This window comes from Cannabis sativa, chromosome X, assembly GCF_029168945.1.
Source record: "Cannabis sativa cultivar Pink pepper isolate KNU-18-1 chromosome X, ASM2916894v1, whole genome shotgun sequence".
Lineage (NCBI taxonomy): Eukaryota > Viridiplantae > Streptophyta > Magnoliopsida > Rosales > Cannabaceae > Cannabis > Cannabis sativa.
This window is the reverse complement of record NC_083610.1, coordinates 34,315,246-34,387,334: the sequence shown is the minus strand read 5'-3', so window position 1 is coordinate 34,387,334 and position 72,089 is coordinate 34,315,246. Positions and strand designations below refer to the sequence as shown.

General features: G+C 36.6%; 1 long non-coding RNA gene across 1 annotated transcript; it reads right to left on the bottom strand.

The window, feature by feature from the left end:
• Positions 1-40,676: 40,676 nt before the first annotated feature.
• LOC133031859 (uncharacterized) lies at positions 40,677-41,269 on the bottom strand. Its single transcript, XR_009684920.1, has 2 exons — positions 41,040-41,269; positions 40,677-40,918 (listed from the first exon to the last, which is right to left on the bottom strand). It is a non-coding gene; the product is annotated as an uncharacterized LOC133031859 (long non-coding RNA).
• Positions 41,270-72,089: the final 30,820 nt, after the last annotated feature.

The following is a 72,089-nucleotide window of genomic DNA, read 5'->3' as shown; positions in this document are numbered from 1 at the left end:
GTAGCTGGATCATAGGTTGTTCTCCTATGGGACGGGAATAACGTTTCCACCGGGACCATTGCTTCGCAACCGTACGCCATTGAAAAAGGCGAGTGGTCGGTCGTAGTTCTTGGGGTCGTCCGGTAGGCCCATAACACTCTTGGAAATTCTTCAGGCCAGTTGTTTTTGCAGGCCAGCAGCTTTTTCTTTAGGGTGACCTTTAGGATTTTGTTGACTGCTTCTGCTTGTCTGTTCGTTTGCGGTCTTGCCACCGCGGAGAAGCTTTTAACGACTCTGTGTTGGTTGCAGAAGTCAGTGAACTCTTCGCAATCGAATTGCTTTCCATTGTCAGAAACTATTTTGTGAGGCAAGCCATAACGACACACTATGCTTTTAATAACAAAGTCTAGTGCTTTCTTAGTAGTTATAGTCTTCATTGGCTCGGCCTCCGTCCATTTGGTGAAGTAGTCTACTGCTACTATTGCATACTTTACTCCTCCCTTTCCTCTTGGCAGGGACCCAATAAGATCTATTCCCCAGACCGCGAAGGGCCAGGGACTAGTCATCAGGGTAATCTCATTGGGAGGAGCTCTCGGTATGTTGGCGAACCTTTGGCACGAATCACATTTCTGGACGTAGTCTATGCAATCTTTTTTCATTGTTGGCCAGAAGTACCCTTGTCTCAGTATTTTCTTTGAGAGACTTGGTCCTCCTGTATGATCTCAACATAACCCTTCGTGGACCTCTAGCATAATTTGCTTAGCTTCAGGGTCCAATACACACCTTAAATAAGGCATCCTGAGTCCTCTTCGGTATAGAATTTTGTCCATCATCACATAACGGTGAGCCTAATACTGAATCTTCTGGACAGTGCCCTTTCTTGGGGCAACTCACCTTTTTTTATGTATTCAATGATGGGGACCATCCAGCTGGGTTCTTACCCAACCGTTGATATGGCCTTTTTATTTTGACGCTTGGCTCTGCCAAGCATTCCACGGGTACCACCGCCAGTTTCTCAATTTCACTGTCTGAAGCTAACTTAGCCAGACAGTCCGCGTGAGCATTCTTTTCTCTGGGGATTCTTTCCACTTTATAGTCCGTGAACTCGTGGAGCAGTTCCCTGACTATCGCTACATACGAGGCCATTCTTTCTCCGCGCGTCTGATATTCTTCCGACACCTGGTTCACTACTAGTTGGGAATTGCTGTAGACTTCGACTCTTTTAGCCCCCACAGTCTTTGCTAATCTCAGCCCTGCTATCAAGGCTGCATATTCTACCTCATTGTTTGAAGCTGAGAAGTCAAACCGTAGGGCTGCTTGGAGTCAAAGTTTGCTCGGGGATATCATTGCGACCCCCGCTCCGGATCCATTCTCGTTGGAGCCTCTGTCTACAAATACTTTCCATGCTGGGACTGATGGTGTCGGTATGTTCGCGGTAGCTTCAGCTTCATTGCACTCCGTGATGAAGTCTGCTAACGCTTGTCCCTTTATGGAAATGCGGGGAATGTAGTGCAGGTCAAATTGGCTTAACTGCATTGCCCATTTGAGGAGCCTTCCGGATGCGTCTGGCTTCTGTAAGACTTGCCGGAGTGGGTGGTTGGTCAACACCTTGATTGGGTCAGCCTGGAAGTAGGGCCTCAACTTCCTCGAGGCCATTAGGAGGCAAAAGACTAGTTTTTCAATGACTGTGTACTGCATCTCTTCTCCTATCATGCGCTTGCTGACATAGTACACGGGATGCTGAGTTTTCTCCTCTTCCCGGACTAAGGCTGCACTGACCGCATGCTCGGAGACGGCTAAGTATAGGAACAAGTCCTCTCCGAGAACGGGTTTTGACAGGATTAGAGGTTTGGCCATGTGCTCTTTTAGTTTTTTGAATGCCTCCTCACACTCGTCGCGCCATTCAAATTTCTGACACTTCTTCAAGATGTTGAAGAAGGGAATGCACTTGTCTGTGGACCGAGAGATAAAACGGCTCAAGGTAGCAACCTTTCCGGTTAGGCTCTGCGCATCTTTGTGTTTCTTTGGGGATGGCATGCTCAGGAGAGCTTGAATTTTTTCTGGATTTGCCTCAATTCCCCTCTGACTGACGATGAAGCCCAGAAACTTCCCTGACTTAACCCTGAAAGTGCACTTCTTTGGGTTGAGTTTCATTTCGTATCTCCGGACCACTTCAAAACATTCTTCTAAATCGTCCGCGTGGCTAGTGCATGCTTTTGACTTGACTAGCATGTCATCCACGTATACCTCCATATTTTGCCGCAGGAGGCCTTTGAACATCCGGATCACCATTCTTTGATAAGTTGAACCAGTATTTTTCAGTCCAAAAGGCATGACTAGGTAGCAGTATACCCTCTTATCAGTCCTGAAGCTAGTGCACACTTGATCCGCTACGTGCATTTTAATTTGGTTGTAACCGACGTATGCGTCCATGAAGGACAGTAGTTTGAATCTGGAGGTGGCGTCTACCATTTGGTCGATCCTGGGCAGAGGGAAACAATCCTTTGGGCAAGCTTTGTTTAGATCAGTGAAGTCTATACAAACTCGTCAGAGCCCATTAGGCTTTGGCACCAGGACCGGATTGGCTAGCCATTCTGGGTAGTAGACATCTCGAATCATGCAACTCGTTAATAGTTTGTCCACCTCTTTCTCTAAGGCTTCGGCCTTTACTGAGTCGAGGGGGCGTCGCTTCTGTTGGACCGGTGGCATGTTCGGGTTGACATTGAGGACATGGGTGATGACGTGGGGACTTATGTAAGTCATGTCTTCTTAGCACCATGCAAAAACGTCAATGGCACCTCTCAATGTCTTTATTATTTTTTCTTTTTCCTCCGGTTCTAGGCTCTTTCCTAGCTGGAGGACTTTGGTGGAGTCGAGGTCGCACACCCTCGACGTCCTCCATTGGTTCTACAATTTTTTCGGATCCCACACGGGGATCCAACTCATCTTCTTCCGCCATTTCTGGCTCAATAATTTCTTAGACCATCAACACGGGTAGGTTGGCAGCAACATTATAGCACTGCCTGACCTCCCCTTGGTTTCCCCTCACGGTCCCTATCCCAGCTTCCTGGGTTGGGAATTTCAGGCACAAGTGCCGTATTGATGTGACTGCTCCAAAGTCCACCAAGGCCCGTCGGCCGAGGATTGCGTTATAAGCTGTTGGGCAGTCCACCACCACAAACGTGCAGTACTTGAAGGTGCTCTGGGGTGTATTCGGGCACAAGGTGACTGGAAGCCTCACTTTTCCCATAGGGATAAGTGTTGTTCCATTGAACCCTGTGAGTTGGGAACCACTTGGTGATAAGTCTTGGTACGTTAGGCCTATTGCAGTGAAGGCCTCTTTGAATAGCAGATTCACGAAACTCCCATTGTCGATCAGGACTCTGGCCACGATCTTATTGGCAAGGGGGGTCTCTATGACCAACGGGTCATGGTGAGGAAAACGCACTGTTTTAGCATCTTCTTCCGTGAATGTAATGGGCTGATCCATTAGCCGGGGCCTTTGAGCTGGAAGTTGAGTAACTTCCCAAGCTTCATCGTGTTTCACGGCCCATGCGTACCGCTTCAGCTCCTTGCGGGTAGTTCCTCCGATGTGGGTCCTCCCGAGATCATAGCCACTCTTCTGTTGGGTCTAGGTGGCAGGCCGGCAATATGCTGGGCATCTCCCGGGGGAACAACTGGAGCCAATACTCCTGCTGCACCCCCTGGTGCTCCTTGCGGCAAAGCCCCAGCCGCCTGACCTGGGTTGAGATGAGGAAACCGGTTCTTGATCCACTCGTAAAGATGTCCCAATCGGATTAAGTTTTCAATCTCGTCCTTAAGATTTTTGCATTCATTGGTGCTGTGCCCAATGTCATTGGGGTACTCGCATCTCTTATTGGGATCCCTCCGGGAGCTGTCTTTGTACAAAGGAGGCGGTCTCCGATAGTGCGTATTTTGCCTAGTAGCAAAATATACACGTTCTTGTGAGTCCGTTAGCTCCGTGTATTGGGTATATTGGGGAGTATACCCCCTTTTCTGTCGCTTATCCTCCGTCCGGGTGCTGCCTTTGGAGGACCTTTTACTCCTTGAGCCCTCGGAAGGACCGGCTAAACTGGCTGTCGGAGCGGAGTGCGAGGGGGCTTGTCCATTTATCCCTGAGGGATTTCCAAAATGGGAAGATGCGGGGGCTAGGGCCTTGCCTTGGCTATATCCGGGAGTACTAGAAAACTGTATGCCGCTCATCGGTGGAGCTGCTGCTGGCACAGTGCCTGAGAGCTGGGCTCTGGGCACATATCCTGCTACCCTGGTGGGATAGTATCCTCCATAGGCCACTATTTGGGCCTCTTCAAGGTTAATGTATTTCTGGACTCTCTTCTAGAAGTCTTGAAGGTTTGAAGCTCCTTCTTGTTGTAGCTCGTTCAAGAATGGAGTCCCCGTATGGATGCCTGCTGGGAGAAGAGCAAGCTGTTGTCCGTCATCTACTTTCTTGGTTTTAGAGGCTTCTTTTCGGAACCTCATTATGAAATTCTTTAGTGTCTCCGTAGGCAGCTGCTTGATGTTAGTCAAGGCGCTGACCTCCAGATTGACTTTTCTTGCGGCGACAAACTGTCTCCGGAAGTTGGTTTGTAACTTATTCCAGCAACCCACGGATCCTGGTTCCAATTTCTTGAACCATTCTTCTGCGGTCTCGCTTAGAGTAAACAGGAAGCACAAACACTTAGCGTCATTGCTGACTCTCACGACTGTCATGACTCGGTTGAACCGTGACAGGTATCACTTGGATCAGAGTTCCCAGTATAAGCTGCCATTTCGGGCATCTTAAAGTTTTTGGGGAGCTCTGCTTCCAGGATGTGTTTGGCACATGGCTCCCGGTCCTCACAGTCTGAGTCAGAGTCGTTGCCTTTCTGTCTCCGGGAGACTCGGGCGATGTCTTTTCGGAGTATGGCGAGTTCTGCCATGATTCCTTCGTTTAACGTTCCCGTGGAGACTGCGGGTCCGTATTTCTTTTGGTCAAAGTGATACTGGAGGTCGCCTTGGTTCCCGTTAATCTGATTTCTCAGATCAATGGGAGGACATTCCTGCCCCCTTCTTCCTCTCCTTTCGGGCTCTTGGTGCACGGAAACGCTTTTTCGGTCCTCTCGATCCTGAGGGCCAAGACTCCCTTTTTGGAGTTTGCCCCTCTGCGGACCTTTCCCTTTCGGGAAATTTGAGCGGACCTTTCGCGGATCCTGCACCTTTTTCTTTTTCCCAGGAGTGGAAGTAGGGTTTTTCTTTTGGTTCCCTTCGGCGGGATACCTTATAGGGCTTGGTTCCCTAGACTTCTGCTTTTGGGTACTTGGCGAGGACTCCTCTGGTTCCTTTCCAAGTCCAGCAGGGATGGCTTTAGGATGCACGTGGATTCCTGCTACCTCCGTGGCTTTTTGCATGGCCAGCATCACCTCTTGCATCTTTTGGTTTTGCTCTTTTTGGGCTGCGATTTCAGCTTCATGATCGATAGCCTTTTGCCTTAAGAGCACCAACTCTGAGTAGTTACCTTCGTCGTAGGCGTACTCATCGAAGTTTCCTTTGTAGTCGTCATCAGGGGTTCCTTCTTCTTCCTCAGAACCCACAGTTGCTCTTGAGGCCACGTCCTCATCGTTAGGATCTTGAGCATCTTGAAGAGGGCGAGGTTGACGTGTGCTTCGAGTCTCCACCATTGTTGTAGTGTCTACTTACAGACGCTTTCTTCAGCTCTCAATGAAAGTACCAAAATATTGACCGAGGTTTTCGGCAACCGATATAATAATATTAATTTAGAGAGCTATAAGGGATTAAGAGAGAGATTTTTACGTGGTTGGGGCGTTAATGAGCCTTAGTTCACAAGTCTGTGTATTTATGATAGTATTTATTACAGAGAATGTTCTTGGTGGATTTTTACTCTTCTAGTTCTTATGAAACCCAGAATTTTCGACCCCTCTTTAATGAGCTTTGGGGGGTATTTATAGTGTTTTTGTGGGGCGATCCCTAGAATTAAGGTACATGCATTTCTGTAACTATCACTAAAGCCACACATTCCCAATGAATATATCACAGGTAATGCATGGTCTAATCCCTAGGTTCTGTAGGGATTTTATGAGTTCAGACCTTCATCCTTTTTGACTAATGTGATTCCTCACAGAGTAGCCGTCACTAGACTTTATTGATCATAGCCTAGTAGGTGCAAAGTGGGGGTTGTGTCGTCAGACTTTATTACGTATGGCAGTTTCAATACGCCTCCTCCCATGCGACATTAAATACGAGATGACTGTTCCGGTAGAATCTGACACCACCCGGAGATGCCTTGTTGCAATCTTGCTCTCCGGGAGCATACGAGACTTACATGCCTTCTCCGGGAGGCATGTCTAAGGTAATCCTGCGCTTTAAGGAGACTTGGCTGTTTTATTTAAATGTTAACCCCTTTCCATCCACTTGTCATCGTCCGGTTGGTCCACGTATTTTGGGCAAAATCAGGGGCAACAGACACGAAGTCTATCAACCTTCTCTTTTTTGCATAAAGTCTCACACATCAATACAAAATTGGGCCTCTTTTGGACAACAAGGTCCTGCAGGAATTGTAAGGCCCGAGGGTTCCCAAGCCCACAGCAATTCTAACTAAGAACACTCGTAATCCTTGGTGGGCCTGGGAACCAGAACCCACAATAGCCCCGTTTTTTGGTCCAGCAAAATCATGATTAATTACTTCCACCTCATCTTCCTCCATTACTTCTTTTCCATTCTGTCATGTCCTTCTTCGTTTAGAATCAACAACAGTCATAGATTCAGATTGGAAATTATCTTCAATTATCACGTTATGAGCATTTAATACATCAATCCCTTGATCAAAGGCACTTTCTTTGTTTAAACCGATCCCCTGATCCATGCAATCCATCACAAAGTCAGCTCCTGCAACAATGGTTTTTTCCTTCAATCCCTGATTTCTCGTGGGGGTAATGACAGGAACATTAATTGCATTCTCACCACCATCAAAAAATTGAGAGTCAGCAGCTGTGCCCGTTCGAAGCCACCTTTCTCCGATCAGCTTGTTCTTCCTCTGAGGTTGAGCTTTAATCCATAGTCCATATGGCTTTTCAATTAATTCCAAAGGACACTACTACAAATTACACTATTTACGTCGATCAACGCTACTATTCATAGCGTTGACCGACGTGAATAGTACCCAATAATTAAAACTATCTATTTATAACCGACACTAATAATATATGATTTGCGTCTATTTATAAACGACGGTAAAAAAACAAACAGACGCAATAAAATAAAAAAATTAAAAAACTGTTTTACAATTTGCGTCTGTTGGTAACACTCGCCTAATGTATATGCGAGATTTAAAAAATGACGCTTAATACCATTGAGAGAGAGAGAGAGAAACCAACGCAACTAGCCCCTAGACCCTTTGCTCTTCTTCCTCCTCTCTATTTTCCTCGTCTCCATTCCACACTCTGTAGTTTGCACTCAAGAGGTATGTATTTTAGGGTTTCATTGCAACTTCATGAGCATTCCTCCTCTCTTTCTCTGTTTCTGATTATGGGTATACATAAGTATGCATATATGTTTATCTGTGTGTATGTCTTGTATGTTTGAAGACTTCTGATGGAATCGTAACTTGAAAATCAAAAAAGAAATTTTGTGGGTCTGTCTTTGCGGTTGTGATTAGTTCATATGTGTTTTAGATTTTGTGAAGTATCTAGGGTTTTTGAAAACGGTTCACTGAAAATGGCCCCTTCGTCTTCTTCAAAATCGTCCACTTAAACCTTCGTCCTCTTCGAAGCCGTCCACTCGAGACTCACCTAATCTAGTCTTGTCTTCCTCTCTCTCTCTCTCTCTCTCTCTCTCTCTCTCTCTCTCTCTCATCTTGTTCTTGCCACTGCTGCCAACAAACAACCACGGCCATCTTCGACTCTCTCATCTTGTTGGTACAGGTTCTCTCATCTTGTTGGTATAGGTTTGATGTCTCAGTAACACCTTCACCTTCTCCATTTTCGTCCTCTTCTTTCACTCTCATCCACCACCCTGTTTGATGTACTACAGAACGTCATCGGGATCTATTTAATCGCATCGAATTTGGAAAAGAATGGTTGTTTCCTGGTGTGGGTATGCAACTGTACAAGCTCACAATTATTATTATTATTACTTTTTAATTATAATAAATTTATGTTTAATTTAATGTATTGATTTATGGAACAGAGCAAAATTGGAAGATTGTGTTTTAGATTTGTGTTGTGGGAGTGGAGACTTGGCTTTTTTATTGTCTGAGAAAGTTGGGTTCAGTGGCAAGGTTGCTTCTTTCTCTTACAACAACAGAATAGTGTCTCTGCTTTACTAAAATTTAATTTAGAGTTTGTGAAGATTAATTATTTTAATTAATTTTTATAATTTTAATTTGTTAAATATAAATTAATTAACATAAAAATGTAATGTATGTTCTCTATCTGTTCTCTATGTGGTTAGTGTTATGAATTCATATTATTATTATTATAATGTGAACTGATCATGTTTGATTGTGTCACAATATAATATGAAGGTGACTGGTCTTGATTTTTCAAAGGAACAATTATCGATTCTTTGCATCGAGGCAGCAGTTGGCCTCTAAACTCTGCTACAAGAATATTGAGTGAGCACTGGTAAATCTTGTCATTTGTGGTTGTTCAAAACATCAACTCAATATTTGTGGTTCTTCTTCAGTTATATGATAACAAACATTTCATTTCAATATGTTTTTCTCAACTTAGTATTTTATATTGTAATTCAATGATCACTAGACATTGGTATTGATAATTTTGTTAAGCATTGCTTTGAAGGTGGGTGGAAGGTGATGTCCAGAGAAGGTTTTTTGTTGCTTTACAAGTGATGAGATGATTAAATGAATTAGAGCCATCTTCATTTTTATTTTATTTATTTACAAAGTAATTGTACAATGAATAGATTCTACCAGTATTTGGGTAAGCTTTGATTCTTATCATCTTTGTCTTTGGAAATGTAAGTTTAAAGAAGTGTTCATGAAATTGTGGAACCATTACAGGCCTTATTCCAATCGTATAGGATTTATAAGATTATTCTCAGGATGGATGGAAGTTAAATATTACCAACTTAAGTGGACTTGCAATGTCATTGCTGTCTCATTGAAATACTGAAATAAATATTAGCTATGGGATGCTGCTATTAGAGATAATCAGTGGGAAGAAGAACTCTAGCTTCTACTATCATGAGAAGGAGCTAAGCCTTGTCGATTATGTGAGTTTATAGTCGCAACTCCTAATTTACTATTTTATCAGTTCATTTTTCAAATGTTCTTCTTGATTGGTTAGACATGTTTGTTTGGTAGGCATGGCAATTGTGGAATGAAAGCAGAAGACTAGAAGTGGTTGATGATGTATTGGCCGAGTCATACTCTGCAGAAGAAGCAGTAAGGTGCATATTTGAGATTTGGATTTTTCAATTATTTATAACCATTTTAGTGAATAGGTTTTGTGTCTTATTTCCACAGATTTTGTACAATCGGTTTTGACATGATTTACTCCAATATTCTAATGTTCCAGATATAGCTCAATTTTAAGAATGTAGTCTATTTGAGATTGAGATTGACAATATTGCTATGTTAAACGCCAGCAGCAAGCTTGGGGAGTGAGCAATACCATTACAACAATAAAACTAAGGTAGCCCAGAGGGGTCGCTTAAAGTTTTTATTAATTATTATGGTCTTCCTTTTTTATATATTCTTCTCCTTTCAATTTCTTTGGTTCACTATTTTTTAATTCAGTACCGAAAAAAAAAGAGAGAGAGAGAAATGAGATTTGACATCTTCATAAACAAATTAAAGAAAAGAAGCCATAGAGAGTTATGAAAACAAAAGTTGTGCCAAAAAAATACTGAATTTCCAACTGAAAGAAAGCATATAAAAAAAGGAAAGAAAGAAAGCATAATGAGAGATGCATTTTAGAAATTATAGCACTTGGTTATGTGGACAGTGGAATAAGATGTTTGGGTAATTAATATTTATGAATATGATTCATATTATCTAGTTAACTAGGATTGTTTTAGGTTTATTGTTAGTTGGTGATAGTTTTAGTCTTTTTATTCGGGTCTCAGCATTAGTTTCTATAGGTAATTTCTGTCTTATTTTGTTAAACCTTTGAAGACTGTCTTTTGTCATTCTTTTCATAAATCTACTACTACTTCATCTGTTGTCTTTGATGCCATTACTAAAAACAAGATCAATTGACCAAAATATTGCATTTTGCGAAGTACTATGCTCTTTGTCATGGGGAATTAGAGTTTCACTACTTTGTCTAGTAAGTCTGATGATAAATGAGAAATTTATATTAGGAAGAAGCATTGGGTAACAATAGATTTTATTTTTTGGTTACAGAAAAATGGTGGTTGGTTTGTCACAGTTTTCTTCTTGCTAAACCTTTAACAGTGTAAAGTGTTTACTTTTGTTATAGTATCACTGTAGAGATAATTTGTTGGTAAGCCTCAATACTAATTTGTTTGATGTTTTTTCCACAATCAGGTAAGTAGCTGGCAGATTCCAAACGAGGTTACGAGACGTGGCACCATTCTCAAAATGGGAGAAGGAACTTCCGAAGATTGTTTTTGATCCGCGATTTAAGGTTTGCTGAACTAAAATATTACAATGTGCTTTCTGAATTGCTCAAATAGTCAATCATGTAGTAATTGTTATTCCTTCTTGGTCTCAAAATGTTGTAGGCTTAGGCGATATTAGTTAAAAAAAACTAGAAGGCAGTACTAGCAGCTTTTGCACTTTAGGTGCCCATAGACTAAAATATATAATGCACTGTCTGATAATTAAGAGGAACTAAAATAACATGAAGTCATAACTGTTTTTCAACTTTGATGTTTGTTAGTCTAGTATATAGTTAATTATTACTTATTAGCTCCCACCCACCAAGTGAATATTTTTTCGTTCTTTATTTTCTTCCTGATAGTGTTTCTAAGTTTTATTTTAAAATTGACATCTTATAATTTATAAAATGAAGGAGACTGATTTTGGGACTCATTGCAGGCTATTCCAAGCTACTCCACTAGGAGATCCTTGTTTGAGCACTTTGTAAAACACGTGTGGAGGAGGAACGCAAGGAAAAAAGAGATGCTCAGAAGGCTGCAATAGAGAGTTTTAAGCAATTACTAGATGAAGCCTTAGAGGTTTGTTTGATATCCCTCCACAAAAGATTTAGAGCTTCTTGTATTAATCAAACCATGGTATATACATATAAAATTGAATTAGCCATCTTTAACTACAACCACGAGTCTTGACAAAGAGAAAAGTCAACTGTTGCTTTGTCTAATAGCTAAAGTATTTTGATCATAACCTTGGTGATACTTTTCCATATCCTTTTGGATCCCTTGATACATGTAAATTTTTTGAATTTGAGAAATATGATTGTGAAAAGAGCTCAAACAAAAAAGAAACAGAAATAACTGAATATAAACTAAATAATTTGCTTAATCTAATTTTTTATTAGCTCCTTATCTTTGATTTTAAGGTTTTCAAGATGTAGAATGCAATTTCGGTATTATGTGATTAGTTAATAGGATCGATATGGCATTTTTAAACCGACGGAATAAATTTTTTGTGACAGTTTTAAAATTCCATGAAACATTTAGCGTCATTTTTTAACCGACGCTACAAATAAAACAGAAAACTAAGTATTTAGCGTGGGTTTATAAATGTCGAAAATGTTTTTTTACGTCGTTTTGAAAATGATGCTAATAAAAAACTATTTGCGTCTACGGTATATACGTCGGTTTTATAAACCGACGTAAATTCTTTAAGTGACACTTAAAAACTGACGTGAATAGTGAATTTTGTAGTAGTGGGAGTATCATAGATACGAGAACAAAATCTCTCAGAATGACCAATAATGTCACATATAAAACAAAATGTGGGAATGAATTCATATTTGAAATTAGTCCACAGCCAATCACCATCTGGTTTCTTCAGCTTCAATTTTCTTTTCAGTGGTTTCTCAACATTGATACTAACTCTGACACGCAAATAGTTCCTCCATATGCCATTAAAGTTTCTAGGATCCGACTTGTCATAAGTCCCAATATAATTAACAACATTCTAGACTATAGAATCAGACATAAACCCAAGTTTGAGACTATGCAATTGCACCCATATGTCTAAACGGCAAAGTTTCACTAACATGGGGTCTTCCCCCTTCTTCAATCGTTCAAAGACCAATTGAAACTTGTTAAATGTCGAGAGACTTCCTTCTATTACTCTTTGTATATCAGCTTCATGGTAGAATTGAAAGAGATACAAATTTGTTTGGAGTTCTTTCACAAACATACCCTTTCCAGGTTGCCATAAGGATGCCATCGTGTGTTGCATAGACAGAAAATCAATGAGCCTACTTGTTAAGAATTTTCCTACTAGACATCATCTGACATCAATTGGCTGCCCCACATCCTCTACCAAATCGCATAACAGGACTCCTTCTTCTTCTTCCTGTAGTTGAATTTTCAAATAACTATCTTCCAAATCTGTTGGCACAGTGCTGCTAGAAGCCATGACAAGACAAAACACAGATTCTCACTCTCACACCAAACTAACACCAAGATCAGGAAAGCACTCACACTCATGCTCACAACATACTCATGTCAAAGGACAAGACAAGTTCATGCCTCTTTTAATATGTAATGTTTGGAGTTTGAGATTATTATGAGAGCAGAGCAATTTTTGTGAGGCTTTTTTTTTATTTTAACAAAAACGTAGTAATACCATTAAATCAAATTAACTGTTTATAAGAGTACATATTTTTTTTTTCAATTTCTGTTCTCTCAATTTTTTAGATTCACTTCTATTTTTAAAGATTTAATTATATATTTAGTCTATTCTTTTCTTTTAATTAGTACTATTTAAACCCATGATATAATTTTAAAATTTATTACATTAATTTATAACTGTCAAAGAGTACAAATAGTTTTTTTTTTTTTTTTGTATTATCGATATATAAATATATAAAGGAATGTCAAAGAGAGGTGATGTGGCATTTTATGTGAATTTTTTTTGCTTTTCTTTTTTTTTCTCATTTTTTCACTTTTCTTCACATTGTTTATGCTTTTGGTAATATGAGAGAGTCATTTTAAAAAAGTCCCACATGGTTTAAAAATCATTGTGGGTGATCACTATTCTTTTGCTTTGGGTGATTAATAAACTTAATCTTGCCCAATTAGTTGTAGTTTTTTTTAAAGTAAATGCAAAATATATTTTTATATTTTTAATATTTGTCAAGTTTAAATAATTATTAATAAAATCATTTAATTATTTTTCATATAATAGCTATTTTCTTATAATTATTTATTTTAATTTTTATTTAAATAATTAAAACTATATTAACTTATTAATACATGATATTTTATTAGAATAATAAAATTCTTTAAATATATATATTTTTATATGTACTTTTGGTGAGATTGGACTATTGTGAATATTAAATTTATAGGTTATATATATTTTATTTATTCCAAAATTAATATTATTTATTTTTACATATTTTTGCACTATTTAATCTTTGTCAAATATTTAAATTCTAAAAAAAATCCTTAAGTTTTTTAACAAATAAAAATAATATTTATTTTTAGATTTTTATTTTACATTATTAATGTTGTTGAATATATCTTTATTTTCTCATTTTCACATTTTCTTATGTTTTAAGTAGTATAAGAGTCATTTCACAAAAGTCTCACATGATTTAGAAACTATTATGGGTGATATAATTTTACATTAAATAGATCAATATTCTTTTATTTTTGTTTGTCACAAAGTTAGCATAATTTATTTTTTATGTGGGTGATTGATAAACTTATTTTTACCTGTTATCCTAAATTTGGCACTCTGACGTGGCATCACGAGAATGGTGACACGTGGACTCCACTTGGAGCATCTGTTCGGAACAATATGCCGAGCAGGATGCCTCGCTGGCACATCCAGTATGGAATATTCAACGAGCCGTGGAGAATGATCAACACTTAGCGAATTCAGCTTAGCACATCATGAGTCACCAGCTCAATCCCTACAACTCAGGGATAAACTTACGTGGATGTGGCATACACACGATCCCCCTATCGGTGTATTCAGCCTCAATCCCACGATCCTTGCATTCAGCATTGATCACTTGATCATTCTGTTTATTCGCATTGTTACGAGAGAGGAAACTCTTCCTCCTCAAGTTTCCAGCCCTATAAATAGTGAGGAATGTTCACTGGACAAATGACGGAGAAATTGTAAGCCGAAACGCTGTATGCTAAGGCTATCTAAGAATTATATATTCAGAGATACTATTGTAAGAGCTATAAGAAAAGGAAACTTCTTCCTTGTTCTTAAGTCAATACAATAACGAGGATTAGGCTATTACCGAACTGCTCGGGGCTGAACCTCTATAAAATTTATGTGTCTTGTTATTGTTTTATTATATATTCTCATTACGACATATCGTTTATCGCTTATCAAAAAGACTCATTGTCGTTGGCTAAAAGCAAAGTCAACATTTTGGTGCTTTCATTGAGAGGAGAATCACACATCGCTCTTTTCAATATTCGACACGATGGTACAAACTCATAGAGGCGTGTCTGACCCAGCAAGCTCACAGACGCTGGATCCGACATTGCAGGACCCAGGGAGTTCAAGGGTTCCACCCGCTGTTAATCTTGGACAGACGGGAAGCATGGTGAATGGTGGGACAACTCCTGTTACTGAAACTGCGCCTGGTGTGCAAGAGACTGGGAATAACGGTTTCGCACACAGCCAGGGCGTTTATAACACGACTATTCCACCACGGCATCAACACCTAAACAACCATCGGAGACGCAACTGAATTGCAAAATCTCCGCGATGCGCTCGGACTCATGTAGTGTCACAGCAATACTCTGCATCATGATCAGGAGGAATTACATGCCGCAGTAAACCTCGCGTTTGACGAACAGAGGCGTATGTTCGCCGAATGGAGGGACAAAGAGATGGAGGCATTAAGGGCTTACCATGCAGAAATCGAAGATCATAGTCAGCAAGCTACTGTGCTGATACAAAGCGCCTATTAGACTGTAGGCCAACAAACGCCGAGCGTCATTCCCCTGGGAGAAACGGAGGATGACCCGACGATGAATGCCTCCTAGACAACCAACGGTCAGCCGTCCAATCCCCGGTCATGAGTTCCACTCGTGGGCCAAGAGGTAGGGCGGCAGACCTTGTCTGGGAATTCACCAGGAGGAGCCAAGCTCGACGGATCCACGCAGAATAATGGAGCCATTCCACCTGTCAACCAAGCGAAGCAATCGCTAAGGTAGCCAGGTTCTTCTGTGTTCGATAGGCTGGGAACAACCCATGACCTAAGGGACGATCTAAACAGAAGAAGGGGAACAGACGAGCAGAATACTACAACGAACGTGCAGCTCGGAGCCCATACTCAAATCTCTGCTCAGAAAGATGCTGACGTAATCCAACCCGACCAAAACGCCAATCAAGTCAGCCCAGCCGTACAGCCCAGCTCGACGAACTAAAGAATATGTTCCATGGCATGGTCGGGCAGCGTAATAATGATCTTGAGTTAGACTGTGCACGCGGAACTCCCTTCTCACCAGAGATCAATCTCCTGCAACTACCCCACAAGTTCAAGATGCCAACGTGGAAGATGTACACTGGGAGAGAAGATCCTCTCTCCCATCTCAAGTATTTTGAGATGCAAATGGATTTACAAGGAGTGCGAGGGGACATATGTTGCAGAATCTTCCCCGCCACTCTGTCGGAAGCTGCACCGCAATGGTATTTCAAGTTGGCTCCCGGAAAGTTAGTTCATGGAAAACCTTCTCTTCAGAATTCCACGCACAATTCTCTTCCTCACGTCAGCTCCCATTGCATCTGGGAGATTTGGTTGAAGTAAAATAGCGACCAGGCGAGCCACTCCGGGCATACATCAGCAGATTCATGACAGAAGCGACAAAGGTGTCACGGGTAACCGAGGATGGAAAGTTATCCACGATACTAGGGGGCATTGAAGTCCTTGGCAAACTGTGGAAGGATATAAGGAAAAACGGACCAGTCGACTCAATGAGTGATTTCCTTGACCGGGCCGAAGGTTTCATCAAGCTCGAGGAACCCATCCAGCGAGCAGAAGGTGAGAAAAAGCCGAGCAAAACGAAGGTTCCTTCCACTGGAACGTCTGCCAACTTCCCCATTATTCCAGCAGTTCAAGTGGCAAGCATTCAGGCAACAACCACAAGCAAGGAAACGGGAAGAAGGGAAAGTTCACCGAAAAGCCCGGACAGGCTCCCCGTGATCACGCCAAACACACTGCATTCACCATCTTGACCGAAGATATAGAGAGTTTGTACATAGCAACTCAGTCGTTAATTCCGTACAAGAAGCTTAGGCCCATGAAGAAAGATACCAACAAAAGGGACATGACAAAATTTTGTCGGTTCCATGGAGACTACGGCCACGACACCAAAAAATGTTACAACTTGAAGCGGGAAATAGCACTTCTGATCAAGAAAAACAAGCTGCACTTACAGAAATATGTCAAGGCCAACCAAGGTCAGAATAACCAGGATCTGATGCCTCCGCCAATAGATGGACACTTGGAAGTCATTATTGGAGGCCCGCACATCGCTGGAGACACGGACACTTGATCTGAAGATCAAGATAACAGATTGATTAAATTGCACAGTTTGTTTTATGTTAGTGCAAGTGGGAGTTTGTTGGGTTTTGTGCCCTAAATAAAACCCTTTACAATCTGATTAGTTATCAATATAAGAAATTTGAAGTGATTTATGTTTGCATGAATTTTACATGCTTATGGTTTAATATGTTTATTATGTTTATACACAAAATTTGTTAAGTCCAGATCATATGTTTATTCACAATTACAGTATTGTCAACACAATGGAATGTGATTGTGATTATATGATTCAAAAGACTAAGTCCCTGTTTCATCAGTGTTTTAGATTTACACTGATGTGATAATCAGCGATGATGTGTACTTACACTTGGAGTAAGTGTTATGTTCTTTCCAGGATATTGGTAAAGTATACTAGTTTCGAATGTATGGAGTATACATTGGACTGGACCGATATTGAACTTAGTTAAGATATTATAAACTTACCGTTGTATCTTTCCAAGTCAATATCAGTAGTTGATCTTAAGATTAAAAGAATCTAAATCCTGATATGCTTAGGCTCAACTCGGGAATGCTATTCATGTTCTTTGATTTATTAGTTAAGCCTACTTTTGGGTCAGGGTGATACGTATATTTTGGGAACATGATAGTATGATTGAGTGGGAGTGCTGAACATAAATATGGAATCTATAGCTTCTACTGGTGTATAGAAGTCAAGTGATGATTCCCTTCGAGCTTAGCTAAATAGAAGTAAATGGATGAGCTCTTGTTTAAGTGACTGATTCTTAGATCACTAAACATCATTTACAGGTAGCTAAGTGTTTTAAGGGGCAAAATATGTTGAGGGGTGAGAACGGTAAAATTATCCCATCTCGATGTTAATCATCTATATAGAGGATCTTTGATCACAATAAGATTATAACAATGGTTAAATGAGATAGCATATCTATATCGTGGAACATATAATATGCTCTATATAAGTTTGAGAGTGCAATTCTAAGTTATAAGAGTGGATTCAACGAGGAATTAATAAGTAGGAATTTACTTACTAAATTCGGTTCACTTATTGGAAGCTCAGCATATAGATCCATTGTCCCCATTCTAGTTGAGACTATACTGCTTGTAAGACTCAATAATTGATTTGTGATTAATCAGTTATAATTCTAAAGTTAGACTATGTCTAATTTATTAATTTTCACTAGGTAGGGGCGAAATTGTAAAGAAAAGAGATTCTAGGTTTATTTATTTATTAATAGACTTTGTATGTCTAATTAATAATTAAATTAAATGACAATGTTATTTAATAATCTATTTTAGTTATTAAATAATTAGTTTTGGCATTTAAATAGATAGAATTAGAAAATTGGCGTTTTTGAGAAAATAGAAATAAAATTTGTGAAAACTGCAAAATCCAAGTAAGACCCATTAACACCTATGGCCGGCCACTTGGGATGGTTTTTCAAATTTATATTTTTATTATTTTAATGCCAAATAATTACTAACCTAAACCTAGTAGTTGCCTATAAATAGAAAGTGATGGCTCAGTCAAATAATAAGTTTTTCAATACTTTTTGTCAGAAAATCAGAAAATTACATTTTTCAGAAAACTGAGCCTTCCCTCTCTCTCTATAGCCAAAATCAACTCTCTCTCTTTTCTTCTTCATAAATTTCGAACCTTAGTGATAGAGTAGTGCCCACACACAGCAAGTGGTACCTCAATCATAGATTGGAAGACTGTGAAGGATCACACACAAAGAGAAGGATATTCGGGCTCAGATCTTGATAATACTCTGTGACAGAAAGGATACAAGGGTTAGAGATCTGAGTGGAAGGAGACATTATTCCACTGCCATCAATGTAAGGTTTTCTTAACTTTCTTGTGTTTCATTATCGTTTTAGAAAGTTCATATTTAGGGTGTTAAACAACATACTTGTGAGTAGATCTAAGATCCTGGTAAAATGAATTCCTACAGTTTTCGCCTAGAAACATTCAAACATGGCCGCAATATCTCCGCTGGTCATGTGTCATCAATTGAACATTGACCCCGAAGTGCGAGGTGTCCGACAGAAGCGCCGCAAAATGGACCCCGCGAGGTACCAAGCGCTAAAAGAAGAAGTAGATCGCCTTTTGGCATGCGGCTTCATAAGGGAGTCGTTCTACCCAAACTGATTAGCAAATCCCGTACTCGTGCCCAAGCCTAACGGCTCATGCCGCACATGCGTTGATTTCACTGATTTAAATAAAGCTTGTCCAAAGGACAGTTTCCCACTTCCTAGCATTGACCAACTTGTCGATGCTACTGCAAGTCATGAACTTCTCAGTTTCATGGACGCATACTCAGGATATAACCAGATCTCGATGTATGAACTAGATCAGGAACATACCTCGTTCATTACGGATCGAGGTTTATATTGTTACAAGGTAGTGCCTTTTGGTTTGATAAACGCAGGTGCGACTTATCAGAGGCTGGTAAATATGATGTTCGCAGATCTAATAGGGGACCATGGAAGTGTATGTTGACGATATGCTCGTAAAATCTCAACATGCAAAAGACCATGTCAACCATTTACAAGCGATGTTCGAGATACTGCGACGATACAAAATGTGACTCAATCCTCTTAAGTGTGTCCTTAGGGTCGACTCAGGGAAATTCCTCGGGTTTATGGTGAATCAGCGAGGAATTGAGGCAAACCCTGCGAAGATTAAAGCATTAGTGGAAATGCGATCTCCGACTAAGCCAAAAGAAGTCCAAAGTCTAACATGTAAGGTCGCTGCCTTAAATCGTTTCATATCACGATCCTCTGATAAATGCAAAGAATTTTTTCAAATTTTAAAAGGCAATAAGAAGTTTCAATGGACCGAGAAGTGTGAAGAAGCTTTCCAAGCACTTAAAACACATTTGGGGCAGCCCCTAATCCTGTCAAAACCACTTCCCGGAGAAGTTTTATCCATTTACCTTCCAGTGTCCGAATATGCGATTAGCTCGGTACTAATCCATGAAGACCAAGGTAAACAATATTCGGTGTATTATGCTAGTAAGCGTTTACTAGACGCCGAGACTCGTTACCCGCAAATGGAGAAACTGGCGTTTGCTCTGGTAATAGCGTCAAGAAAATTACGACCTTATTTCCAGGCCCATAGCATTGAAGTTTTAACGAACTACCCTTTGAGGCAAGTTTTGGCGAAACCATAAGCGTCGGGGAGATTGTTAAAATGGTCGGTAGAGCTGAGCCAGTTCGATATCAGGTACAAACCAAGATCTGCGATTAAGGGGCAAGCCATGGTGGATTTCATACTCGAGTTCCCGAGCACTGAAGTGGCACTCATAGAAGAGAAGATCGATACTGATGTACCAAATGGCGAAGGGTGGACTTTATACGTCGATGGAGCCTCCAACAGTGAAGGCTCCGGCGGCAGCATAATACTCATAAGCCCCAGCAATTTTAAGGTACATGCTGCACTAAGATTTGAATTTTCTGCGTCTAACAATGAAGCCGAGTATGAAGCTTTAATTTCAGGATTAAAACTCACTCTTGAGATGAAGATCGAGTACTTACAGGCTTTCAGCGACTCCCAAATCGTTGTATGCCCGGTAAGCGGAGAATATCTGGCCAAAGGCAGACGTTTGGCTAGGTACCTAGCCATAACATGCGAGTTGCTGCAGAAATTCAAGAAAGTGATTGTCTCTCAAGTACCGCGTGCTCATAACTGTCACGCAGACGCTTTGGCCCGCTTGGCCTCTACAAGAGAAGTTGAATTGCTCAATGTAATTCCTGTCGATGTACTAACTCACCCAACGGTGAGTCGAGATGAAGTAATGGAAATAGATACTGCCAGAGGAGTCACATGGATGACTCCCATACGGAATTACTTGGAAAAGGAGATCATGCCTGAAGACAAAATAGAAGCAAGAAAACTGCGATATCGAGCAGCTCGATATGGCATTTATGATGGCAGACTTTATCGCAGAAGCTTCAGCCAACCGCTGCTCAAATTCATTGACGGGGATGAATGTGATTATATCCTCCGTGAGATGCATAGTGGTATCTGCAGAAACCATACCGGGAGTAATTCTCTCGTCTTAAAAATTATGCGGCAAGGGTATTACTGGCTGACGTTATAACAAGACGCTTTAAACTTCGCTAAGAAGTACGACAAGTATCAGCGGATAGCCACATATGTCAACCAACCTCCAAGCCACTTGCACTCCATCACAAGTCCTTGGCCCTTTGCGGTTTGGGGCATCGACCTAATTGGAGAGTTACCCAAAGGAAAAGGCGGAGTCAAATACGCCTTAGTCGCAGTCGACTACTTCACCAAATGGGCTGAGGAAAAAGCATTTGCGACTATTACTGTGGCCAAACTACGCGAGTTTGTATATAATTCCATCATCTGCCGATTTGGCATCCCTTATAAACTCATCTCGGATAATGGAAAGCAATTCGATTGTAAGGAAATGTGACAATTGTGCGATGAGTTGGGAATTAAAAAGGCATTTTTAGCAGTCGCTTATCCACAGAGCAATGGGCAAACAGAAGCCGTCAACATGATAATTAATCATACTATCAAGGGAAAACTCGAAGAGCGTAAGGGGATATGGCCAGAAGAAGTTTTATAAGTTTTATGGTCATATAACACAACCGCCCGATCAACGACTGGCGAAAGTTCTTTCTCGCTCTCCTACGGATGCGAAGCCTTGGTACGGGTAGGTTCCTTGCGAAGAGATGTTTTCAACATTACCCAGAATGAGGAAAAGCAATTGCTCCACCTTGACCTTTTAGAAGAAAAATGCGACCAGGCTCACTTGAAAAATGCGGCCTATCAGCAGCGTACTGCACGGTATTTTAATTCTAAGGTCAAGGAGAAAATTCTGCGAGTAGGGGATTTGGTTCTTCGAAAAATCATGTCAAACACGAAAAACCCAGCGCATGGAGTTTTCGGAGACAACTGGGAAGGACCATATCTTATCGCTGAAAAAATTGGCAACGCAACATATCGACTTGCAGAACTCGATGGTACTACGATCCGAAGAGCCTGGAATGGCGAAAGCTTGACGTTTTATTATCAGTAGTACTCGCAATGTATTATTTGTACTAAGTTATGTATTTATACTTAGTCAATTTATCTACATAAATGTTCTAACTATAGGGGTATATCATCATCTCATTTTGTACTATTGATTAACTTATTTTTTATAATAAAAGTTATGAGTTTTCTCGAGCTTTTAAGTATAGGAGGTATATCATCATCTCATTTTGTACTATTGATTAACATTAAAAGGTAAAAAATTAAATAATCAATTTAAACTTCTTAAAAGAAAAAGTTAATTAGAGCAAAATTGAAGAGCCAATATAATCTCTTTAATGAGACTATCTATAAATTTATTAAATTAAATAAGATTAGTTAAAAAAAATTAAAAATAAATATAAAGGGGCGCGTAAAAATAACAATTTAAATAATAATATATGATTGATACTAAAGAAGTATAATCTAATAGGAAGATTAATAAAGTTACGAATCGAATTTATCAACGAACGCCAATAATAAAATTTAATACAAAATTAAAATTTGCATAACTTATTTTAAATTATTGAAAATAAAAAATTAAAATTATAGCTCATGAATCTAATAACAATAAATAATATCTAATGAAATAAATATAAATTAATATGATATAAAAGTAAAATGTATGCATTAAAAAATTATTAAACTACAAAAAACTATAATAAAGCCATAAAATTCTCAGCAATAAATAAAAATTGATAATACTTTAAAGCTATGAAAAAATAGAGTAATAAGTAAAATAAAAATGAGGTCAAAATCATCATTTCTTACTATTGGAAAAGGCATAATAAAATTAAAAGTAATTAAATGTGTATATATTAGGAAAATAAATATAATATCAAAATAAATACAAATTAATATGACATAAAAAGGTAAAATGTATGCATTAAAAAAATATATATTATAGAGTACTAAAATAAAGTCATAATTTTTAAAAATTTAAAAAAAAATTTTGAGTCTTGTCTTTTGACATGGTTTGATATTCTCTAAAAGTCTATTTTCAAAAAGTCTATTGTTTGTGTTTGTGTGAGTTTGATTGGTTGATTATGGAGCCTGGGAGTAATCAGGAAGTCGACATTGAGGAACAGTATGCAAGGTTTAACATCGAACATGAAGAGGAGGACAGCCTAGTGTATGAAGGGGGAGCGGATGATCTGCAGGAGATTGACGATAGGTGGTTGTTGGTTGGCAGATTTTTAACTCATAGAGGGGTGGATTTCCAAGCTATGCAGAATAAAATGGCGACACTATGGCAGCCGGGAAGAGGTATGTACGTCAAAGAACTTGAAAACAATCTGTTTCTTTTTCAATTCTACCATGAAGTTGATATTGAAAGAGTTTTGGATGGGAGCCCTTGGACTTTTGATCGTGTGCCATTAATATTTGAACGTGTTCAACAAGGTCAGAACCCGAGAACCATCACGCTTAACAAGCTTGATTTTTGGGTTCAAATACACAATCTGTCAACGGGGTTTATGTTGGAACGGGTGGTGCGGGATCTTGGAAACTATGTGGGGACTTTTATTAGGGCGGATCCGAACAATTTTATTGGTGTATGGCGGGATTACTTACGTGTTCGGGTAAGAATTAACATTGATTGTCCTTTGAAAAGGAAGAAGAAGGTAGAAAAGCAAGGAGGGGTATATTGTTATGCAACTTTTAAATATGAAGGATTCCCACATTTTGTTTTATATGTGGCGTTCTTGGTCATTCGGAACGGTTTTGTGAGCAACTATTTTATACTCCCATGGAACAAATAAAGGAAGCATCGAGGAGGAAGAATTATGCTACTGGGGAGAGGTGGTTAAGAATTGGTGTGGCCACAAAACAGGGAGGTGTTGCTTTCTCTAAAAACACGGCAGTTGAGGAAAATAACAGAGCAAACAATGGTGGTCCGACGAGTCACGTGCCGGGGAACTCTTTCCAGCAGAATCAGTCATTTCCTCCAATTGTGGGATCATCTTCCAATCAGCCAATTATGGTGAGTAATGACAAGAATAAAATGGTAATTGATTTGGTGGAAGGATCAAAACAAAAAGTTGTACAAGTTGACCACACGTTAGCAGAGGAATTAATTGTGGAAGATATGGTTGAAAAGGAAAGTGTTATTATTAAGGAAAAAAGTATCTTAATTCTAGATACAAAAAGGAGGCGCACAGAAGGGGAGGGGAATGTGGAGTATGGGGCCGACTTTGAAGTGGGCCAATGGACTGAAGGGGCTGTGGGAAATAATATTACAAATGGGTCGAATCAATGCATAGGTGATGTTATGGAGACTGATGTAATGAAAAGTAACACAAAAAACTTGTTTGGGGCGGGTTCTGGTGCACAGGCCCGCCAGGAATTATGAATGTGTTAAGTTGGAATTGCTGTGGACTTGAGAACCAACGGGCTATTCAATTCCTAAAAGAGATTGTTTCTCAAAAGAATCCCAATGTTATTTTTTTGTGTGAGACTAAATGTAACAAGATGAAAATTGAAGGTGTGGGCCGAATGTTAAAGTTTGAAGGGGTGTCTTGTGTTGAGGCCCATGGTAGTTCAGGTGGTTTGGCCTTATTGTGGAAACAACAAGATGATGGCAGAATACTTGGTTATTCTAATAACCATATTGATTTTCTTGTGGAAACGTCCGGAAAGGGGAGCTTGGAAACTAACTAGATTTTATGGTGAACCAGTTCGGGGTCTTCGTCATCAAACATGGCAATTGCTTCGTACTCTAGCAACTGACCGTACTCAGCCTTGGTGTGTCATCGGGGATTTGAACAACATTGTTAGACAAGAAGACAAGCGTGGTGGAAGGTTGTATCCGCAAAGTCTCATAACTGGTTTTCAGCAGGCCCTAAACGATTGCAATCTTGCGGATATGGAACTTTGGGGTCATCCATTCACTTGGGAGAAAGGGAGGGCGTCCAGCAGTTGGGTAGAGGTGAGGTTGGATCGGGCTTTGGTCAATCCTTCATGGAGCAATCTTTTTCAAGGTGCTTCTCTTACTAACTTGGAAATTTCCTCTTCCGACCATTGTCCAATATTTCTAGAACCGGAGCCAAGTAGTGTCTTTCCTTTTAATCGTAAGTTTAAGTTTGAGAACGCTTGGCTTAAAGAACCTTTGTGCTTTGAGATTGTTCGGGATTGCTGGGACAGTGTTGGTGATTATGAATTCTCAAGTAAATTATCCCATTGTGCTGAAAAGTTAAGTGTGTGGGGCAAAGAGGTGACTGGCAATTTTAAAGTGCGAATCAAGCGCTGCAAAAAGGAAATACAACGACTGCTTAATAAAAGAGACTTGGTCTCCATTCAAAGACATAAAGAAGTTAAAGAGGAATTGTTTCGGATCCTTGACCAACGTGAAGCGTTTTGGAAGCAACGGGCTAAGCAACTTTGGTTAAAGGAAGGGGATCAAAATAGCAATTACTTTCACAAGGCGGCATCAACTAGGAAGAGGAATAATCAAATTGTGAGCTTGAAAAATGAGAATGGGGTTCGGGTGGATTGGGAGCATGGCCTTTCTCAGGTAATGTTTGATTATTTTACATCCCTTTTTCAAGCTTCTAACTCATCATGTCCTGAAGTTATTGAATGTGTACACAAGTCGGTCCAAGACTATGTCCATACTGAGCTTCGGCTTCCTATCACTGAGGAAGAGGTTAAAAAAGCGATCTTCCAAATGCATCCTGACAAAAGTCCAGGGCCTGACGGTATGACCCCGGCTTTTTACCAAAAGTGCTGGAGCATTGTGGGCCGTGATGTGGTAAGGGAGGTTCGGAATTTCTTTTCAACTAGGGACCTTCTGACGGAGTGTAGCGAGGCTAATATAGTGTTGATACCAAAAAAGAAGAATCCGGAAGACATGACACAACTCCGTCCTATCGCTCTTTGTAATGTGATTTATAAAACAATTACAAAGGTTATGGTAAATCGATTGAAGCCATTTATGAATGCTATTGTAGCCGACACACAAAGTGCTTTCATACCGGGTAGGCTCATCTCAGATAATATCTTGATCTCGTTTGAAGTGCTTCATTACTTAAAAAGGAAAAGGAAAGGCAAAGAAGGCTTTATGGCACTTAAGCTAGACATGAGTAAAGCTTACGATAGGATTGAATGGCCATTCTTGGAAGCAATGCTAAGGAAACTTGGATTTGAAGATTGGTGGATTCGGTTGTTGATGAAATGTGTAACTTCGGCTAAATACGTGGTGGTCCATGGTAATCACGAGGTCGGACCGATTGTTCCCACTCGGGGCATCCGACAAGGAGATCCATTATCTCCGTACCTCTTTATTCTGTGTGCAGAGGGCCTGTCGGCCTTACTCCAAAAATATGAAAGAAGAGGCCTCATCCATGGTTGTAAGGTGTCTAATGGAGCTCCTCGCATTTCCCACATGCTATTTGCAGACGACAGCTACCAATACTGTAAAGCCACTATGTTGGAAGCTTCAAGAATGAAGGAGATCTTGCACAAGTTCGAAGCAGCGTCTGGGCAAAAAGTGAATTTTACAAAGTCATCAATTTTCTACAGCACCAACACAGCTTCAGATACTAGAGACAACATCAGTACTCTACTTGGAATGGTTATAGCAGGGGAAGGAAGCCTTTACTTGGGGCTGCCTAGTACTTTAAGCAGAAATAAGTCAGCGGTTTTGGGCTATTTAAAAGAAAGAGTTCGAAAGAGGGTTGAGGGGTGGGAGATGAAATTCCTTTCTCGTGCTGGCAAAGAAGTGTTGATCAAAACAGTAGCACAATCCCTTCCAAGCTATGCAATGAGTGTATTCTTGTTACCCTTGGATATCACCCGTGATATGGAGAAAACCATGAATAAGTTCTGGTGGCAAGGGTCTAATAAGGCAAAAAATGGCATCCATTGGTTCTCTTGGGATGGGCTTTGTATGCATAAATCTAAAGGTGGCATGGGATTCCGTTCATTGAGAGATTTCAACCTTTCTATGCTAGGAAAACAAGGGTGGAGACTCATGACTCGTCCTAATTCCTTGGTTGCAAAAGTCTTCAAAGCTCGGTACTTCCCCAACAGCTCTTTCCTTTCGGCTGAGTTGGGAAACAACCCGAGTTTTGTTTGGCGTAGTCTCCTTGAAGCGCAAGAGTTGGTAAGAAAAGGAACTCGGTGGTGTGTTGGTACTAGGGAAGAGATTAATGTTCTACACGAACCTTGGCTGCCTAGTGAAGAACAGCCTTTTGTGTTGTCAACTCATCCTGGTTTGAGGAATAGTAAGGTGTGTAACCTTATGGAAATTGGGGGTGGGAGTTGGGACAAGGAAATCTTAGATGATTTATTTGAAGAGCGGGACAAGAATCTCATACTGGACATACCTTTGCATAGTACTCAAGGCAGAGATAAATTAAACTGGATTCATGAAACCTCGGGATTTTACTCTGTCAAGAGTGCCTATAAGCTCCTTCAGAAGTTAAAGGGCGGATGGCACCAAGAAGAGGATGAGCAAACTAAATTTTGGACAAAGTTTTGGAAGCTAAAAATCCCTCCCAAGGTTAAAAACTTAGTTTGGCGTGCTGGCAGGGAGTGCTTACCTACGTTGAAACAGCTGCGGTTAAGGAGAGTGGATGTGCAAACTCTTTGTCCAATATGCCGTGATGCAGAGGAGTCAATTGAACATGCTCTACTGCTGTGTACAAGATTGAAACAGGCCTGGGATCGGGTTGGTATTGGGACTGCAATTGCAGCTACTGGTGCGGGCAATTTTCTGGACTGGTGCATCCAGTTTTTTGCTACGGCTGATGCAGATAAAAAGAAGTTGTTGCCGGTTCTCTGCTGGGCGATATGGAGTGCAAGAAACGAGTTTGTATGGCAACAAAAAACTGCTACTGCTTCTGCTATTTTGAACACAGCAACGGGATTCCTTGATCAATGGAGTAAAGCTCAGAATACTCTTATCGAGACGTCTTGGTCGGGTTATACGACGAATGACGGAGCTGAGCAATGGGTTGTTCCAAGTGAAAATAAAATCAAGGTCAACGTTGACGCTGCGTTGTTTAATAGCAGTAACAAGTATGGTTGCGGATTTGTTGCTAGAGATCACCATGGTATGCTAGTCCAAGGGAAAACACTCTTGTTCACAGGTTCGGCTTCCCCGGAGCTTGCTGAATCAATTGGTATACGGGAAGCATTGAGTTGGATAAAAAGTCATGGGTGGCAACATGCTACATTGGAAACCGATTGTCTTACGGTAGTTCAAGCACTTAGAAGCTCAACGGACATGATTTCCCCCTTTGGTCAACTCATTTTGGAGTGTAAAAAGTTGTTATCAATTTTGAAAACTGTTTCTGTTTTATTTGTTAAGCGATCAGCTAATATGGTAGCTCATAACTGCGCAAGAGCTTCTATATTATATCCTGGTTGTGCTTTCGATATGGAGTCTGTTCCATTCGACTTGCTACCCTCTTTGGTAGCGGATTTTAATGGTTAATAAAATTGCATTTTACCATGCAAAAAAAAAAATAAAGTCATAAAGTTCTCAGCAACAAATGAAATTGCTAAAACTTTAAAATCACCAAAAAATATAGTAATAAATAAAATTAAAATGAGATCAAACTCATTACTTATTACTATTGTAAAAAAGATACTGAAATTGAAAGTAATTAAATGTATTAATATGAGGAAAAAAATGTAAATAAAAATTAAAATTTTCACAATTAATGGCCGACAAAAAACCGTACAACGATCTTCATGACAGTAATGGAGATTAATGGTTGCAATCGGAGCGTCGTTGTCGACGTAAAAAAAACTCTACTGTACTCTGTATCAAATGGAAATGTCTAAATTGATCAAATTTTACTGTTAGAGAAATTGAGGCCACAAAACCAGACCCAAATCCTTCTTCAAGGACAAATATCACTCGCTGACCACTAGTCATCGAGAATCATTAAATGGTAGAAAATCAACAATATTCAGCCACAACATCAGTAATCATTGATTTCAAATATGGAAACGAATTCCTGCACAAAAGTAGAAGAGATATGTTTGGAAGAAAAAAAATCTCTGTATATATATATATATTATAAATATTAATAATTATGTGGATGTCCAAATCTTTTATTTATTACCATTAATTGTAATCAATATTCTTCTTTTTCTTAGTTTTTCTTTTTCTTAGTTTCTTAATATCTCACTCTTGTATTTGTATAAATAGGAGTTCACCCCATTAGAATAAACAACTCAGAAATTCTCATTCACTTTCTCTTTCTCTCTTCATCTTCTTCTTCTTTCCTCTCATCTACTTTATATTATTTTATAACACGTTATCAGCACGAGTCTCTGCCCAAGCTTCAAGCATGAGTCTCTGCCCAAGTCCCAATGTAAGTATCTTGTTAAAGTTCTTGAATTGTTTCAAAGTCAAAATACACTAAATATATATTTATATATATACTCCTCTGACTGAAATAATTTCAATAATCATTTGGTTTTTTTTTTCTTTTTATCTATATATCTATATATTATATATGTATGTATATATTTTTATATATTTATTATTGATTTCATATATATATAATGTTCTTATCATTCATAATATTTACAATATATGTGTGCCTATGATATGATAGAGAAAATCTATATAAATTATACATATATCCAGAAGATTATGTATCATCGATAAAATATTGCATATATCCTAAAGATTATGCATCATCGATAAAATATTGCATATATCCTGAAGATTATGCATCATCGATAAAATATTGCATATATCCTGAAGATTATGCATCATCGATAAAATATTGCATATATCCTGAAGATTATGCATCCTCGATAAAATATTGCATATATCCTGATGATTATGCGTCCTCAATAAAATCTTGCATATATCTTGAAGATTATGCAAACGTAATATTCATTATATAGTTGATGGATATATAATGAAAGAGATGAATACATATTTATATATATATGTTCTTGTATTCTTTGAGGACAATGAAAAGTAATCTAATATCGATATACATTTTGACAAACATTTCCTGAAGTAAATGTTTTATATTTGTAAAAAAAAAAAATGATTGTATTTATGTGAATACAACTAAAGAATCATTAAAAATGATTATTATTGATGCAATTTTATAGTGGGTTTTGAACACCTAAAAAGAATATTAAGAAAATTGCATTGAAACATCAAAATATAAGAATAACAGTGAGCATGACTAATATTATTTAAATACATGAGACATGTATTTATTGTTCATCATTCCCTGCAGAGAATGATACGAACTGAATTCAACTACTTTTAAAGATTGTTTGTATTAGTCATGTTACTATACATTGTTCTTACTTGCAATGTTGGAAAATATTGCATGTGACATATATTAAAGATCAAATTTTGCATACATCTTGGAGATTATGCAAAAATTGTATTCATATATTCTTTGAAATATTGTTAAAGAAATTGTTGAGTAATTTCTTTTTATATATGAACAAGTAATAATTTTTTAAGAAATTTATAATAATGTTCTACTTGTTCAACGTCATTTCCCAAAGTGAATGTAATGATTTTAAATAATCAATGGCATTATTTTCTACTCAAATATTTCCAGAAGAAATTGGAAACAACCAAAAGATAAAATACCACACACAATCAAAGTGCATGAAATCTATATATCATGTGTGGGATTGAATAATAGTAGTCGCGTACCTGTAGTACGGACACACTTATAATCAAGATAAAAGTATATTTGATTATTGAATAAGTGTGAATTGTACAAATTGATTGTACATTTAGAATATTTAAATATCATTCCCTGAAGAGAATGAATAGACATGAAATTCTATTTCAAAGAATATAAATTTCACACATATTGGTAATGCCAGAAGTAAATTAATATATGCATATTTTATTATTTCTTGAAATCAATAGTTTCAAACTATTGTTAGTACAAGATATGTATATATATATAGTTACTATATAATTCAGTTTGCATATTCCCGAAAAGTGGATATATAGTTTACTAATATTTGTTAGTGATCCAATATAATCAAAGTGATAAAGAATGACAAAATGATTATTTGAAAAGCTTCCTGAAAAAGTACTCTTACATACAATTGCTACTTTGAGTAGCAAAATATCTTTGTATGTACCTAGATGTATAACTTTTATCTAGTTATGAAAGTAATAAGAGATGACTTATTATATGTACTGGTTGTACATTTAAATATATAATATATCAAGTCATGATAATTAGACTGATGAATAGTCTAAATAAATTAGACGACTTGTTAAAAAGATACCAGGAAAAATGAATGATATATTATGGTTATATCTATTTGACCATTATAACAACATGATGAAGTTGTTATGTACATTTTATCTAATACACATCATTAAATTGATGATAGTGATTCCTGAAGAAATATAAAATTTGATAAACATAATAGTGACTCCTGAAGAGTGTATATGTTTTGGAGAATAATATAATTATATTATTCCTATATATAAAAATGAAACTTATAATGATTATGTTGTAATAAATTTACATTACCTTTGAAAGTTTCATTGAAATACAAATTATAGTGAACCTGAAGTTCATTAATTGAATTATTTTGACATGATAAATCATATGCAATAAATTGTCAAAGGATTTGACTAAATTTTGTTGAAGAACCAAAAGATTTTTCTCATTGTTAATTTATAAGGCTCAAAAGAAGAATGTGCATATATTTACACATAGAAAATATTTAAATTATATTTCTTTAACAATCTTGAGCCATTGTTAGATTATTATTGCATAGTTTCTTATCAATGTGATAAGATTATATGATCATTCATTTACAAAATGTATAAATTTATGTATTTCTAATTATACACGTATGACTCATTAATAGAAATGAATTAAGTTCATAAGTATTGAACTTGAAACTGAAGTTATTGAACCTGAAGTTCAATGTCATATAATATATATGAGTTTAAATAGATATTGATTCATTGTGATATATTGAAATCCCTACAGGTGTATTAATATTATTAGATATCACAATTTCTTAAAATTCTCTCGATCAGGGGGAGAGAAGCAGTTGGAATCGATGATAATTTTTGAAAAATGATCCTTGCACAAAGTATATAAGAACGATATAGTTCAAAATGATATATACCAACTGCAAATCAATATTACTCAAAGTTGAGATAGAATGAGTTGAAAACGCCTGAAGCGTAAATGAACAATATAGAAATTATTAGTAAATGTTCATTTGATTTGCCCTGAAGTTGTTAAATCTAGAGGTACTCATGGAGATACCTTAATGTTATAAAGTATTAAAATGATAACCGTGATGAAAACGGTACTCGAAGAGACTCCCAAGAGAAGTTAGACATAACACATTTAATCATAATTGAATCCCTGAAGTGATTCGTTATAGGTACCTATAAATGATAAACATATTTGAAAATATGTAATTTAAAGAGATCTCTATAAGTTATGTCAATATGGGAGGAAATTATCATTTATTGAAATTTTTGTCGACAATAAATATTGAATGTGTGCATATGCAATAAACTAACATGAGATAGCAAGGATCATTGTATTAGATTTGTCGAGAATTATCGACATACATACATTTTGATTTTTGGCCAAAATATTATGACGCAGTCCAGGTAAATTTACTCACATAAAGTGAAGTAAGACCTGTAGGGTGTGCAAATAAATATTTCTAATGAGAAATTTGAATATATGTATTTGTACATAATGAATTGTTGTACAAAGTTTGCATAGACATGAGATTGATTGAAGTAAGGCTTAAATATTGAGAAAATATAATCATGATTTGATTATAGCGTAGAATATATTTTATGAGGATTTATAAGCGTCACATAAAAGTTGCAACAAAAGATTATTTATTTGGAGCTCCTAATATAGTGAGAATTTGAAATAAGCCTTATCTAAAAATTCTAGAAGAATTTAATACATGTCTTAAGTGATATAAATTCTAAGTCGCGCGCACTATATGACAAAGATCTTTGTATGAAATAAAGACATGTAAGTAAATTATTGTTTGAAAAATACGTATGGTTGTCTATGCAGTATAAATACGTAAATTATACGTTGTGATAGACTCTTGAAGAGTTTTTGATTAATTGCAAAACAAACTTTTATTTCTTTTGTATATCGAGAAATATTAAATGTATAAAGTTTGTTCATTAGTATTGAAGTCCTGAAGTACTTCATATGTATTAAGAATTATAGATATATGATCATTTGATATGAAAATTAAGATCATACAACAAGATGGAACAAATATATGGTCTTGGAGTACCATCATTGTAACAAACGAAAATTTATATTATCATTAATGTGTTATGTTCATATCTACTTGAAATGTTAAATTTTAGTATGAACAAGATTGTATATACACATGAATGATACAATTAGTTGGATAAAGATTAATGTTCCACGAACCCCTCATCTATAATTTAGAAGTCCATACATACTCTGGAAGAGTTATAGAAAATATATGATCAAAGATTGTATATTGTCATATTTTAAAAGTGATAACAATAATCTTATTAGATTTATTATCACCAAAAGAATTATGGATCATATGTGCATGAGGGGGAGACATATTCATGTTGCACTCTTTTTCCCTTAGCTCAGGTTTTGTCCCACTGGGTTTTCCTGGCAAGGTTTTTAACGAGACAACTTGCAAATAGTTATGAATATGAAATATATATTCTACTCTTTTTTCCCTTAGCTCAGATTTTGTCCCACTGGGTTTTTCTGGCAAGGTTTTTAACGAGGCAACTATAAATCATGTTAACATACTTGCATTTTATGAAGTATGTAGAGAATGTGTGTGAGCGAGATCATTGACATAGCATATTTGGGAAACATATGAATTGCACTCAATAAAGAAGTATCAACCCAAGCAATTCTCTATGGATAATACTGCTTGCATCGCTCAACTAAAAGGATGGTACATTGAAGGCACTACTACAAAAACACCCTTTAGAGGCGGTTTTTAAGCCCTTTCAGCGTCGGTTTTCGCGAAATTCGCTACCGACGCTGATCAGGGCGACGCTAAAGGGTTTATATGAACCGACGCCATAGGTACCCCTATGGCGTCGGTTATTAGCTTATAACCGACGCCATAGGGGTACCTATGGCGTCGGTTATAAGCTAATAACCGACGCCATAGGGGCTTTATCAATCGACGCCAAAAGTAAGCGATTTTCAGTTTTTTCAAATTTTTTTTATTTAATTATATAATTTTAGTTTCATTTTAATGATATATTTAATAATTTTATATATTATTTTAATTTTATATTTATTAATTTATATATTATTTTATTTAATTTAAATTACATATTTATTTAAATTTTAAATTACATATTTATTTAATTTAATTATATATTAATTACATATTTATTTAATTTAATTATATATTAATTACATTTTAAATTAAATAGTAATTAAATTTGGGTAAAAACATAATTTGATTTCATAAAAGTAATTAAATATTACACAAACATGTAAAATTAGTTAAAAATATTAATAAGTTAATAAATCTAATTACAAGTTAATCTATAAAAATAACATAATGAAGAAAAATTCTTCGTCCTTTGAACCTCAATCGTCACCGTGAATCACCGCCATCAATTGTTCGATCCACTTTCGCTGTAGTGGTAACAATTCTGTTTTTGGATCGTATTGCTTCTTACCACCAAACTGTTAAAAAAATTAAAAATTTATATTAGTTTATGTATATGTATATTATATATTTGTTATTATAAAATTTATATACTATGATCAATAATTAAAACTTACAAATTTTTGATCTTGTATGTAACGGTTGGGGTTGGCACGTGCGACGATGTCGGTGATATATTTCAAAACATAAAAACCGCATTCTTGGCTTTTAGGTTGTCTTGACGGTTGCTTGTGAAATTCCTTGCCACGGCCAAGATACCGATGTGCGTCCTATATACATGAATGCCCCGTTTAGGAAAATTATATTAGCATTTCAATTCGTTAGTTAATTTAAATTCGTTACATAAGAAGTCATTAAATTATTACCTTTCCGATCATTTGTTCTATTTCTTCGGGAATTGGGCGGCCTTTTACAAGTTTAAATGGATAATTTTCCCCGGCGCAACCACCACGAGCGTCCAATGCATCCTAGAAAATTATATTGGAATATAAGTAAGATAGTATAAAAATAATTTGAAGACATAATATAGAAATGAACAATTAGCACTAAAGAATTTAATAAAGTTTACCCGATATTCCAAGGAATAAAGAACATTTGGTGGTTGTTGTTCATTAATGATAACCAATTAGCCAATCGTCTTGCCGCATCGTCAAAAGACTGACTCTGTTCTTCATCGTTGATCCCATGCACTGTGAGAAGCTCTGGGTCGTAAAACTTGAAAATTTTTCTCGACCGTTGATGCTCTCCCATATGTGCTCGCCAAAAAAAGTGTTAGTGCCTTATAATAATTTAACTATAATTTGATATAAGGTTAATTAGATTAAAGATGAGTATACATCATTCCAAACAAGCATTCCCCTCGGTTGCCGATGTAGTCACACGTAGCAACCCGTCGCAAATCCTCTCCGGATAACGTGATCCGGGTACGCGGTGCAATGAATGCTCGGGGACAGGAATTGTGATTATATCACGTTTATCTTTGAGCCTTATGAATTCATGAATCATCCATTTTAGCGAATTAGGGATCAACGCCATCTTCTCTTCCGTGAACAAGTCATCTTCCCGTGCACCACGGCCTTGTGGAGAAAGCATCGGAGCTTTCCCCTTTGACGCATCACGTCTTGAGGGCGGTTTAGCGAGTGGACCTTAAACAAAACAGAACATAATATATATATCAAATTTTATCTAAATTTTACCGAAATTTCGAAGATAACTATTGTAATTGAATGACCCGAAAAATTTTGAACATGGCTGTATAACGACAAATAACACATATATAACAAGAGTTTGTTCATCCATCCCACCGCAAAGCACATATATTCGCAAACCTACTTCACTACGGATGAATATTGAAGATATTCAAACTCCACTAATCATTAATAATTAATTTCGATTGAGAAGTTACCTCGGTTGTTAAAATTAAGTGTTGAGGCCAAGGAAGGAACATCTGGTTCACGTCCCTAACATATCTGCACTCTTCAATTGGGACTGGGATTTCGTCCTCTTGCAGGATTTCCGTAACCATGATCCGAGCATGTGAATCATCGTAATCCCGGCAAAGAACTTTGATCGTACCCACATGCTCGTACAAATACCCTCGGCCACAATATTGTCGATGTTGTCGGAGCGAGCAGATGTACCGTCCGATTAAGGGCCGCATGGTCCTCAAAATTGTATAGGATACCTTGGTCGTTGAGGGAAATGAACTCCTCAGCATAAATTTTTGGTTGTACCTCATCCTGAGGAGCGTATGGTTGTGGAACATACGCCTCACCAGCCACCTCTCCTTCTTCCTCTTGTTCGGCAGCGTTCCTCTGCTGCTTAAGGGATTGGACTTCGGCTTTCAATTTTTCAATCTCCTTCGCTTGCTGAGCCACAACATCAGACACTTCCCTTTTGCCTGAATCACAATTGACCCATATTCCCTCATTGATATCGTTTCTAATGTATTCAGCATCGTCTTCCTCAATGTTACGATCAATTCCCATGAGTTGCTCATGAATTGGTTGTCCAACAATGAAGTCATCGTAACATAAGTCGCATTCTCCTCATCCTCTTCGGGCCTCTAAGAACCTCCTCTGCGGTGTCGATAAAACAATAGACCATTTATCATTAGCCGGACGTAAATGTAAAAAACTTGAGCCGCTTGGCTAGCCATGATGAATGGATCATTCTTGCTTCCTCTCTTACTTAAATCAACCAAAGTAAAACCAAGCTCGTCGGTTTTACTCCAACGTTGTTGTCAACCCAAGAACACTTAAAAAGTGGAATTCGGAACGCAAAATAATTGAGCTCCCATATTTCTTCAATGACCCCGTAATACGTCATAGTACCTAAAACAGGGTTTCTATCTTTTGCACTTGCAAAGTGCATAGTTTCTGCGACGATACGTATACCACTATTTTGAACCTCTCGAGCATCATCTCTTGACTTTGTATGAAAACGTTTACCCCTTACAATGTACGCTTCATGCTTTGCAACCGCAAAAGTTGGTCCAAGGGCAATACGACTCAACACATCAGATACTCCATGATTCGGTTCGTTCAACTTTGCTATAATGGTATTCCTTAACCACCCAATGAAAGTTTGACGATGTTGGTCTGCAACCCATTTTTGTTTATTTTTTTGATTTCTTGGAACCATTGATTGTAACAGCTCCATATGGTCACTGTAAAACAAGTAAGATAAATCAAGTTATTGTTCATCGTGACTTAAGTAATGTTAATCAAACAAAAGGTACTTACGTTATATATGGTTGAACCTCTGCGTTATTGTTCATCACGACTAATTGAGCTTGATCTAGTTCAAGCTTGACACTGTCACCATTGTCCCTTTGCCCCTTAATCCTCTATCAACATCATCCGGGTCGGTTCTTGGTTTGCTAATTCCTATTGCCTCAACTCCGACCATGTACTCGAACAAAATTCCACGGCCTCTTCGTATATGTAGCACTCAACCATACATGCTTCGGCCGATAGTGGTTACGCACATAACTTTTAAGTACCTTCATATTTCTTTCAAATGGATACATCCATCTCGCCCACACCTACACAGCCTTGCTTCTCTCACTAGATGAACCATTAAATGGATCATGATGTCGAAAAAAGATGGCGAAAAAAACTTTTCCAGGTTGCACAATGTTTTGACTACATGTTCATGTAATGCATCTAACTTATCCAATTCTAATTCCTTCCCGCACAAATATTAAAGAAAATGCAAACATGTGTCAAACACTCTCGAACATTTTTGGCAAGACCGATCTAATGGCAATTGGAAGTAGATGTTGCATTAACGCATGACAATCATGTGATTTCAGACCCATTAGTTTCAATTCGGTCATTCACCAAGTTTTTGATGTTAGACGAGTAACCATCGGGTACTTTCATATTTGCAAGTGATTTGCAAACCGTTTGTTTCTCTTTTTTGGACAAAGTGAAACAAGCGGGGAGGCAAATATAAACGTTCACCTTTCTTCTCAGTGCCGTAGATTGTCGTATACCCATTTCAACGAGATCTAAACGACTATTTAGACCGTCCTTAGTTTTGCCGGGAATATCAAGTAAGGTACCAATAATACTCTCACACACATTTTTTTCAATATGCATGACATCCAAACAATGTCGAACTAGTAGACTTTTCCAATATGGAAGACGAAAGAAGATTGACTTTCTTTGAAAACAACCATTAGTTTTTTTATTTTTTTGCGTCTTTCCATACTTAAAATCTACAAGTTGAAATTGTTGGAGAATTTGTTCCCCGTACCGGTGGCAAAGGAGCCATATCACCCTCTTCGCACCATCGAATGCTTTCTTCTTCCGTCTATCGGGATGATTTACAGTGCAAGTACCGTCCGTGACCCATATAACACATCTTGTGTCCATTTGCCAAGCGACGAGCCGATGTGTTAGTGCAACAAATCGGACAACCTTCGTAACCTTTTGTGCTTAAGCTCGATAAATTACTATAAGCGGGAAATCACCGATGTACCCACAACAACACAAACCTTTCGGATTAAAAAATTCTTTTTTAAAACCATCATAGACCCGAACCCCGTTCTCATACAATTCTATTAAATCGTCAATCAATGGTTCCAAATATACATCGATATTATGTCCAAAGTTGTTGCGGGTTCGATATCATTAAAGAAAGCATGTTAAATTTCCTCTTCATCACTAACCGGGGAGGAAGATTGTACATAACTAGGAAGACAAAGCCATGAACTATGACGACTACTTAGAGATCTATGTGGATTTACTCCATCCGCGTACGTACCGAGACGAATGTGTCTTGGTTCGCATTTGAATTCGAGGATTTATGTAGTTCACTTTTTTCCAAGCTTGGGAATGCAAGGATGTCTAAGTTTTCCATCTTTCACTCTCTTGGTCTCATGCCAAATCAAATTTTCGAATGTTCTGCACTACGATATAATCGTTTCGCCGCGGAATCAAAGGCATGTACCACATCACTTTTTGGGGGATAAGTTTCCTATTCTCCTTACTCTTGTTTACTTTATGGCGGGATAAACCGCAAGTCGGGCAATAATTTTGTCCGCATATTCCTTACGATATAAAATGCAATCGTTCGACATGCATGAATTTTTTTCATACTTCAATCCTATAGAATTTAACGTTTTTTTCACTTCATAAGTAGATTAGGAAGCTGTTGGCAAATGGTAAGATATCTTTAAAAGCGCTAAAAATTGAGTAAAACATTTATCGCTCACTCCATTTTCTCGCTTTTATGTTGTAAAACTTTACCATTGTTGGTAATCTTAGTTTTTTACAACCATCGAACGAGAGAGGTTTATCAAGATCACTAAGAAAATTATCGAATTTCTCAGGATCATTAAGAAATTCCTCCTGTGCTTCGTTAAGCAAGTCCAATGGATAATCATCGAAATCATTACCCTCGATATCATCTACCCCCCGCTTTCCTAATGGATATGGATCATTAGGTAAATGTTCGCCATCGTAATACCAATTAGTATAACTTCTATTGAAACCTCGTAAATACACATGGTCCTTAATCATTGTAATATTCCCTTTAGATACATTACAACAATCTACACACGGACAATGAATACGATCGTGATTTGTAGAATTCTTTAAGGCAAACTCTAAAAATGCATCGAACCCTACTTGAAATCGCAGTGTGTCTCTCTCCTCACGCATCCATGATTTATCCATAACAAAAATCCTATCCAAAAAAATTCAGTATTTAGTAACTACTTATAGCTAGTTACTAATTACACAATGTAACTAACTAAGTTTCTCACAATTTATTCATATTAATTTATAAATTACTCAAATTCTCGTTTTAGATTAGTTCATATTATTAGGTTGTTTTGTTGATTAGAATGTTATTAAAATGTTAAATATTTTTAATAAATAAAATTGAGGGGAAAAATTTTTGGTAAAGCAATAAAGGTATTAACTAATATTTTCCCCTTTTAATTAACTTTTGCTCTTTATTTTCTTTGAAAAATAAAAATCCACATTGAACCTCTCAAATGAAAGAAAAAAAAAATAAAAAAAGAAGGATTTTATATGTTTATTTTGTTAATTTATTTAGTAACTAATTATATCTAGTTACTAATTACACAATGTAACTAACTAAGTCTCTCACACAATTTATTCATATTAATCTAAAAATTACTCAAATTTTCGTTTTACATTAGTTCATGTTATTAGGTTGTTTAGTTGATTAGAATGTTGGTAAAATTAAAAAGTTTACATAAATGTGAATATATGTGACCTAACTTCTTATTACTATGTTATAATTAACTATATTATGAATGGTTTTAGTAAGATTTATCCTAATTCTACCGAAATTTCGGCAGCATAACGGCTGTAATTGGACGTTCCCAAAAATTTTACAAGTGCCTAATATAACAAACAAAACAGATAAACAATACAAAATTAATCCACCCATCCGACCGCAGTACATGTATTCGCAGAACCTACTTCACTACGGATGAATATTTAAGATATTCAAACTCAACTAACATGCATTGATAATTAATTATATATTAAGAAAAAGTTAGTAAAAGTATATACCTATAATTGCAAGCCCAAATACGCTACACACAAAATTATGCCGAACCCCTATAATATAAAGAAATACAACGAAATTACAAAATTAATTATTTCATAACTTATAACTAGTTATACAAAATTGTAACAAGTTACTTAGTTACTAAATTATACATACATATATATAATCAATTATATCTCACACTATTATCTCAAAAAAATAAAATTATATCACACACTAATTCCATTTTGAAATTTTTATTTCTAAGCTAATTTTTTTTTTGAAACTAATGAAATCCCTCCAATGTCATTTTATTCACAATAAATATATATTGCAAAAAATATATAAAATACAATTACAAAATTTATTTTCATAAAAAATATACACACACTATATACACACACAATATATACACACATTATATACAAATATTCAATAAAATATACAAATACATATATATACTATACATTGTGGTATAAATTATTACCTAATAACCGCAATCCGACGACCACCGTAAAAAATCCCGACACTATACACATAAAACACAATAATATTACTAATAAAATAAAAAAACTCAAATAATAATTTACAAAAACAAAAAAAATAAAACAATATACATAATACAATAAGAATAGAAGCAATATTTATACCTTAAACGAGGTTGAGATTGAACAATTTCTCAACAAAAATGGGTGGCCGGATTTCACACCCAAAATTTACTATTTGGGTTCGGATGACACTTTTAGAGGCTAAAAAATCAAAACTTTTTAGGTGTATGTTATTAAGTATCGAAAATGGAGGATTTTAAAAAAAAAATGGGCTGAAATGGTTGAGAAATGAGGGAGATAGGGTTGGGAGAAGGTGGTGGAGGCGAGGGTTTTGGCTGAGAAAATGGGGTCTCTGGTTTTTCTGGGTTGCTGAGTGAAGTGGGGAGGAAGAAGGAAGGTCGAGCAAAGAGATATACTGCGATCGACTTTTATGGCGGCGGTTCCTTCATAGGAACCGACGCGCATAGGGTACACGTGTCGAAGATTGTGTAGCCCTATGTCGTCGATTCCTATACGGAGAACCGACGCCATAGGTAGTTCGAAAAAAAAAAAAAAAACTAATTTCCAACCGCCTCTAAATGGTATAATACAATTTTATACCTACGGTTTTTATCAAAAAACCGCCTCTAAATGTCAATTTCGAACATAGCGGGTATTTTCACACCCTTTAGCTTCCCTTTTTATAAATAGGGTTGAAAAAACTGCATCTAAAGGCTAATATTGTAGTAGTGAGGAGATAGAGTTAGAACACATTTCACGAAATTCTTCTTTATACGCTTCAAGAAAATACATATTGGTGTTCAACATATTTAATTAAGTGTCAATCTTGTAAACTTATTCACAAAGTTATTACCAACATCAACATTTGAGAAGATGGCAGATAAGATCGAAATTCGTCGATTAGAAGATCTCCACAAATGCCTAAATGAGGGGGAGTTAGTTTACACTATACTCTTTTTCCTTTGGTCAAGTTTTCAGCAAGATTTTTAATAAGGCAGTTATTATGGACATTCAAGGGGGAGTGTTATAAATATTAATAATTATGTGGATGTCCAAATTTTTTATTTATTACTATTAATTGTAATAAATATTCCTCTTTTTCTTAGTTTCTTAATATCTCACTCTTGTATTTGTATAAATAGGGGTTCACCCCATTAGAATAAACAACTCATAAATTCTCATTCACTTTCTATTTCTCTCTTCATCTTCTTCTTCTTTCCTCTCATCTACTTTATATTATTTTATAACAATATATATATATATTATACACAAAAGATTAAAGAAAGTTAAAAACAGAGAAAAAATTCTGGCACCTTGATAATGAAAATCTTAATTAAAAAAAAAAATCATTTGAATATAGATAAATAGAAGTATAATTTGGAGCAGGAATAAACTGAAACTATGACCAACAACCAAATCATAAACTCAAATCAATAAAGACTCGAATAATCAAAAAGAGATAGAAGAAACACTCCCCTTTTCCGGCAAAGGTACTAAAGACAACCGGTTGACCATGAAATAATAATCTAAGGTCACACCTTCATTTAGTATCAGTGCGTTTCGTTTGCTGAACGATCGTAGATTGAGAGACTCTAGTAACATCAAGCTCTGTAATACTATGTTATAATTTATCTCTGAAATAACCAGCCATGGTGGCTCTCACATCATACCCATTATTTCATTCTCTTCCCAATAATAAACTCCTTCACTACCATTCCAACTTTAAGTACACGATACCCATTTCATCATCAACATGATATTCTTCTTAAATATGAGATTCATGCATGAAAAAGAAAATGATTAAAATATTATGTTCAGACAAATTTAAATCATCCATTAAACATGATATTCATTCTTAAATGACATTAAAGTTTAAAATCAATTCCACTATTAGTATTATTATTATAACATATTTATGTTACATTATGAAATAGTATAGGGGTTTATTAGTAATTGTCAAAGAGTGTGAATCACTATAAATATGTAATTGTGAGGTTATTGTGAGATATGGAATGGGTAAATAGAACTTTAGTTCAATTAGGAGATTGGCACTGTCTCGAAGAGTGCATTTCGGAGATTTGTCCTGTCTCGAAGAGGACTATTATCTAACAATTGGTATTTTCATTGAGAGCTCCACAATGACTGACGAAGAGCTTCGTGAGTTCGTAAGATCCATGATTAGATCCGTAGAGTTGCGTACTGACGCCATGTTTGAGCGCCATGGCTTGTCGACTGCGGGAGTGCTGGATTCCTCATCTCAGGCCCAACTACATTTCAGGAGGTCGACGACTCTACTGAACCAGTGAGAATCACGAAGCCATCGGAGAAGGTTCTCGAAGAACTCCAACGTTGGAGAAGACAAAGATGGCATTGGATCTTCACGCACAATGTTTTGAGCGTGTTAGAGAGACTGTTTTTGTTGTTAATGGTGACTCACTATGGGAATCAATTCACACACTACAGATAGATCGGAGGAGGATTTTCGATCTGGACGACGGTGGATATTTGATCGGCGGTGACTGTGGATCTTTAACAGCGAGGGGCAGCACTAAGTGGTCACTGGAGGACGATTGGAAGCTTGGTCGCGCCAGACTGCAGAACATCGGAGCGGAAACGACGACCATCGTCTTATCCTTACTGGTTTGCTAAAAGATATATGTATATATACTGCTTCATTTGTGTTCAAGGAAAAAATATATATACATATATAATGTTACGAAATTGTATGACCACAAACAGTAAAAAAGGATGTGAGAGATCACGATAGTTGGGTAATTGAAAAAAAAAATTGATGAAGCTGGCAACTTGGATTGAGAAGAGGAAGAAGGTTGATTGCCCTAGGTACTTTGGGCTTGGGCTTGTTGAAAAGTCTACTACACCAACATAATAATAATTGGGCTGTAATTAGTTTTTTATCTTTTATGTTTGTGCATATTTTTAGTTTTTTTTTAATTTTACCACCTTGAGGAGGGTGGCAAAGTGTTACATTATGAAATAGTGTAGGGATTTATTAGTAATTTTCCAAGAGTGTGAATCACTATAAATATGTAATTGTGAGTCTATTGTGAGATATGAAATGGGTAAATAGAACTTTAGTTCAATTGAGAGATTGGCACTGTCTCGAAATATAAAATAAAAAGCCCACATTTATTTAAAAATAGTTCAATTGGTAAAAATAAAAAGAAGACTAAAAAAACAAGCACCGCAAAAACATACAAAATATAAAAATATTTCAAGTCCACATTTATTTATTTTTAAAAAAAATAGCTTCACACCCAAGCCCAAACTTCATAGCGCAAAGAGAGTCTCCAAGTCATTCATAATGTGTCGCCTTCTACTTTTCCTGTTAAAATTATTTTACCAGGATCTAGGTTTACTACCATGTATCTTGTTTAACATCCTAATATGAATTTCTAAAACAATGTAAATAAACACATATAAAGTTCAAGGAACCTTACATTGATTGCAATGAAATATGATGACTCCTTACGTTCAGATCTCTAGCCCTTGATTCCTCTCTGTAGCAGAGCATTATCAAGATCTGAACCTGGATCTCTTTCTCTCCTTCTTGTTGATTGGATTCTTCACAGTCTTACATACTATGATTGAGGATCAACTTGATGTGTGTGGGCAAGTACTCAATCACTAATGGCTGAAATAATTTTGTGAAGAAAGGCTATAGGTTTCGAATTGAAGAACAAAGAAGAAGGAAGAGGTGTCATCTAAGTTTTTAGCTTTGGAGGCATTAGTTTTGATGAAGAGACCATAGCCTTCATTTTATACTATTCTTCAATAGGGTTAGGGTTCAATTATTATGGATTAAAAAAGAATAAAATATTGGGGAAAAATAACTTGTTGGCCGTAAACTTCAAAGGACTAATCTCTAGTTACAATTTTGCCACTTTATTTCAACCACTTATTCTTCTTTTCAATAATACCATATTTTCCAATTCAAACCTATAAATGCCAAAACTATTTATTTAATAATTAAAATAATTATCAAATAAAATTGTCATTTATAATATTTATTAATTAGACTCCATAAAGTCTCTTAATTAACAAGTAAACTCTAAAACCCTATTTCTTCACAATCAAGTCATATCTTAGTGAAAAATTCATAAACTAGACATAGTCTAATTTTAGAATTAAAATTGATTGATTAAAATCAATTAACTGAGTCTTATAAGCAGTTTGTCTCAACCAGTATGGGGACCATGGGCCTATATAACCGAGCTTCCAATAAGCAGATCTAGAATTTACAAAGTAAATTCACTAACTTATTAATTCCTCATTGCATCCACCATAGAACTTGGAATTACACTCTCAGTTACATAGAACGCTCTATATGTTCCACGATATAGATACGCTATTAATTATCCATTCCAATAATCAATGATCCTGTATAGATGATCTACATTGCATAGGGATAAAATTACCGTTATACCCTTTCAATGTATTTTATCCTTAAAACACTTGGCCACCTATAAATGATATTTTAGTGAAATAATATAATCACTAAAATGAGATCTCAATCATTTATCTCTATTCAACCAAGCTCGAAGAAAATCATCGTTTCACTTCTAAATACCTATAGAAGCTATAGATTCCATATCTATTTTTAGCGCTCCCACTCAATTGTACTATTGTGTTCCCAAAATGTACGTATCACCCTAACCAAAAAGTAGGCTTAACTAACAAATCAAAGAACACAAATAACACTCTTGAGATCGAACCTAATCGTGTCAGGATTAAGATCATTTGATCTACGATCAACTAGGTGATATTGAATTGAATAGATATTACGGTAAATTTATCATATCTAATCAAAGTTCAATATCGGTCCCTTCCAATGTATACTCCATACATCTGATACTAGTAACCTTTGCCAATGCCCTGGAAAGGACATAACACTTATCCAAGGTATAAATATACATATCGCTGATTATCATGCCAGTCTAAATCCAGTGAACTAAAAAATTAGGGAATTAAACTTTTGAACATATAATCATGATTATATTCCACTGTGCTGACAACACTATAATCATGAACAAATACATATGTTATGGACCTAATAGAATTTATAATCATTAAATAAATCACGTGAACCATGCAACATAAAATTATTTATGATCTTTATTAATTAGTAAATATGATTATATTGAAATGGGTTTTATTTAGGGCACAACACCCAGCAAACTCCCACTTGCACTAATATAAAATAAAAAGTGCATTTCAAATAATCTCAACTCCTTGATATCCAGATCAAGTGTAGTTTGTAATATACTCTCTGTAATAGGATCTGATAGGTTGTATTCAATACAACCTTTCATCCACCATTACATTTCCTTAATCACAAAATTCTTGATATTGTGAAATTCCTCTCTATATGTCTACTCCTTTAGGGATACTGGATTCTTTACTTTTGGCAACTACTTTTGCGTTAATCAGGAAGTAACACTAGTAGTTAATAAATGTTGGAATAATGCCAAAAATGTATAGAACATTCCTATGACTGAATAAGTATATTTCCTGCAACTTTAACATTCAGTCTCTCTGGTAGACTTAGAGACTTCAGATAGGTTTTTACACTTCTCCAAAATCACTACTCCACCCCCAGAGTAATCACCATCTCATCAGCACAATTTCTAGCACAAAGGCAAGTCTAGAAATTTGATTTGGTGTAGTCTAAGAGTATTAAATACACCCTTATTGATTAACATATAATTCATCTTCTTGATCGTAAGATTCACTTGATTGTCTTCCAATGTTCCTTTCTTGGATTAATCTGATACCTACTCATTACTCCCACTCAACAGCAGGTGTCTGGTCTAAGGCATACTAAAGCATATCTGAGACCTTTCACTGTTGATTCTAAGAAATTCTTTCATTGGCCTTTATCTTTTTTGGAATAGTTGAAAATTTTCCTTAGATAAATAAAATCTATATTTAGAAGTCAAAAAGCTTCTATAGATTGCCATTAGAAAAATGCTCCAGCATCTTACTAAAGTAAGTTGCTTGCACTAGAGTAAGTAAATTACCAGGCATACCACAAGCCATAGGTTTAGATAATCTCAAACCTATAATACTAGGAACAGGAAGTTTTGTTAAGTCCATTGAATAGACTTATTTTCAAAATTTCCTTTCTTGTCCTTGTAATAGAAAACTTTTGGTTGTTCCATATGAATGGTTTTAAACATAGTTCTCTTGGCTTTTCTTCTTAGTTTCTTATTCTAAGAATCCATTACTTGTTTAAACTAACAATGGATTTTAATCACCAGTGTCTTCCAAGTCATAAGTGGGTGAGTTCCTTGAAACCCTCCCACTACGACAAGGTACCGTGACTTTTGTCTAAGAATACTAAATGGTATTGTCCTCTTCGGTTGTGTCAAAATAACAGAGGTAGTGGGATCATCTTATTTCGAATAAGATGATTGAACACTTTTGGAATCAAGAAAAAATATCTCTTCTATTTTGCTACTTTGTTTTCAGACTTACTCATTTTCTTAGAAAAGTAGTATTTGTTAAAACAAACACTTTCTTATCTAATGACTATTTGATGATCCACCCCTAATCACTTAGAATAGCTATCAAACATGCAAACCTTGGTTAACAGTTCTAGCTTTTCTTAAGATTACAATTAGGTCATCCATGAATCTAGTAATGGTTTACACTAAGTACACAACCATTCTATCATTCTGAAATTATCCTATCACTGGGGTATATCCCTAGAAGGACTTAGGCAACAACTAGTAACTAATCATAGACCTTATACTATCATCAATATGCAAATCGAATTTCTGGGGAGGTAATTTGGATATAATTCAAAAAATCAATTTAATGATCTTTGAACTGCATACCTATCAAATATTTCTCCACCTATATCAATTCGCAAGATCTTTAACCACTTACCTTAATGTTTTTCAACATTGCTAGAATTTCATGAAATTTATCAAACATTTCAAATTTCTTTGCATAAGGTAAAATCTAGAGTAATCGTCTGAAGAACATAACGAAAACTCATATCCACCCCTGAATGTATATCCATCTACGAATATAGATGATTCACTTTCAGTGGATATATGCATATTGACTCTTTGCAGAGATTGATCTTGTCAAAACCACTATGAACAAGATACAAATGCCATAGATACTAAAATGTAGTTGTGTCTTTTGATGACTTAGGTTTAGTTACAATAAAGAGTTCTTAGAATAGTCCAAGTGGATCCTGGTCACGGAATACTAAACTCATATTCCATACTTTAACATACAGTTTGAAACACTGACAAAAAATGGTTATTAAACACTTGTGACAGTTTAACTGTATTTTATTCTAGAAACAGAAATATAAAATTTCTATTTGGAATCTAAAATTTAAAGTCAAAGACTTAAATTTATACCAAATATACATGAGTATTCTTTCTTGGACCACCACTACTAATCTAACTCTAAGTCTAATTTGCCTAAAGTAAGCATATGTAGGAGATTTCTAAGATCGAGGATTTATATCATTTCGGGATAGAATGTCGAGATTATAGTCATCTGTGCCATTCAATTTCATAAAACAAAATAGAATGACATTATAAGCAGATGATTTATAAACCATTCATCCAATGATATACTATGTAAGCAAATTCAAAATGAATAAGCTAAGAGGAATAAGTAAAGGATCATTTTGATTTAAAATAAGAACCCAACGATGTCCCGGTAGGCGAGAGTCAAAGTTATTCTTATTTGTAAATGTCTTCATTGTTTCATATTGTAAATACTTGTCTAAGGTGTCATCTATTGATGAACAGCTAGATGTTGCATTTATAAATATTTATCTATTGAGATCTAACACTATTATGTTTGTCTAATGGATGACAATTCATTAGGATTTGTCCCATTAAAAATAACAAGTCAAGTTAGACCAACAATGAAGATTCGAAATTAAACTACAATTAGTAACAGAAATCAACATGGTTCAATATAAATTCACACACAATTCAGAAATTATTAAGCATTTAGCAAATAAATAAGACATGTAAATATAAAAATATCATATCTTAAAAAAAATTTCCAAGGTTTCCAACAAACTGATACAGTGTCCCGGTAGGCAAGAGTCAAAGTATCATTAATTGAATATAGTTGTCAGCTCATCTAAAATGGATACCACTCTAGCAACCTTTTATTCGATCAAAATAAGAATCCAGCGTTGTCCCGGTAGGCGAGAGTCAAGGTTATTCTTATTTTATGAGCTTCTACCATTGTTTTATACTTCGTAAATTTATCTATAAGTAGTCACCGTAGGGGAGAGTCTAATAGAGATGAAAACTTACAAAGTACTTATAATAAGAGATCGTTACGGTGTTAAATGCTTCAACGAATAACCATCCATTAGGGGGACGAAGTCTAGTGTCTCGAGATTATATTGAAAATATATTAACCATGTAGGACCAACAATGGAGATCGAATATCCTTATAACTAAAGCTCATTATTTTAAAGAGTTGTATTTTCTTTGATACTTATTTTAATATATATTTATTTAATTAAAAGTACCAATTTAGAATAAAATTCTAAATATAAATTTTAATTTAATATTTATAAAATAATACTTAAGGAAGATCTGGAAAAAATAAAAATAAATTATTTTCCATCCTTAGTATTAATTTTCCAATAAATAATACGAAAATTATTCAATTTAAGTTGATCCAAAATTTATTAAAAAATTTCGACTAAAATTTAATTTTCTATAAATATATGTAATGCAAAATTTGAAAAAAAATAATGTATTTAAAATAAAATACATTTTCGAAATTGCATAAAATAAAATAAAATAAATCCTTGAAAAATTATTTTAATTTATGTTGATCCAAAATTAATTAAAAATTAATTTTTAACACAAATATAATTTTCCTATTCAATTAAATATTTGAGAAAATTATCAAATATTTAAGTATCATGATTAGAATCAACTTAAATATTAATTTTCTATCAAGCAAACAGATAATAACTATCTAGACATTCATTGACTAATTAATTTATTTTCTAATTATAATATATTTTAGTTCATTTATTTTAATTAATCATTTAAATGAAAAATATAATGATTTAAGTTTGTCTAAAATTAAAATAAATAATTTTCAACTTTAATCTATTTTTTAAAAAAAAAAATCAAAATTTTCTCCATTTAAATAAAAAATGCAATTTCGAAAAAATGATTAATAAAAAAATAAAATATATATTGAAAATTATTCAAATTTAAGTTGTTCTGAAATTAAAATTTCCAACATAAAATAATTTTGTATTTAATTAAATATTCTAAAGTTAATAATAATATTTAAGTATCAAGAATGAAATCAACTTAAATGTTTAATTTTCCATTTAATTAAATGTATTAAATACATGAATTAAATAATCAAGTATAAAAAAACTTAATTATTAATTCTATACGAGGAAAATATTCTTTATTTAAGTTGATCCAAAATTAATTAATAAAAAAAATTAATTTTCAACTTAAAATATTTTCCTAATTAAATATTAGAAAATATAACTAGTCACTAGAAATTACTATCTAGAATATATTTCAATTAACTAAGTATTTTTCTGAAATTAACTTTAAAATATTCAATGAAAAATGAATTTCATATATTTTAAAGCTAATTATGTTGCTAATTCAATTTTAATTAGGTTAGACTAATATAATCAACCTAATACAATTATTTAAATAAGGCAAATGAGCCTTCACAATTGGGGTGGTTCATGTGAGGGAGGAATAGGTTCAGTATGTCGTACTCACTACTATTGGCCCCCTAACTCTCACACAAAGCCCAAAGGAGAGAAATTTAACCATTAAATAAATAATTATTATTCATTGAATAAGCCCAATTCTAATTTATTTTAGCAACCTAGTCCATTTAATTACTTAAACTTAAATGGGCTTCCTATATGCATCTAAGCCCAAAAAGCAAACATATAGGCTCACACAGGTCAAATGATTTGAATGGGCCCCATCATGTTACTAGGTTTACACAGATGAAAGAAGTACAAAATTTACCTGTTTCAAATTATTTATAGGATCTATTGACAATTGGATTATGATTAAAATCAGATCATTAGATCTGTCAACAAGTTAATCATATCAATTTAGATCAAATAAGTAATAGGTTTGTTAAAAAAAATTTGAATAAACAATAAAATAAACAAACAATGTCCATGTAACAGATTGTGAAATAAAATATTAATATAATTAAATTATTATTTTAAACTAACCAACTAAATTTTGAAAATTTAGGGTTGTTAAAACCATTCTTAAAAAATCTCATCAAAATTTAAAATTCAAAAAAATGAAAAACTAATTTAAAATATCTAGGTTTATTGGAATTATTTTATCAAATTGAATTAAATATCAAATAAGATAAATGATTTGAAAAAAAAAAAATATCTTCAATATTATTTTCTAATCTTATAATTTAATAAAATTAAAATAATAAAATAAACCAATTTTAAAATAGATGTGGTTAGATAATTATTATTTTAAGAATAAAATAATAAATAAATAATAATTATCCTAATTATATGTCAAAATATCTCAAATTAAGCATTATTCAAATTTTTACAAAAATATCTAAGTTATTTAAATATTTAAAATATAATTTATAAATTTCTAATAAGTAAGATGATATAAAATAGTAAAATATCATTTTTCAAACTTATAATTTATAAACAATTAAATATTTAACAAAATAACAAATTTTTGAATTTGAAAAATATTATGGTTAGAATATCTATAAAAATATCTAGGTTAATTTCAAATTTATTAATTATTTAATTTATCATATAAGTTAATTTTAATATAATATTTCAAATTAAAAAGATAAAGTTATCTTTTAATTTAAAATATGCCCAATATTAAAATATCTAAACTTATAATTAAATAATATATAAATATTAAGGAAATTAACAAATTTTTAAATCTCATCATAATTTAAAATTTATGTGAAAAAATCAATATTCAAATTAGTAAATTCCAAATATCTAAAAAAAACAACTTTTATTATTTAAATAAATAAAAATTATTTTTTTATTCTGATATTTAGATTTTCAAGTTGAAAAATTGAAATCTACATAAAAATCTAATAAATTTTAGTTTTTATTTTGCTGAGAAAAGAATTTTTTTTATCAAAATATGCATGAAAATCGGACACCATGCAAACTGTCCTGTTTCAGCATGCACACGGGGCTGCATGGTCCGAAAAACTCGCACATGGTCGCTGAAAACAGAGGAAAAACAGGGGACATTGCATGGTCACATGCGCGCGCGCGTCTGAGGAGCATCCGCTGAGAAAATCAGCTCCTGGACACCCTTCCGCTCGCGGAATGAAGGGCTGACCAAGGGATCTCGCCCATGATCGACTCCTCCTTTCCCGATTTTCAAAAATTCATATCTCTTTCGTTCGTAAAAACCAAAATTGCTTAATTTTATACAAGGAATCCAAATAAAATATTTTCAGAAAAAAAAATAAAATTATTTTCATGGAAAAATTTCGTAAATCACATAACATCATCAGGTAACACATAAACCAACATGAACACATCCAAATCAACACAAAACATCGTTTGAATTCATAATTCATGAAACTAAATCATTACCATGGCTCTCAGGCCAGTTGTTGGAATTATTTTACCAGGATCTAGGTTTACTATCGTGTATATTGTTTAACATCCTAATATGAATTTCTAAAACAATGTAAATAAACACATATAAAGTTCAAGAAACCTTACATTGATTGCAGCGGAATATAATGACTCCTTCCGTTCAGATCTCTAGCCCTTGATTCCTTTATGTAGCAGAGCATTATCAAGATCTGAACCTAGATCTCTTTCTCTCCTTCTTGTTGATTGGATTCTTCACAGTCTTACATACTATGATTGATGACCAACTTGATGTGTGTGGGCACTTACTCAATCACTAATGGCTGAAATTATTTTGTAAAGAAAGGCTATAGGTTTCGAATTGAAGAACAAAGAAGAAGTAATACAGTGAGATTTCTCTCACCTAGAAACTCGAGACAAGACTCCTATTTAGAGGACACGTATTTTCAGGTTTCCAATGGAAGCTGAAATGTCCATGAGAGACTCCTCGAAGTTTGAACCTCGCCAGGATAAAGCCAGCGAGTACGACCAAAGTCGGATCGCATAACTGTAACTCGCATTATGCAGGATGAGAGGATGGATCCAACTCGCATGTGTCGGGACATATGCGAGTATCCTCTCTATACTTCTGCAAAAGCGTAGAGATCAACTCTCTATGATGCGATTTGGTCCCAACGACCCAATAGCCTTGATAAACCGGTATAAACTCGCATGTCTAGGTTCTATCAGCTCGACACGCGATGTCTACAAGAGGCGATTACCTAAGGACGCAGACATTCCAAACGCAATGATAACCCTGCGAGCTCAACAACGGAACATGAACAGTCAACTCGCAGATGCGGAAGACGCATACGTTGATGGACTTAGTAACTGTCATTCATTTATTAATGTTAACGTTGCTTGGGTTTAATTATTGCAATTCAATATGTAAATAATGGATTAACAATGAATGTGATCCTTGTGTAACCGATTGGACACCTGCTTTGTATATAAAGGGGTGATCCACCATGAAATGGCACCTACGAATCCTTTGCTACAGTGGACTAAGCAGATCACAATCTGACTGAACCACTATAATTCTTTGTCTCACTGATATTTTCCAGTTTTGTTGATTGTTCTCACATTCCCAGTCGAGTACTCGCCGTTCTAGGTCGAATACTCGCACTTGTCGTTTCTCTGAAAATTCTCTTTTGTATTAATCAAATAATATAATTTGGTGTTGCGAAATTCACTCGACAACATTTTGCGCCGTCTGTGGGAACCCACTAAAGATTTCATTCATTTCAAAGAACACTAATCATCATGGCTGGAAATCACGCTAACGGAGCTAACAACGGGTCCATCAACATTGGGATGATGAATGTACCGCTGTTTGGAGCTGGAGTGCCACCTGTGGACGTCATTAACGGCGGAGTAGGGAGAAGCAATATCAGACCTCTCAACCTATTACCAGAAACGACTGGCCCTCAAGTTGGGGACACATCCACGCCACCAGCGACCATGCATTTTCCCCCCTTCACTCCGGCGGTGGTATCCGAGGGAATGATCCAGCTCACCACTGATCAATATGCTGCGATTCAAGATCAACTGCGGGCACTACAGGCCGAAGTAGATGGACAGAGCCGAGCTCGACGCCCTCCTCGAGTTCCCGCTATTCGCACCGATAACCCTCAGGTAACAACTTCTAGACGTCATACTAACCGTGTACGCAGGGAACGAAGAACTAACCCTGAAGGTCTGGACTTGAACCATCCAATGTCAAGGGATCAATCCGCAAGGTTTCCAAACCAGAGCGCACAAATCGATGAAGATCCTGAGCGCCGTAATCCTTGCAGCCGACCATCAAGAGACAACGACGCAGAATCAGCCTCTTCGTGGTCGCATGGTCGCACTCCAAGCAGGTACACAAGGTCCGGCTCTGTACAGACACAACAGGGAGGACGCTATCAGGTACACCGAGGTGATCTGCGTGATCATCTCAACGCAGTTTTCAGGGCACGCTCTCGCGGCCCACATAATACTGAGACACTCTGTGATCCCCATGCGGGCGATCAGGGTGCCAACACTGATAATAACCTGCCTACCGCGCCGATCGCGACCGCTGGGATTAATGTCCCAGCAAATCTTGCCGCAGTAGTTGCGAGCCCCGCAATTGCAGCGACTCCGGCTCCTGCGACAGGATGAATTGACCAAAGCATGCTTCTGCGGGCTTTGAAGATGCTCGAGCAGCAACGTAAGCCTATATATAAGTTGCATGGAACCTCTCCTTTTACTACAGAAGTGCGACAAGCTCAACTTCCAAAAGGGTTTCGTCTATCTGAGTCCCTCAAATATAAAGGTACTTCTAACCCGATAGACTATCTTGAAAAATTTAATACAATAATGGAAGTGGACCAGGTACCGCAGCTCGTAAAGTGCCGCATTCTTGCGGCAACACTCGAGGAAAATGCCCATGATTGGTTCACCCAATTACCCGAGGCATCGATATCGACGTGGGAAACCTTCGTCGACCTATTCCTCACACATTTCCAGGCCACAATGACGTATAGGCCACCTTATACGACTTTGGCCAACATCAAACAAGAACCTGGTGAGTGTTTACAAGACTATTTCAAACTTTTTAACGCAGAAGTAACAAAGGTCGAGAAGGCCCCCGAGTCTTCGCTTGTTTGCATGTTGATAACAGGTATCTTGCCGAGGACCGACTTTTGGAAGGAACTACAAGCTCGAAGGCCCGAGTCCTTAGTAGAGTTCTTCGCCATGGCCGAACCTCACAAAAGAATTGAGAATTCTCTAGCGGAGTTAGAGAAGGGGAAGGACAAGCGCCGGTCACCCATACCGCGGTCACGATCTCACAGCTCGCGAGGGAAGAACTCCAGGGGCCGAAGCCCAAGAAGACGCAGCCCCCGAAGACAGTGAAGTCTGAAGCTGGCCAAGTCTCCTCCAAAGAAGGAGTCCTCGCCAAAAAGGAAGGGTGGACCTCGCTTCGTCAATTATACTGAACTCGCAGTCCCTCGAGACCATATCTACGCAATTGAAGAAAGAAACAGAGTCTTCAAGAAGCCGCCTTCCATCAGGGGAAATCGCGACAGGAGGGACCCTAAAAAATTCTGCAAGTACCACAAGGACATTGGTCACACTACTTTAGAATGTTGGGTCTTGCAGGATGAAATAGAGGAGCTAATCCGGAGAGGGAAATTCGACAAGTACAAAAAGAGCGAGGAAAGTCGTCCCCAAGCGGATGACAAAGGAGAAAACCAGAATGCGAGTGGCTCCAGAACACCTCGCAATATCCTGACTATAATTGGAGGACCTCACATCGCAGGCGACTCTCGCAAATCACAAGAACGATATGCCAGAGAAGCCAAGGAGAAGCCGCTTACCAATGTGAATAATCTTGGCGAGCGGCCCGAGAAACTCTTTAAGAAAGAATGCGACGACATCACCTTTATGGAGAGTGATGGGAGATGGGTCCATCACCCGCATTCTGATGCACTGGTGATAGTCGCCAATATTGGTGGGGACAATGTCCATCGCATACTGGTTGACAATGGGAGTTCAGTGAATCTGCTGAATTTCCAAGCCTTCAAACAAATGGAGTTGCAGGAGAAGGATTTGCGACCTATGAGGTCGAGCATTTATGGCAATTAAAGGAGTGATCAAACTCCCAATCACTTTGGGAACTGCCCCAGTGACAGCCAAGTCAATGGCAGACTTCGTAGTAATCGACCAATACTCAGCGTATAACGCCGTAATTGGTCGACCAATCCTGAAGGAGATGAAAATCATAACTTCGATCTATCATCTGACAATGAAGTTCCCTACTCCCACTGGAGTAGGTTCGGTGCGGGGAGTCCAATCCGAATCACGAGAATGTTATAACGCAGCCGTTAAACTCGCAGAAAAAAGGACAGTAAATGTCATCTACCTTTTGGAGGCACCACCTCCTCGCCAGGAGATCCTCAGAATCGAGGAAGTGTCGCAGATAGACGAACCAGACTTGGATCCAAGAATCCTCGATCACACCGCCGCAGCCCAAGCCGCGGAAGACACAATTGAGGTACCTATAGATCCTTTAGATAATAACAAGGTTTTAAAAATTGGTTCTAAATTAAATTTACAGCTGCGAGAACAATTAACGACCTTTTTAAAGCAAAATCTTGATGTCTTTGCCTGGAAACATTCAGATATGGTCGGGATATCTCCGCAAGTCATGTGTCATCGCTTGAACATTGACCCCGAAGTGCGAGGTGTCCGACAAAAGCACCACAAAATGGACCCCGCGAGGTACCAAGCGCTAAAAGAAGATGTCAACCGCCTCCTTGCCTGCGGCTTTATACGGGAGTCGTTTTACCCCAACTGGTTAGCAAACCCCGCACATGTGTTGACTTTACAGATCTAAACAAAGCCTGTCCCAAAGACAGCTTTCCTCTTCCTAGCATTGACCAGCTTGTCGATGCCACTACAGGTCACGAACTCTTGAGTTTCATGGATGCATACTCGGGATATAATCAAATCCCGATGTATGAACCAGACCAGGAGCATACCTCGTTCATTACTGATCGAGGATTATACTGTTACAAAGTAATGCCTTTTGGTTTAATAAACGCAGGTGCGACTTATCAAAGGCTAGTGAATATGATGTTCGCAGATCTCATTGGAAAGACCATGGAGGTATATGTTGACGATATGCTCGTAAAATCACAACATGCGAAGGATCATATTGCCCACTTACAGGCCATGTTCGATATATTGCGACGATATAAGATGCGTTTAAATCCACTGAAATGCGTCTTTGGAGTTGGCTCTGGGAAGTTCCTTGGTTTCATGGTTAATCAGCGAGGAATAGAAGCCAATCCTGCGAAGATCAGGGCATTGGTGGAAATGCCATCACCGACGAAGCCAAACGAGGTTCAGAGCCTCACAGGTAAAGTCGCAGCTTTAAACCGCTTTATATCCAGATCTTCTGATAAGTGCAAGCAGTTTTTTCAGATTTTGAAAGGCAACAACAGGTTCCATTGGAATGAAAAATCTGAGCAGGCCTTTCAAGCTTTAAAAACGCACTTGGGGCGGCCTCCGATCTTGTCAAAGCCATTGTCCGGAGAAGTCTTATCCATCTATTTGGCCGTCTCAGAATATGCGATTAGTTCGGTACTAATACGCGAGGACCAAGGACGCCAATACCCAGTGTATGACGTCAGTAAGCGATTACTGGATGCCGAGACACGTTATCCCCAAATGGAGAAATTGGCTTTCGCCTTGATAATATCCTCAAGAAAATTGCGACCCTATTTCCAGGCTCACAGCATTGAAGTTTTGACGAACTTCCCCTTAAGACAAGTTCTAGCAAAATCAGAAGCATTGGGGAGATTGTTAAAATGGGCGATGGAATTGAGTCAGTTTGACATCAAGTATAAACCGAGAAATGCGATCAAGGGGAAAGCCTTGGCGGATTTTATACTTGAATTCCCCAGCAACGAGGTGGCAGTCGTAGAGGACAGAAGTGACATTGCTATAGCAAGCAGAGAAACATGGACATTGTACGTCGATGGAGCCTCAAATAGCGAAGGTTCTGGTAGTGGGATCTTGTTAATGAGTCCCAATAATTTCAAGGTACACACTGCTTTACGTTTTGAGGTTTCTGCATCTAACAATGAAGCCGAGTATGAGGCTTTAATCGCAGGATTGAAACTTGCCCTCGAAATGAAAGTCGAGTATCTTGAGGCTTTTAGCGACTCCCAAATCGTGGTATGCCAGGTGAATGGAGAATACCTAGCAAGAGGCGGGAGATTGATTAAATATTTAGCCATTGTTCGCGAAATAATGCAGAAGTTCAAAAATGTAGTCGTGTCTCGAGTACCGCGTGCTCAAAATGCCCACGCAGACGCATTGGCCCGTTTGGCCTCAACTAGAGAAGCCGAATTGCTCGATGTGATTCCGGTAGACGTATTGGCTCACCCAACCATAAATCAAGAAGTAATCATGGAGATAGATGCCGTTCAGGAGATTACCTGGATGACTCCTATCCTCGCATATCTGGAAAATGGGCTCTTACCCGATGATAAAGTAGAAGCAAGAAAATTGCGACAGCGAGCCGCCTGTTATGTAATATATGACCAAAGGTTGTATCGCAGAAGTTTTAGTCAACCGCTTCTCAAATGTATCAGCGGAGAGGATTGTGGTTACATACTTCGTGAAGTACATGAGGGGATTTGTGGCAATCATACTGGAGGTAACTCCCTTGCGTTAAAAATCATGCGGAAAGGGTATTACTGGCCAACATTGCGACAAGATGCTCTCGCGTTTGCAAAGAAGTGTGACAGGTGTCAGCGAATAGCCACTTATACCCACCAGCCTCCGAGTAACCTCCATTCTATCACAAGTCCATGGCCCTTTGCAATATGGGGAATTGATCTAATCGGCGAGTTACCCAAAGGAAAAGGCGGAGTCCAATATGCAGTACTCGCAGTTGATTACTTCACGAAGTGGGCCGAAGCCAAAGCACTCGCAACCATCACAGCAACGAAATTGCGCGAGTTTGTCTATACCTCCATCATTTGTCATTTTGGCATTCCGCATAAACTCATTTCAGACAATGGAAAACAGTTTGAATGCAAAGAGATGCGACAACTATGCGACGATTTGGGAATTAAAAAGGATTTTTCCACAGTTGCTTACCCGCAGAGTAATGGACAAACTGAAGCCATTAATAAAATAATCAAACACACCATAAAAGGGAAACTAGAAGATCGCAAAGGAGCTTGGCCAGACGAGTTACCGCAAGTCCTATGGTGTTATAATACGACTCCTTGATCTACAACTGGCGAAACACCCTTCTCACTTTCTTACAGGTGCGAGGCCATGTTGCCAGTTGAGGTTGGGGCAGGTTCCCTACGCAGAGGTATTTTCAACATCTCGCAGAACAACGAGACACAGCTATTCTGCCTTGATCTTTTGGTGGAAAAGCGTGACCAAGCGCACTTAAAAAATGTGGCTTACCAACAGCGAACTGCAAGATACTTTAACTCCAAAGTGAAAGTAAAAGCCCTGCGAGCAGGAGACTTGGTCCTTAGAAGAGTAATTCCAAATACCAAAAACCCGTCGCATGGGGTCTTTGGGGATAATTGGGAAGGACCATACCTCATCGCAGAAAAAATTGGTGATGCCACGTATCGACTCGCAACACTCGATGGAACTGCGATTCCACGAGCATGGAATGGCGAGAGTTTGAAATTTTATTATCAATAGTACTCGCATTATTTGACTATGTTCACTCTTGTACTTATACTTAGATATTTTTTATGCAAAGGAAAAGATCCTAAGTATAGGGGGGTAGATATGCCCGAATGTACTATTGATTATATGAATGAAATTAATTGTTAAAATTTTCAAAATTTTATCAGCCTTGTAAATATTTCTACTTATTACACCAAGCTGTAATTAAAGTCGCAAATATATATATATAGAAAACGCATGCCCCTTGTACTGCGAAAATGTCAAAGGATAATTATCGCTGCGAGGATATAAATTTTTCCAAAATAACAGGAAATTTGTCTAAGTACAAAAGCGCGAGTACCCCTGTACTGCATATAAAAAAAAAAAGAGAAGTAAAATTAAAAAGCATAACATAGAGGAAAATTAAACATCTGGAGCAGCAGGAGCAGTCTCATCCGCGACTTTGCTGATGACCTCGTTCTCGACTTCTTCAGCATCCGCACCCTCGACCTCATCAGGAAGGTTCCCTCCACCACCTTGGGTCTGAGTAGGCGATATGGCACGAAAAGCCTTGGCCATCTCAGCGGCTTCTGCTCCGAGGAGAGAGAAGTCGAAGTCTGGAACTTTGGAAAGAGTGGTATAAATATAATCAGACACTGCCTGATCATACTGCTTCTTCCCATTCTCTCTCTCAGTCTCCAAATTGTGGGTCATCTCCTCGATCGTCGCCCGCGAGTTCTTGACCTCAAGCTCCGCCTGCTCCTTAGCCTTGCTGAGCTCTTCGAGCTCCTTCTCCTTCCTAGCCACTTCTTGCTTTAGCCTTTTTATGTTCTCCTGAAACTGGGCATTTTACCTCTTCAGCGAGTCGGCTTCCTTCGAAGGAGTAGCAGCAGCTTTTATGAACAGGGTCATCGGCTGCGCGGCCAACTCAGCAGAGCGCGTAACAAGCTCCTCATAAGGCATCTCGGCCAGGAACTTCTCTTGCATGGCTAAGAAGTCGCGAGCTCGAACAGGTGGATCGATTACGACTTTCTTCCCCTTGTCTTGTGCGGTGTTGGCCAGCTTCTTGGAAGAGTCTGTGGCAAGGGTAGCCATCGCGTCGCTCTTCCTCTTTTGGGCGACAACGGGCGAGGTCGTCGTTGCTCCACCCTTCGGCTTGATCTTCAGGACAGGTGCGGACTTCAAAAAAGTCATATCTGCGAAGATAAATGAAAGATGAGTATAAGTCAAACTCTATCTATTAGTTTATAACAAGAGATAAATTACCTGAGGTTGGTCGAGAAGTTTGCTTGGAGAGGCGTTTGTCTATTTGCTCTTGTTGCCTCTCGGATGGTTCTTTGTATACTGGCTCCCTTTGAAGACTTGCGTTCTGAGGAATCAGCTGGTGTTCTCGCAACTTCGCAGTTGTACACAGTAATCGCCAGTCGCGATCTTGTACCGGAAGGCTCCCGAGGATTTCAGCTGTCTCTCTGCAAGTCGCGTCAAGTGCCGGTCGAACTGGTCTATCTGCGAGAGCAACAAAGAGCGAGTAAGCAAAAGATCTCAAAAGTAATTCAGAAAATGTCTAAGTTAAAAAATACGCGACATACTAGGTCTGCGATTAAAGTCAGTTCTAATCCCAGGGACTTTAAAGACATAAAACCACTTCGATTTCCAGTCCCCCATGTTCGATACCATTCCTTCTACTCCATTGATCTCAGAAGTCGCCCATTTGCTAAAACAGTAGAAGCCATTATGAAGACCTACGCTTTTTATGTCGTAGAAATAGCTGAACTCTTCTACTGAGGGGGCCCTATGAACATATTCCATGTACATCGCATAGAAGGCTAGGGCAGTGCGATAGCTGTTTAGAGTTAGCTGAAAATGTGATACATCATATCGCCTGAGAATAGCTGCGATGAAGGGATGGAAGGGGATCGATACCCCACACCGGAGAATGGGTATTGAGACTACCACATCCTCCGTGGGAATAATCGCAGGGTTAGTAAACGGAAGATGCGCCCTCTGGGACGGTTTAGGTCGCTAAAACGCGAGTCGCAGCAAATTTAACCTCACAAAGGTAGTGAAATCTGATTTGGAAACCCTCGAAATTAGATCCTCACACGCGAAGGGCTCATTCAGCTGGGTATCGTCAACCGAATCTGTCCCACTCCCTTCCGCCTCCTCTTCGTCCTCACCTGACTCGCGAACTGGGGTCGTCCATTCATCATCCATCTCCTCGACCTCGACATCGGCAGCATGCCTCGAGTGGATAAGGTAGTCGCGGGCCGACACCGTGGACTCGCTATCTCGAATATCGATGGTCCCAGGTTCGGCGAGATCCTGCACCATCCTTTCGATGTCCACAGAAGACATCGAGCCTAGCTCTATTGGAGCGGCCTCCTCTTCGGAAAGCGAGGTTGGGAGAAAGCTGTCCTCCTCCTGGTCAACTTCACCATCGAATGCACGACCTCCAAAGCCGAGCTGTTGGCTATCCGACAAGTCGCTCATCTGAAAGATAGAAGATCTTTTTAGCGTGATGGATGTGTGAAAAGCAAAATAAGTGATCCCACCCGCATTAAACTATAAATTCGCACTCGATAGAATGGTCAGCATCCTTGCGAATACTGACCGCCCCATCAATATGCGAGTAGAGATAATACTTTCTTTGGCGAGTAATTCACGCATCCTGGGCCAAGCGATATACCTCCAGAAACGGCTGGGAGAATCCCAGTGACTCAAGGGGCATGCGTTTTCAAGCATATCCCTGAAGTTACTGGGATACTCCCATCGTTCCGAGACTACTTATCAGCCAAGGAGTACGATCATTTGAGTATCATCGCATATTGCAAATGGCTGGGTGTATCTCGGTATCTCAAGGGGCATATAATCGCATATATGACCATTAGAATACTGAGACACACCCACCATTTGGAACAGCGATTGATACCCTCGCAACTCGACCCACAACGTATAAAAATCCTAAAAGATCTAGCTATCAATCAAAAGAAAGTAAATCTTGGTAATACACGAGTATTCAAATTGTTCATCTGAATACCCGTGAGTATTCGAGTTGTTCATCTGAATACCCACGAGTATTCAAGACGTGAAACAGTGTCTATTCAAGTATATCATGTGCGGTTATGTCAATTTACAGGTCATATTCTATGAATTTACCCATGTTTTTTTACCTAAAACACATAGCCTCATAAACATTCATCCTTACACAACACTCATACATACCCCTTACAAGCATACATTCCTAAAAAGCCTCAAAATACCGAAACCCAAAAAAAAAAAGCATTTTTTCTCCAAACAGAAAATGAAAATACAATGACTCGAAACTAACCTTTAGTTTTGGTTCCTGCGATTGCTCTCGATCACTTCTGAGATTGAGGATATTTTAGAAAGAGTGGTAGGAATCTGGGCAAAGTACGAAAGTGGGTTTGAAATCTCTGTAAAGGAGGGAAGGAGGAAGTTAAGAACAAGAGGGAAAAATGGAAGATTTGATTCGTATCAAAGGGTTTAAATACCCATATCCCTTATTAATTGGGATTACGACACGTGGCAACCAGAATGCCTAAGGTCGCCCAATCTAACGGCCAACGATGTCCACGCCTACACGAAAACCGAGGAGTTTTGTGACGTGGCACCATAAATGCAATAAAAAGTAATAATTACAGCCGTCAATTTTCGAAACCCTCGACGGGACAACCCAAAGGTCACCTCCTCATGACAACCTTTCACCTGTCTCTCGAGTAATAGTTTCCCTCTGTGACCGCCCCTGTCACATCGCGAAACTAGGGGCATGTGTTATAGTGAGATTTCTCTCACCTAGAAACTCGAGACAAGACTCCTATTTAGAGGACACGTATTTTCAGGTTTCCAATGGAAGCTGAAATGTCCATGAGAGACTCCTCGAAGTTTGAACCTCGCCAGGATAAAGCCAGCGAGTACGACCAAAGTCGGATCGCATAAGTGTAACTCGCATTATGCAGGATGAGAGGATGGATCCAACTCGCATGTGTCGGGACATATGCGAGTATCCTCTCTATAGTTCTGCGAAAGCGTAGAGATCAACTCTCTATGATGCGATTTGGTCCCAACGACCCAATAGCCTTGATAAACCGGTATAAACTCGCATGTCTAGGTTTTATCAGCTCGACACGCGATGTCTACAAGAGGCGATTACCTAAGGACGCAGACATTCCAAACGCAATGATAACCCTGCGAGCTCAACAACGGAACATGAACAGTCAACTTGCAGATGCGGAAGACGCATACGTTGATGGACTTAGTAACTGTCATTCATTTATTAATGTTAACGTTGCTTGGGTTTAATTATTGCAATTCAATATGTAAATAATGGATTAACAATGAATGTGATCCTTGTGTAACCGATTGGACACCTGCTTTGTATATAAAGGGGTGATCCACCATGAAATGGCACCTACGAATCCTTTGCTACAGTGGACTAAGCAGATCACAATCTGACTGAACCACTATAATTCTTTGTCTCACTGATATTTTCCAGTTTTGTTGATTGCTCTCACATTCCCAGTCGAGTACTCGTCGTTCTAGGTCGAATACTCGCACTTGTCGTTTCTCTGAAAATTCTCTTTTGTATTAATCAAATAATATAATTTGGTGTTGCGAAATTCACTCGACAACAAGAAGGAAGAGGTCTCATCTATGTTTTTAGCTTTGGAGGCATTAGTTTTGATGAAGAGACCATAGCCTTCCTTTTATACTATTCTTCAATAGGGTTAGGGTTGAATTATTATGGATTAAAAAAGAATAAAATATTGGGCAAAAATAACTTGTTGGCCGTACACTTCAGAGGGCCAATCTCTAGTTACAATTTTGCCACTGTATTTCAACCACTTATTCTTCTTTTCAATAATATATTTTCCAATTCAAACCTATAAATGCCAAAACTATTTATTTAATAATTAAAATAATTATCAAATAAAATTGTCATTTATAATATTTATTAATTAGACTCCATAAAGTCTCTTAATTAACAAATAAACCTTAAAACACTATTTCTTCACAATCAAGCCATATCTTAGTGAAAAAATCATAAACTAGACATAGTCTAATTTTAGAATTAAAATTGATTAATTAAAATCAATTAACTGAGTCTTACAAGCAGTTTGTCTCAACTAGTATAGGGACCATGGGCCTATATAACGGAGCTTCCAATAAGCAGATCTAGAATATACAAAGTAAATTCACTAACTTATTAATTCCTCATTGCATCCACCATATAACTTAGAATTGCAATCTCAGTTACATAGAACGCTCTATATGTTCCACGATATAGATACACTATTAATTATCTATTGTTATAATCCCAATAATCATTGATCCTCTATAGATGATCTACATTGCATAGGGATAAAATTACTGTTACACCCTTTCAATGTATTTTATCCTTAAAACACTTGGCCACCTATAAATGATATTTTAGTGAAATAATATAATCACTAAAATGAGATCTCAATCATTTATCTCTATTCAACAAAGCTCGAAGGAAATCATCGTTTCACTTCTAAATACCTATAGAAGCTATAGATTCCATATCTATGTTTAGCGCTCCCACTCAATTGTACTATCGTGTTCCCAAAATGTACGTATCACCCTGACCAAAAAGTAGGCTTAACTAACAAATCAAAGAACACAAATAACACTCTTGAGATCGAACCTAATCATGTCAAGATTAAGATCATCTGATCTAGGATCAACTAGGTGATATTGAATTGAATAGATATTACGGTTAATTTATCATATCTAATCAAAGTTCAATATCGGTCCCTTCCAATGTATACTCCATACATCCGATACTGGTAAACTTTGACAATGCCCTGGAAAGGACATAACACTTATCCAAGGTGTATGTATACCTATCGCTGATTATCATGCCAGTCTAAATCTAGTGAACTGACAAATCAGGGAATTAAACTTTTGAACATATAATCATGATTATATTCCACTGTACTGACAACACTATATCATGAACAAATACATATGTTCTGGACCTAATAGAATTTATAATCATGAATTAAATCATGTGAACCATGCAACATATAATGATTTGTGATCTTTATTAATTAGTAAAACTCCATTTCAATGTAATCCAGATTATTCAATATCAATAAAGAGACAGAAGTATTTTTCATTCATTTGTGTATGTTTTGGTTCACCTTATCAATTATTTGTCTATTTAATTTATAAATTCATCCAAACCATTTTCACATACTTAATCATCTTTATTGTGTTGTCGACATAGTGGAAAGTAAACATGACTATGTGATTAAATATTCCTAGATTTATCAGAACACTGGGTTTTACTGATATGACAATCTACAACAGAGTTTACTTGCATTTGGAGAAATGCTATGTTCTTTCTAGAGCATTGGTTAAAGTAAAGCTTGGGTTGGATGCATGGAGTATGCATCGGAATGGACCGATATTGAACTTTGATATAGATTTATTAAACTTACCGTAATATCTATTCAATTCAATATCACTTAGTTGATCCTAGATCAAATGATCTTAATCCTGATATGATTAGGTTCAATCTCAAGAGTGTTATTCGTGTTCTTTGATTTGTTAGTTAAGCCTACTTTTGGGTCAGTGCGATACGTACATTTTGGGAACACAGTAATGCAATTGAGTGGGAGCGCTAACATAAATATGGAATCTATAGCTTCTATCTAACGAATAGAAAGTAAAGGATGATTTCCTTCGAGCTTAACCAAACGAAAATAAATGGTGGAGTACTCATTTCACTTAGCTGAAATATCATTTATACAGGGTTAAGTGTTTTAAGGATAAAATACATTGTAAGGTGTTACGGTAACTTAATCCCTTTACAGTTTAGATCATCTATATATAGGATCATTGATCAAATTAGGATTATAACAATGGATAATTAATGACGTATCTATATGGTGGAACATATAGAGTGTTATGTATAGCTGAGAGTGCCATTCTAAGTTCTATGCGTGGATTCAACGAAGAATTAATAAGTCAGTGAATTTAAGATGGCTTATTGACATTTACATGGTTGAATGTGAAAATTGGCAGTTTTTGAGAAAATGGGAAACATAAATGATAAAATAGGAAAGTTGCAAAAGTGAAGGCTTGTTTCCATATTGCCATGGCCGACCACTAGAGTTGCCCTTTATCATTTAATTTTTCATTTTTTAATGCCAAGTAATTTAACCGTAACCATGTGTGGTATTCTATAAATAGAAGGTAAAGGCTTTAGGAAACACACACAACACAATTGCATTATTTTCTTTTCACTGAAATTTTTCTTGAGCCGCCACCTTCACTCTCTCTTTCTTCTTCTCTGTTTCAAAACCTCTAAGTTATAGAGTAGTGCCCACACACATCAAGTAATACCTCAATCATAGTGAGGAAGACTGTGGAGAATTCAGATTCAACAAAGAAGGACATTCGAGCTCAGATCTTGATAATACTCTGCAACAGAAAGGATACAAGGGTTAGAGATCTGAGTGGAAGGAGACATATTATTCCGCTGCACCCAATGTAAGGTTTCTCATACTTTATATGTGTTTATTATATTCGTTTTAGAAGTTCATGTTTAGGTTGTTAATCAACATACTTGTGAGTAGATCTAAGATCCTGGTAAATTGATTCCAACAACTGGCACCAGAGCCATGGTAATTGATTGCCTTGCAAGAAATGTGGACTTAAACGATTTGTTTGTGATTTGGATTGTATCATGTTGTTTTGTGTGTCATATTGATGTTTGATTGATGTTTGTGAAATTCTAGAAAAAATAATTGATTTTCTGATTCTGGAATTATTTTTGATGGATAGTATGGAAAAAAATTAAGCAATTTACTTTTTCACAAAACTCGATTTCGATTTTATTTGAATTAGTTATGAATTTTTGAAAATCAGAAAAAATCGGGGTGGTGAACACCCTTCCACGCGCGCGGAAATCATGCAAGGGGACCCTTGCGCCGAGTTTTCTCGGCAATTCCCCCCACCCACGCGCCTTTTTTTTCGTTTTCTTCGATTTTTCATGTTATTTCATGGAATTAACTTCCGATTTTTTGTGTAGTTTTGTATTTTGATTTTTAATTTTCATATTTTAAATCTAATTATCAGAAATAAAATATTTTTTTTAAAATTAATTTTAGATATTAGTGTAATTTGATTTTGAAAATAGGTAAAAATCAATTTTTTCTTTGCATACTGTCCGTACCACCTGCCTTTTTTTTCGTTTTCTTCGATTTTTCATGATATTTCATGGAATTAACTTTCGATTTTTTGTGTAGTTTTGTATTTGATTTTTAATTTTCATATTTTAAATCTAATTATCAGAAATAAATTATTTTTTTTTTTTAAATTAATTTTAGATATTAGTGTAATTTGATTTTGAAAATAGGTAAAAATCAATTTTTGCTTACCTCTTTTCTTATTTTTTTTCATTTTGATTATTTTATCTTATTTTTAAATGTAAGGTGAGATATTAAATTTTTTTTATAAAATATTTTATTTTAAGAAATTTGACCTTATTTAGATTTAAAATAAGATTACTATAATCATGTTACTTTAATAAGGAAATAAGATATTTTTGCTAACTTTTAAATTTTGTTAATTTTTCTTAAATTATATTATAAAATCAGAAAAGGGTATGTTTTTATCATTTAATTTATAACATGAAATTTAAAAGGTGGTTAGCAAATTTTTTTTTTTAAATGATATTTAGGTTAATTGAAACCTAATTTTTTCAAAAAATTGTAGGTTTAATTTTAAATATTATTTTATTTTGGTTAAAACTGAAAATATTTTTTATTTATTTATTATTTTCGAAATTAATATTTTAAATTAAATAAATCCTACATCCAACTATCCAATCTAACTTGTTGCAGGAGTATGTGTTTTAGATTGTTTGTAAGTTTTTCTAAAACCTATTATTGCTTGATCTAAATTGCCATGGTTAACTTGTTGACAGATCCAATGATCTAATTTTAACCCATGGTTCAATTGTCAATAGGTCAAGTAAATAATTTGTAACTTGTAAATTTTACATTCTTCTTTCATCTGTGTATGACCTAGTAACATGATAGGATCCATCTAAATCTGTGTGCCTGTGAGAGCCTATATGTTTATTTTGCTATAGATACATATAGGATGTTGTTGCTAAATAAAATGTCATAACTTGATAGATTTTATTTAGGCCCATCTAGTTTTTGGGCCTATTCAATTAATAACAGTTGTTCATTTTAAGGTTAAATTCCTCTCTTTTGGGCCTTGTGTGAGAGATGGCAGCCATAGAACTGGGTACGACATACTGAACCCAACCCCCCCCCCCCTCACACGAACAACCCCAATTGTGAAGGCCCATTTGCCTGATTTGGATAACTGTGCTAGGTTAATTAAACTAGTTTAACCTAATAAAATTGATTAGCAACATAATTAATTTCATTTTTCCTTGAAATTAATTTAAGAAAACATAGTTTGATGAATAATATTCTAGCAAACTATATGTATTTTCTTATATTTAATTAAATATAGAATTATAACCAACTAGATTCTTTCTGAAGCTTAATTTCATAATTTCATTAAATATTCCTATTTAAGTTGAAAATTTGTTATTTCTAACAAATCAACTTAGATTTGAATATCTTTTGAATTTCCAATTATAAAATTAAGTTGAGGAATTTTAGGAATTAATTATTAAGATTCTTTGGATATTTTTTAAGTTGATATTTTTTAAATATGAAAAAACTTAAAATGGAATATCTTCTAAATTAAGTGGTTACAACTTAATTGTTAATATTTAATTAAATCATTGTTTGAAATATATTTAAGTTGGATATTTAAGTTTCTTCTAAAAAACTTAAATAATATATTTTTCAAATTTATTCTATTTTTGAAATTTAATTAAAGTTGTTTTTTTATATATATAAATTTTTTTTAACTAAACCAACTTCAATTTGTAATGTTTCATTATTAAATATGGAATAAAATAAATGATTAAATAAAATACATATTTTTTTTTAAATAATGAGCTTTAATCAAGAGACATTCGATCTCCATTGTTGGTTTTACATAGCTTTTGTTTTAGTGAGTAATCCTTCCTAATGGAGGAACGTTCATTAGCAATTTAGCACCGTTTAATCTCGAAAGATAAGTATTATTTGTAAGTGTTTTATATTAGTATTGATCACCCTAATGAAGGCGACTGTATTTGACTTACAAAAGTATGAAACAATTGTGGGAGCTCATGAAATCGGAATGACCTTGACTCTCGCCTAAACGGAACAACGTCGGGTTCTTTTTTCGATCGAATAAAAGGTTGCTGGAATGTTTATCATTTTAGAGGAGTTGACAACTCTATTCAATGGATGATGCTTTGACTCTCGCCTAAACGGGACACTGTATCAGTTTGTTGGAAACCTTAGAAAATAAACTATGTTAAATTTAGTATTTTTATAACATATGTTAAATTTACTTCTGTTTTATTGATATGTTGTAGTGCCAATATGAATAACCCTCACCTCGATCCACTCCTAGTTAATATCTTAGCAAATGAACTCAATAGTGTGAAAATTCATCCTGGTAGTTGCATTAACTCGCACCTATTGTTGATGAATCTGATGTTCCAAAAGGAAAATCTACTTGGAATTGAATTATCAAAGGAACAATGGGTACAACTCATTCTTAATAGTCTTCCTCCGGAGTATAATAATTTTGTTGTATCTTACATGATCAACAATTCTAACTCCTCCGACATGGACAAACTAGAAGCTGAACTACGAGCCCATGAACGGAATTTGATTGCAATGGGACCTCCTAGTATTGCAAACTTTAATCAGAGGAAGAGGATTAAGCATGAAGGCTCTAACAAAGCTGCTTCTTCAAATACAATTATCAGACATCATATTCTATGTGCGAATTGTAATGAAAAGGGACATCAAGAAGAACGATGTCCCAGGCTTCTAAACAATTCAAACGAAGGTGATGCTTTTGTCTTTGAATCATGTGTTTTAGAGAATGACAAATCCACATGGATTGTTGATTCTGGATCTACTAACCATGTTTGTTCTTCACTGCAGCTGCTTGAAACTTGGGAAAATCTACTTCCAGAAGAGTTAAAGCTTAAAGTTGGAAATGGCGAGTTAGTATCGGTCAAAGCTAGAGGAACAACCTGTATCAAGTTTCAACAAAAAATTTTACTTTTAGAAAATGTTTTGTTTATTCCAAATTTTAGTATAAACTTTATTAGTGTTTCATGTTTACAAATACAATCTTATATATTGAAATTTTCGAGTTCTTATTGTTCAATTTCTCGTAATGGATTTCAAGTATGTGTTGCTCACATGGAACAAGGACGGTATGTTTTAAGACCGAATACACAAATCTCACTAAATACTAAACTTTTTAATGTAGCTAAACCTAGAAACCTTTAGAGAAAAGAGATTGATAATGATGAACAAACTTATCTATGACATTTACGTTTAGGTCATATAGGCTTTGATAGACTTAATAGGCTAACCAAGGACGGTCCATTGAAAAATGTCGTCTTAGGTGAATTGCCAGTATGCGAGTCATGCCTAAAAGGAAAAATGACCAAACGTTCTTTCTCTGCAAAGGGAGAGCGTGCCAAACAACCCCTAGGGGTAGTGCATTTAGATGTTTGCGGACCTCTGAATGTAAAAGCCCGAGGTGATTATGAGTATTTCGTCACTTTCATTGACGATTTCTCTAGATATGGTTTTATTTACCTAATGCAAAAGAAATCTAAAACGTTTGAAAAGTTTCAGGAATTTCATGCTTCGGCTCAAAACAAATTAGGTAAAACATTAAAGATCTTGCGAACTGATAGGGGTGGAGAATATATGGATATGCAGTTCAAAGATCATTTAATTGAACTTGGAATTGAATCCCAATACACTGCCCCAAGCACTCCACAGCAAAATGGAGTTGCAGAAAGAAGAAATCACACTCTTTTGGAAATGGTTAGGCCTATGCAGTTATTCAACTCTGTCTACGTCCTTTTGGGGATACACTATTCAGATGGCAAACGACATGTTAAATGTTGTTCCATCTAAAGCAGTCCCTAAGACACCTGTCGAACTATGGAATGGTCGTACACCTAGTTTACACCATTATAGGATTTGGGGGTGCCCTGCTCATGTCTTGAGAAAGAAAGAAGGCAAACTGGAATCGCGAACTGAAGTTTGCATGTTTGTCAGAAATTTTAAAGAGACTAGGGGTGGACTATTTTATAGTTACAAGGATAACAAAGTGTTTGTTTCTACAAATGCTACTTT